General features: G+C 42.7%; 2 pseudogenes; one reads left to right on the top strand and one right to left on the bottom strand.

Annotated features, from left to right (window-relative positions):
* Nucleotides 1–18,248: 18,248 nt before the first annotated feature.
* Nucleotides 18,249–21,621, top strand: LOC127313940 (uncharacterized; annotated as a pseudogene).
* Nucleotides 21,622–29,125: 7,504 nt separating this feature from the next.
* LOC127314987 (callose synthase 3-like) lies at nt 29,126–41,989 on the bottom strand (annotated as a pseudogene).
* Nucleotides 41,990–72,089: the final 30,100 nt, after the last annotated feature.

Here is a 72,089-nt window from a genome sequence, read left to right as displayed (position 1 = left end):
TCTTATTTCCTGGAGTGCAAAGAAACAAGCTACATTATCACGGTCCAGTACTGAGGCAGAGTACAAGTCTGTAGCTAATGCCACAGCAGAGGTGATATGGATACAGTCATTACTTGCAGAGCTTGGAGTGAAACTGACTCAGTCACCATGTCTATGGTGTGATAATCTTGGAGCGACTTATCTATCTGCAAATCCTGTGTTCCATGCATGTGCCAAACACATTGAGATAGATTTTCATTTTGTGAGAGAAAGGGTTCTCAAGAAGCAGCTGGAAATTCGTTTTGTTCCTTCTAGGGATCAAGTTGTCGATGGATTCATAAAGCCTCTCCCTGTTCGTACTTTTGAAAAGTTTAAGCATAATCTCAACTTGGCCAAGTTGTGATTAAGGGAGGGTGTTAGAAGTAGTATCTGTAACAAACTCATATTACGTATTGTATTCTGTATCCAGCTGTGCACCGCACCGTGCAATATAAATAGAAGAGAGATGGGACTCGGGATGTATCCGAGTAGACCTAAGTCGTCTGACATAGTCACGCCCCAGTGGCCAGTACCCCTCCCAAAACGGCTATTCGGGTCGTCGGACGAAATTTTTTATCCGGCGGCTTTCAAACATAAGTTGGATCTGTCGTGGCCTAAAAGAGTTGCCAAGCATCGACAAACTGACTCAAACTCAGGGGTCTCTTGGAGGCGCCAGACACAAACTGTTGCCCACGCTAGGTCGGATACCAGCTGGCGGGTCAACCCTATCATAGACATGTTGCTCATCTAACCCTACTAATAGTGGAGCACGGATTCCTAGGCGAAGGCACGCGAGACATCTCGTCGGCGTTGCATCTTCCCACCCGGTGGCATTAATGCACACTACCGCCGTTTCCTCCATTTCTCGCCGCTTCCCACTCCGTTTCACTCATAGTGCTCCAGCTATACGGCCAAGCCAAGCCACACTCTCACTCCTTGCCACTTCCCGCATTCCTCGCATGCAACAATGCCTCGCCGCCTTCCAACCACATATGCCATGGTATGCATTGACGTTTCACCATCGGAGCAGTACTAAAACCCACCGCCTTCAGACGATGACCACTCATTCAACTACGGTTGACGAAGAGGACGAGTTGGAAGCGATGTGGGAGGCGGAGGAGCAGCAGGCACAATAGGACACCCAACTGGAGCCGACAGACCTAGAGCACGCGGCACTGCTCACCTCCTTCGAGACGGCACGTTAGGAGAGGAACGCGACAAGGCCCTCGTGTACCGGGTCATGGAGATCTCCCATGAAAGCATGACGATGGAGGAGGCCTCTCGGTTGCTTATGGCCGCCAAGCAGCATAGATCATTGACCTCAACACGCAAAGCCTCACTTAGGCCATCGACCCCGAGGATCATCGGATCACCATGAATAATGAATCTCTTCGGGCGCGAGCGACATTGAAGGCTCAGTAGAGCAGGGAAGCGCTGCACAAGCCAGCGACATTGATGCGCTGGCAATTGGTTGAAGGCAGGGCGAAGCAGCATGCAGTGGAGCAGCACGCAATGGAGAGGATCCACCTCGGCAACCACACGAAGCCAAAGTAGAGGGCATGGGCGTCTACAGACAGGGTCGAGAGGACGATGCATGCTAGGAAGTGATGGGATGATAGCCGGGCTGGACTGTCTCACTCCCGCACAACCGACAAGGTTGGCCTATTCGGCAAGGCTAGCCCCTCCAGCAAGTAGTTTAGGCTTAGTTTAGTTTAAATTTTAACCAAATTTCATTCAACTTTGTAATATATAACGAAATTTTAATTGAATTTTAATTTCGTCCTAAATTTAAATGTTGTCTATTGGGTGCGGATGGGCAGAGGCATGCACCATAGGGTCACGAGATGGTGAAGGAGAAGCAACAAGCGCCGCAGTCTTCGTCCATTGGTGCCACAAACCATCAGCCTCATGTCATTGTCTTCCACCATCCCATCGTAGGGTCGTTGCCCTACCGAACTTATTCGGTCCATAATTGCACGCCCCCACGCCACTTCCGACACGGACGGCTTCCAGCCCGGACCATGACACCACCCATGCAACTATCACCATGCATCTAGGGGCGTCGCCCCTTTCCTAGCTCCGTCAGTCGCATACGGCTGAAGTCCTATGGGAGCGGGGGCCACCGCCACTGCGGTTGGAGCCGGTGGCGGAAGGTCAGAGACATGGGAAGGACTCCGGTAGCGCTAGGGTTTCTTTCCCTGGCACGCCATGAAGGGTCGACACTGGGGCGCTAACGCTCTGAGTCTACAAGAAAATATTATGGGGTACCGGTTTCTAATAGATTCTCTCTAGTTGAGGATAATAATAAGGATATATCTCAATTATCACAATGTGAGAACAATATATTTACGGCTGACTTCTCTAAGAATGAGGTGTTCAAAAATATTTCTCAAATGGAACACAACAAAGCACCGGGACTGGATGGGTTCCCTGGTGAAGTTTATCAAACCTTTTGGGCTGTTATCAACAAAGATTTTATGGCATTATTTGTACATCTACAATCTGAAGAATTACCTCTGTTCAAGTTGGCCCATAAGATGGTTAGTCCAACCCAAACGGCTTTTATGACTCGATGACACATACTAGAGGGAGTTGTGTTCTTGCATGAAAGATCCATGAACTTCAAACCCTCATTTTCTCACTACTTTCCTACTTTTGTTTGTATTTTTTTATTTTGAATACCCACTTATAAAGTCATGGGCCCGCCCTGTGTTTCATATAGTCGCTGGTATGTTGACAATTTTCATTAAAAGGCATAGGATGATGGCCAGGGGGACTCATTCCTCATCTGGTTTCTTCTTATAATAGTGGGATCACTTGTTTTAATCTGAGCATTGTCCATTCAAAGCAAACATAGAGGAATCACAGGGGACAAGGTGGTTGGAATATCATTGCATCCAAATATGTACACACATCTAAGCTTAACTAGATAGTAGCATCCAGAGGATCAGAATAAACGAGTTGTTTTCTTGTACTATTATTATCAGCGAGGACATCCAACTTCAACCATCTGGGATACGCACAACTCCTAACCATACACGTCCTCAACAACCCCGGCTGCCTCACCACACAAGTTCCGCAGAACCATCCACACTCGCCTCAATGTCCTCAGCCTCTCTTCTCCACTCTGCCCGGCCACTGACCTCTTTCGTCTCTCCCACAAACCCCCAGCCAACTCCTGCCTCAACCATCCACTACTCAAGCACCCATGCCTATCCCCCGGTCAGGCCTCAATCAGTCTCACCTCAGGCACGCATGCCTTTCCCCTGGATATATCCACAACCATCACCACTAAACCGTAGCCTCATCAACTCCATCACGACTCAACCACAGCCTCATCAACTCCATCACAACATATCCTCACAGCCTCACATCTCCATTTTCTCCTCACTTCCACTCGGATGGCGCCTTTGACCACAAAAACCACCGTTGAGATGTAGAAATCCAGGCGGCGGGAGGCCGCATCAGGTGCTCTGCGTGGGTTGCGGCTATCACACACAGCAATGTGAGTTGTGTGAGATCGGCGCCTCGTCTGCGCGCCCTGGCCAACCTGGCAGACCGCACCTAGCCACATCGACCGGATCGCGCTGGTCAATGTCCAGCACCAACCTCCAGCTCCGCCCTGCGCTCAAAGGCTCGCCTCACTCCGCACGCCTCCAACTTCTCCCCCTCGCACGGATCCAGATCTCTCTGCCACGGATTCACTTCCTCTTCTCTCCTTTCTAAACCAAAACGATCTTCACCCTCTTCTTTCTCCCCGCGCGAGCAGCCGCCGATCTCACACAACTCACATCGCTGTGTGTGATAGCCGCAACCCACGCAGAGCACCTGATGCGGCCTCCCGCCGCCTGGATTTCTACATCTCAACGGTGGTTTTTGTGGTCAAAGAAAGAACTTGTATGGTACTGTTTGTGGCGGCTAGCAGGAAGGAAACCTAGGCTCTGATACCATGTAGAGTTTCAGCGAATGGGTGGGTTAGGTCACGGAAAAAAATACTTATGCGTCGTGTTTAAACCTAAAGGATGAGGTGGTTACCAACGAAAGCACTTGTAAGTTAAAAATATAGCACGAATTCAGAAATACAGTCAGCTGCAATACTCCTAATAGAACAAAACGCGCAGGGATGTCTGGTTACCTATTTCTAGGCGGCGTTTAGACGTGTTTCGCGTTCTTATGGGTGACGTGGAGGTCGGCGAGGGGACTGCTGTTGCGGTGGGTGCTGGGGAAGCAGATCTTGGGGGGTCGGAGAAGGACATGCTGGGCGGTCGATGAAGTGTTCAGCGCGCCGGCCGAACTAGAAGGTCGGTGAAGCAGATGATGTGAAGTGCACGGGGGCGTCGGTGTCGGCGAAGCTGGTCAGGTGCGGTGGTCGATAGAGTCGGCGGACGAGATACGGTGCGGTGGACGCCGGAGTAGGTGCGGATCAAGCGGATAGGACAGCCTCGAGGTTTGAAGCCGTGGCAGCTTGAACGGCGAAGTGCGGCAGTGATTTTCCGGTGCGGCGGCCGTGAAGGTCTGGAGGTAGGTAAGAGGGGCGGTTTCTCTGAGGCCTTGCGGGCGAAACTAGGGCGAAGCTGGGCGATAGAGGAGAAAAAGGGAATTTGGCAGTCCTTCTTTTGAGGGAAAAAATATTCGCAGATCTGAAATTTTGCGACGCGAGATATTTGGGCGTTGGCGGGGAATTTTACCGCTCGATGAGATTAAATTTTGGCTGCTACTAGTACTGTAGTCTGTTCAGGAATCCAAGGGGGTCGAGGTAGAGGAATCCATTATGTGAATCCACATTTTAAAGTGTCAAAAAATTCTAAACTAAAATTTTACATGTATATCTACACATTTTATGTTGGTACACAAGTTTTTAAAAAAAATTATGTGGCTCATGTAAAAAAGACAAATTCTGATGCTGTAACACGACTACGTACAGTACAGTTTTTGCCTTTTTGTACACATCACACAAAATGTTATTTTTCCACGAAAACTTGTGAACGAACATAGGATGTCACAATGTATACCAAAAAATTTATGTCAGATTTTTTAAACATTTATATAATTGTTTTTATCATTATTTTATATAATGGGTGCATATGCACGCGTGTGCCAAAACGCCACCTCCAGGGGCTAGGAGTTTCTAAACTTCTTATGGCACATCAAATAAAATGTTGTTCAATCAATAATAATAATGTGCTTATGATTGTTACTCCCTTCCACCATTAATAAAGTCCACATCGGTTTCGTGTCAAACTTTGACTTGAGATTTAGGTACCGACATGATAGTGCGGTAGATAATTCAACTTCAGCTTGGTACACAACTCCTTGCTTGCTAAATTGCGGCAACTCCCTCCATCAATAATGACCTTGCAAGCTTTGTCAGGACCAACTAAAGCCTTTGTTTGAAACAAATTGCAGCGCTGAGTATTTAGCAACACATTAAGAGCACGTTGAGACAAAACAATAGTGCGAGCATCAGACGGATATGCGTCTACACCATCAGTGTCATAGTCATCATCTTCTTGAGCATATGGATCAACATCATCTCCAATCTCATATTCATTGTCCTCATTGATAATCATGAACTTGCGGTTAGGACAATCTCTCTTGAAGTGACCCTTGCCACCACATGTATGGCAATTCATATCGCGGTTGCGTGCAGTAGAGACGCTAGAACCACTCGTACTTGCAGTCGGTTCGGACTTCTTTATGTTGGACACATTGGAGACCGGTTTGCTAGACGGAGTAGAATAAGGTGCGGAGCGCGAAGATGGCGTCGGCGCCGTAGATGGGGGCGCCCTAGGCGCGTGTAGCGCTCAGCTCCCGTAGCACGACCTTTGATTTGCGCTTCTTCAGCCAACTGTGCTTCAGCTTCTCTTGCATGATGTAGCAACTCATTCATAGTAGTGTAACTGTGATGACGAACAATGCCTTTGATATCATACTTCAAACCATGTAGGAAACACTGCATTGTCATCTGAAGTGACTCACGGACACGGCCACGCTGCATAAGCATCTCCATCTCCATGTAATATTCATCAACAGTCTTCACACCTTGTCTCAATAGGGTCAACTTATCATATATAGTTCGCAAATAATTAATGGGCACGAAACGAGATTGCATTGCCGCCTTCATAGCACGCCTTGTGATAATAGGCAGCTCACCATCCTCTTCTCGAGCACGAACAAGTCCACCCCACCAACGCAATGCATATCCATCAAATTCGGAAGAAGCAAGCTTGATCTTCCTATCTTCAGTATAGTTATGTAAGCGCCATAACTTCTCAATCTTCAGCTTCCAAGTGAGGTATTCTTCAACATCAGCTCCTCCTTCAAACTTGGGTATGGAGAACTTGGGCTTACCCAATCCATCTTCTTCATCAAACCCACGACCATGACGTCCGGGTTCAACAAAGCCACGACCACGGTTATCACGTCCAGCACCACGACCAGGTGCTTCATCCTGAAGATCAAGGTCTTCTTCCTCTTGTTGTTGCTGTTGTGTAAGATTGTCAACAGCCAGTTGCAAAACTTGAAGACTGCGCTGGATATCCGTCATTTGATCTTTCATTGTAGTGACGGTCTCACTAGTAGCATCCAGCTTCTAGGAAATCCCCTGAACAGTCCCCCTGAGTTCATCGTCCTGAGTGCGGAATTCACGTCGCATCACATTACGAAGAGCTTCATACTCCCTCCATGTCATCACATCCGCATAATTCTTGTTTTTCTGGTTAACAATTTTTTCATCACTAGCAGACATGGTTAGTAGGTTAGTGCACTAAATCAAAAATATATGGTGGTACTCTCACAACTCACTTAAAACTAATAAGAAAAGGAAATCTTACTGCTCCAAAGTGAATTAGTATTGCTTACCACTTGTAGGGACAACTAGTGCACGGATGTAGCGAAGCGAATATCAAGGGTATAAGAACAAATCACATGGCAAAGCTGGATATATGTGGGGTTGTAGGTAGACTACCTATTTTCACCAATAACAAGCTCTAGCGCTGACCGTAGACAACCAATGATACTTACACAAGGCGATAAATGTGGCAATGCAACTATATGGATGAAAGGTTGCAATGCTCTCGAGAGACGCTAGCAAAGCTCAAAGGAATAGGCACAAGATTGCTCAACTACGAGTGAAGTTAAAGAAAAACTTAGGCCTTCACTTGATTCTACTAGCACTTCACTTTTTCTTTTTGGAATTTTCTTTTTATCACACGCAGTTATGTAGCTCTTTTTGCTTCTTTTCAAATTTTTTTTTTGATTTTATGACTCAACTCCTTGATAACACGGCCAATAGATAATGCAAAGCACCGAAACCCTAATGAGCAGCCTGTCGAGCAGTAAAACTAGTCTCTTCTAGGGAAGTTCCTAGTCACTTATATCGAAAGGCTGTGGCTATGGTTTGGACAAACACACTGTATGCTATGTGGACTCGGAGCAACAAAAACTAACTCTAGATGATAACGGAAACACAAACCCTAACAATACTAGATGGAAGAAAAAGATACGCAAAAACAACTACGAAAAGTAACTAAAACTCGAAATTAGTGCAATCTAAGGCTATGGCAAAACCTAACCCTAATATTTTTGGCTTTTTCTGGATAGGAAACTGTTGTGGGTATACTTCATGGGTGTACCATCGACAGTGCCTAGATCCGGCAAGCCCGGGTGGCCCACAGATGGTGGTGAGGCATGTGGCCCATCGGGCGGCCCAGTTGCTGTTGATCTTGACGGAAGATGTCCAGCCCAGGAGCAGGGAGCCGGATCCAACCGACATTGAGGAGGAAACCGGATCCACGGAGGCCCGTTAAGGGACCCGGATCCGGTACGACATAGATGGAAGGGCGGATCCTTGGCGTACACGGCAAGACATTGTACCGTAGATAGGTAACCTGTATCCGGGTAGGACTCTCCATGTAAACCCTAGATCCGTGCGCCTTGATACGTCTCCGACGTATCGATAATTTCTTATGTTCCATGCCACATTATTGATGTTATCTACATGTTTTATGCACACTTTATGTCATATTCGTGCATTTTCTGGAACTAACCTATTAACAAGATGCCGAAGTGCCGATTCTTTGTTTCTGCTGTTTTTGGTTTCAGAAATCCTAGTAACGAAATATTCTCGGAATTGGACGAAATCAACGCCCAGGGGCTTATTTTTCCACGAAGCTTCCAGAAGACCGAAGAGTCAACGAAGTGGGGCCACGAGGCGGCCAAACCCTAGGGCGGCGCGGCCTGGCCCCTGGCCGCGCGGCCCTATGGTGTGGGGCCCCTGTGCCCCCTCCTGACTTGCCCTTCCGCCTACTTAAAGCCTCCGTGACGAAACCCCCAGTACCGAGAGCCACGATACGGAAAACCTTACTGAGACGCCGCCGCCGCCGATCCCATCTCGGGGGATCCAGGAGATCGCCTCCGGCACCCTGCCGGAGAGGGGATTCATCTCCCGGAGGACTCTACGCCGCCATGGTCGCCTCCGGTGTGATGTGTGAGTAGTCTACCCCTGGACTATGGGTCCATAGCTGTAGCTAGATGGTTGTCTTCTCCCCATTGTGCTATCATTGTCGGATCTTGTGAGCTGCCTAACATGATCAAGATCATCTATCTGTAATTCTATATGTTGCGTTTGTTGGGATCCGATGAATAGAGAATACTTGTTATGTTGATTATCAAAGTTATATATATGTGTTGTTTATGATCTTGCATGCTCTCCGTTACTAGTAGATGCTCTGGCCAAGTAGATGCTTGTAACTCCAAGAGGGAGTATTTATGCTCGATAGTGGGTTCATGCCTGCATTGACACCTGGGACAGTGACAGAAAGTTCTAAGGTTGTGTTGTGCTGTTGCCACTAGTGATAAAACATTGATGCTATGTCTAAGGATGTAGTTGTTGATTACATTACGCACCATACTTAATGCAATTGTCTGTTGCTTTGCAACTTAATACTGGAAGGGGTTCGGATGATAACCTGAAGGTGGACTTTTTAGGCATAGATGCAGTTGGATGGCGGTCTATGTACTTTGTCGTAATGCCCAATTAAATCTCACTATACTCATCATGATATGTATGTGCATGGTCATGCTCTCTTTATTTGTCAATTGCCCAACTGTAATTTGTTCACCCAACATGCTGTTTGTCTTATGGGAGAGAAACCTCTAGTGAACTGTGGACCCCGGTCCAATTCTCTTTACTGAAATACAATCTACTGCAATACTGTTTTACTGTTTTCTGCAAACAATCATCTTCCACACAATACGGTTAATCCTTTGTTACAGCAAGCCGGTGAGATTGACAACCTCACTGTTTCGTTGGGGCAAAGTACTTTGGTTGTGTTGTGCAGGTTCCACGTTGGCGCCGGAATCTCTGGTGTTGCGCCGCACTACATCCCGCCGCCATCAACCTTCAACGTGCTTCTTGGCTCCTCCTGGTTCGATAAACCTTGGTTTCTTTCTGAGGGAAAACTTGCTGCTGTGCGCATCATACCTTCCTCTTGGGGTTCCCAACGAACGTGTGAGTTACACGCCATCAAGCTCTTTTTCTGGCGTCGTTGCCGGGGAGATCAAGACACGCTGCAAGGGGAGTCTCCACTTCCCAATCTCTTTACTTTGTTTTTGTCTTGCTTTATTTTATTTACTACTTTGTTTGCTGCATTATATCAAAACACAAAAAAAATTAGTTGCTAGTTTTACTTTATTTGCTATCTTGTTTGCTATATCAAAAACACAAAAAAAATTAGTTACTTGCATTTACTTTACTTAATATCATGCATGTTTTTATTTCACTAGTTAAGCATAATGGAAAACAACAAAAATATGAGAGACCTTTATGAACTTTATCTTGAATTAGGACATGATGTGTTTGAAGAGAGAATTAAAAAACCTATGGAACTTTATATGCATGCTAATGGGAATGTTATTACTATGAATGCTTTGAACACCATTGTTGCTAATGCTATGGAAAATTCTAAGCTTGGGGAAGTTGGCTCTGATGAGCATGATCTTTTTAGTTCCCCAAGCATTGAGGAGAAAATTTTCTTTTATGATTACAATATGCCTCCTATATATGATGATAGCCACTTTGTTGAATTTGCTCCCACTACAACTAATAAAATTGATTATGCTTATGTGGAGAGTAATAATTTTATGCATGAGACTCATGATAAGAATGCTTTATGTGATAGTTATATTGTTGAGTTTGCTCATGATACTACTGAAAGTTATTATGAGAGAGGAAAATATGGTTGTAGAAATTTTCATGTTACTAAAATGCCTCTCTATATGCTGAAATTTTTGAAGCTACACTTGTTTTATCTTCCTATGCTTGTCACTTTGCTCTTCATGAACTTGTTTATTTACAAGATTCCTATGCATAGGAAGCATGTTAGACTTAAATGTGTTTTGAATTGCCTCTTGATTCTCTCTGTTGCTTCAAATACTATTTCTTGGGAGTGCATCATTAAAATTACTGAGCCCATCTTAATGGCTATAAAGAAAGCACTTCTTGGGAGATAACCCATGTGTTTATTTTACTACAGTACTTTGTTTTTATTTTGTGTCTTGGAAGTTGTTTACTACTGTAGCAACCTCTCCTTATCTTAGTTTAGTGTTTTGTTGTGCCAAGTAAAGTCGTTGATAGAAAAGTTCATACTAGATTTGGATTACTGCGCAGTTTCAGATTTCTTTGCTGTCACGAATCTGGGTCTACCTCCCTGTAGGTAGCTCAGAAAATTAAGCCAATTTACGAGCATGATCCTCAGATATGTACGCAACTTTCATTCAATTTGAGAATTTTCATTTGAGCAAGTCTGGTGCCATTTTAAAATTCGTCAATATGAACTGTTCTGTTTTGACAGATTCTGTCTTTTATTTCGCATTGCCTCTTTTGCTATGTTGGATGAATTTCTTTGATCCACTAATGTCCAGTAGCTTTATGCAATGTCCAGAAGTGTTAAGAATGATTGTGTCACCTCTGAATATGTTAATTTTTATTGTGCACTAACCCTCTAATAAGTTGTTTCGAGTTTGGTGTGGAGTAAGTTTTCAAGGATCAAGAGAGGAGTATGATGCAACATGATCAAGGAGAGTGAAAGCTCTAAGCTTGGGGATGCCCCGGTGGTTCACCCCAGCATATATTAAGAAGACTCAAGCGTCTAAGCTTGGGGATGCCCAAGGCATCCCCTTCTTCATCGACAACATTATCAGGTTCCTCCCCTGAAACTATATTTTTATTCCATCACATCTTATGTGCTTTGCTTGGAGCGTCGGTTTGTTTTTGTTTTTTGTTTTGTTTGAATAAAATGGATCCTAGCATTCACTTTATGGGAGAGAGACACGCTCCGCTGTAGCATATGGAGAAGTATGTCCTTGGTTTCTACTCATAGTATTCATGGCGAAGTTTCTTCTTCGTTAAATTGTTATATGGTTGGAATTGGAAAATGATACATGTAGTAATTGCTATAAATGTCTTGGGTAATGTGATACTTGGCAATTGTTGTGCTCATGATTAAGCTCTTGCATCATATGCTTTGCACCCATTAATGAAGAAATACATAGAGCATGCTAAAATTTGGTTTGCATATTTGGTTTCTCTAAGGTCTAGATAATTTCTAGTATTGAGTTTGAACAACAAGGAAGACGGTGTAGAGTCTTATAATGTTTACAATATGTCTTTTATGTGAGTTTTGCTGCGCCGTTCATCCTTGTGTTTGTTTCAAATAAGCCTTGCTAGCCTAAACCTTGTATCGAGAGGGAATACTTCTCATGCATCCAAAATACTTGAGCCAACCACTATGCCATTTGTGTCCACCATACCTACCTACTACATGGTATTTCTCCGTCATTCCAAAGTAAATTGCTTGAGTGCTACCTTTAAAATTCCATCATTCACCTTTGCAATATATAGCTCATGGGACAAATAGCTTAAAAACTATTGTGGTATTGAATATGTACTTATGCACTTTATCTCTTATTAAGTTGCTTGTTGTGCGATAACCATGTTCACTGGGGACGCCATCAACTATCTTTTGTTGAATTTCATGTGAGTTGCTATGCATGTCCGTCTTGTCTGAAGTAAGAGAGATCTACCACCTTATGGTTAAGCATGCATATTGTTAGAGAAGAACATTGGGCCGCTAACTAAAGCCATGATCCATGGTGGAAGTTTCAGTTTTGGACAAATATCCTCAATCTCAAATGAGAAAATTATTAATTGTTGTTACATGCTTATGCATAAAAGAGGAGTCCATTATCTGTTGTCTATGTTGTCCCGGTATGGATGTCTAAGTTGAAGAATAATCAATAGCGAGAAATCCAATGCGAGCTTTCTCCTTAGACCTTTGTACAGGCGGCATAGAGGTACCCCTTTGTGACACTTGGTCAAAACATGTGCATTGTGATGATCCGGTAGTCCAAGCTAATTAGGACAAGGTGCGGGCATTATTAGTACACTATGCATGAGGCTTGCAACTTGTAAGATATAATTTACATGATACATATGCTTTATTACTACCGTTGACAAAATTGTTTCATGTTTTCAAAATCAAAGCTCTAGCACAAATATAGCAATCGATGCTTTTCCTCTATGAGGACCTTTCTTTTACTTTCAATGTTGAGTCAGTTCACCTATTTCTCTCCACCTCAAGAAGCAAACACTTGTGTGAACTGTGCATTGATTCCTACATACTTGCTTATTGCACTTATTATATTACTCTATGTTGACAATATCCATGAGATATACATGTTACAAGTTGAAAGCAATCGCTGAAACTTAATCTTCTTTTGTGTTGCTTCAACACCTTTACTATGAATTATTGCTTTATGAGTTAACTCTTATGCAAGACTTATTGATGCTTGTCTTGAAGTACTATTCATGAAAAGTCTTTGCTATATGATTCACTTGTTTACTCATGTCATATACATTGTTTTGATCGCTGCAGTCACTACATATGCTTTACAAATAGTATGATCAAGGTTATGATGGCATGTCACTCCAGAAATTATCTGTGTTATCGTTTTACCTGCTCGGGACGAGCAGAACTAAGCTTGGGGATGCTGATACGTCTCCGACGTATCGATAATTTCTTATGTTCCATGCCACATTATTGATGTTATCTACATGTTTTATGCACACTTTATGTCATATTCGTGCATTTTCTGGAACTAACCTATTAACAAGATGCCGAAGTGCCGATTCTTTTTCTGCTGTTTTTGGTTTCAGAAATCCTAGTAACGAAATATTCTCGGAATTGGACGAAATCAACGCCCAGGGGCCTATTTTTCCACGAAGCTTCCAGAAGACCGAAGAGTCAACGAAGTGGGGCCACGAGGTGGCCAAACCCTAGGGCGGCGCGGCCTGGCCCCTGGCCGCGCGGCCCTATGGTGTGGGGCCCCTGTGCCCCCTCCTGACTTGCCCTTCCGCCTACTTAAAGCCTCCGTGACGAAACCCCCAGTACCGAGAGCCACGATACGGAAAACCTTACTGAGACGCCGCCGCCGCCGATCGCATCTCGGGGGATCCAGGAGATCGCCTCCGGCACCCTGCCGGAGAGGGAATTCATCTCCCGGAGGACTCTACGCCGCCATGGTCGCCTCCGGTGTGATGTGTGAGTAGTCTACCCCTGGACTATGGGTCCATAGCTGTAGCTAGATGGTTGTCTTCTCCCCATTGTGCTATCATTGTCGGATCTTGTGAGCTGCCTAACATGATCAAGATCATCTATCTGTAATTCTATATGTTGCGTTTGTTGGGATCCGATGAATAGAGAATACTTGTTATGTTGATTATCAAAGTTATATCTATGTGTTGTTTATGATCTTGCATGCTCTCCGTTAGTAGTAGATGCTCTGGCCAAGTAGATGCTTGTAACTCCAAGAGGGAGTATTTATGCTCGATAGTGGGTTCATGCCTGCATTGACACCTGGGACAGTGACAGAAAGTTCTAAGGTTGTGTTGTGCAGTTGCCACTAGGGATAAAACATTGATGCTATGTCTAAGGATGTAGTTGTTGATTACATTACGCACCATACTTAATGCAATTGTCTGTTGCTTTGCAACTTAATACTGGAAGGGGTTCGGATGATAACCTGAAGGTGGACTTTTTAGGCATAGATGCAGTTGGATGGCGGTCTATGTACTTTGTCGTAATGCCCAATTAAATCTCACTATAATCATCGTGATATGTATGTGCATGGTCATGCTCTCTTTATTTGTCAATTGCCCAACTGTAATTTGTTCACCCAACATGCTGTTTGTCTAATGGGAGAGACACCTCTAGTGAACTGTGGACCCCGGTCCAATTCTCTTTACTGAAATACAATCTACTGCAATACTGTTTTACTGTTTTCTGCAAACAATCATCTTCCACACAATATGGTTAATCCTTTGTTACAGCAAGCCGGTGAGATTGACAACCTCACTGTTTCGTTGGGGCAAAGTACTTTGGTTGTGTTGTGCAGGTTTCACGTTGGCGCCGGAATCTCTGGTGTTGCGCCGCACTACATCCCGCCGCCATCAACCTTCAACGTGCTTCTTGGCTCCTCCTGGTTCGATAAACCTTGGTTTCTTTCTGAGGGAAAACTTGCTACTGTGCGCATCATACCTTCCTCTTGGGGTTCCCAACGAACATGTGAGTTACACGCCATCACGCCTTTATAAGCCGGATCCCGGGAGCCCTAGAGGCAAGACAACAACTCATTGTAACAACGCGAAAGCGCCCAGATAATTCCAGACAAGCAGCAGTAGGCCCTGTCCTCGAGCAGGTGTTCCGAAGCTGGGTAAATCGCGCACCACCGTCCCGATTGCTCTCCGCCCTAGGGCCCCTACTTCTTCTCCCCCTCGTGAGGATCCCTCCTCCGAGGTACCGTCGATTAGGCAACGACAGAAACACTCACAACTCAACTATGGGGTGGATTGTGGATGGCTTACCGAGGAAACGCTGAAATCTGATACCAAGATGATAAGGGATTGCCCGATCTTCTCAGTAAGCACGGTGGTGATGATGATCACGGGATGAACACATCGGAAATACTTGATGATGAAGTGGATGATAACTTATATGACGCAACGAGATCTCTCGATTGGTCCCTGTCGTCAATGCAACAGCTCTCAACCCTGCAAGATATTTGCAACTCCACACACTTGCGCACGTAGCCGCCGATCACGAAGCGGTAAGTTGCAACCGTCTAATTCCCAATGGAACAGCAGATCACACAAGACTTTTCAGGGTATACACCGATATCAATGCAATATGGTGTATGAATTCGATAGAGTTGCAAAGCAATCAACTATGAACTAGGGTTTATCTTAAACGTGGTCTAAACCTAATTTGAGGGCGTCCTGGGCACTTATATAGGGGTTCAGGATGACCAGGGTTCGAGAAAATACAAGAATAACCGACCCAGATCGGGATCTGGTCGAGACAGACTCGGACATGGCCGGCTCAGGAGCCGGTCGACCGGGCCTAGGACCGGGTCAGGCCGGTTGAAACCGGGCCTGGCGCCGGGTGGTGACCGGGCTACGATTCCGGGCATACTGGATAGTGCCCGGCTAGCACAAGTGTGGCGTCCGGTTTGGACCGGACGGATCCGGCGTGGAAGCCGGTCGAACCGGGACTGGGGCCGGGTGGCCCGGCGGCACGGCCGGTCTGACCGGGCCTGGCACCGGCCTGAACTGCATCTCCTCCTCTCGTGCATGCCTCTCGGTCCTCCCTCGCGCGTCCATAGGATGTCTTCATGTCCAGCTCCATGTCCAGCTTCACGTCCAGCTTCTTGTCCAGCTGCTCCTCTCCTCCTCGTGCGATGCTTGTTTCCTCTTCATACCTGATCATACATAAGTAATACGACTTAGGCAGTATAAAGTTCTCATTGATCAATGTATCACATAGGAACAAGTTCACCTGTTGCTTAAGTAGCTTCGCACGAGCTCGTGTCATTGGTCCAACCCTGACTTCATTGGACTTGAGCTTCACAGCAGCATCGTCTTCATCTTGCAATGACGGAGGTAGCTAGTAGTGTAGTAGGGATGTCCTCATCAGGCTCGGCGAGGTTCCCGCAACCCGCGGCGCGTCGTGACGTACGTGCGTGACGAGGCGAGGCGGGCGGCGGAGGAGGAGGAGTGCGCGAGGGCTCTCTCTCTTCTCACTCACTTACTAGGACTAGAACAGCCCACCTTATATACCACTCCAACTCTCTTCCAACTACCAATGGGGGACAAAACATTAGTCCCACCCCTTGCCATTTCCACATGAGTCAAGAGAATTTCAGAATTTGTATTGGGACATGGGCTAAGGCCAAAGGCAAAATTCCAGCACAACCAATGCTTCATAAACATCCAGCAAAAAAACATGTGGACCATATCATTCAAACGTAATGCAAACTGAACAGAGGTTGTCAATGGCTATGGCTGCTGCAAATTCCTCCTCAGAGCAAAAGAGTTATGTGCCAATATTCGCAATAAGAGTTCTACCTTGTACAGACGGCTTGGCTTCTAAACCTTGTTCAGTTATCAGTAAATGAATCACCGCTGATTTCTTGCAGACTTAGGAGAGAAAATTCCTTTTGAATCACATAGTGGAAAGCAATAACATCATCCATAGCCCAGGTTACCGTTCTTCTTTGTAAGCTAAGTCTTTCCTAGATGAGCAGTGTGCAGCAGTTGTATTTCCCCTATTGACAACCCATTGAGGCCAATTGTATGAAGATTTTTGGTGTGACCTTAGCTATTGCTGATTATTTTCTATAATTATGTGGTACTGAATTATAGTACTTACTTACAGTAAGCAAATTTTAAGGGAGGGGCGGGATGAAGACATACCATGTGAGGACATATGAGAGACTGATGGCGAGGAGCACGTATGAGCAGGAGGTGATGAGACATGATCTAGTTGTTGCTTCTGCACCGAGTCAAGGTTTGCTTGTTGGAGTGTCTTGAGCATACGGCCACATCTCTGACCGTGTTAGGGTTCCTCAGGTACCGAGCCATCAACCACCGATACCCCCATCTCCCGGGCGGCCACGGATATCGCGGCCGACGCGGTTCCTGCCTTTCAACTCCGCCCGCCCGGCATTCCGCTGCAGATCGAGGGGCGACCAGAAAAGGTGAACCTATACAAAATTTGCATAACTGCTATTTGTGCGCGTGTGTGCACGGGCCAAGTACGACACATCCGTCTCAGGTCAGAGGAAATTTCCATGTCAGAGCAATACTTGTTCGAGTGATGGAGAGATTCTGCGGTCTTTAATGGAGCGCCGCCACCGGAATTCTAATTAGAGGATGCCTGCTCCGCCACAAGGGAGTCGGGGCGACCGCCCATCCTCGCCCCCTGGTGGCGCCGCCACTGTCTCCGGGTCAGCCCTGAAATTGATGGTGCGGAGAAAGGTCTCGTCCTCCTCATCACTCGCCTCGCGGATCACCCAGCGGTGATGGTCGCCGCTCGAGTATGACCTCCAGGCCCCAATTCCTCCACCCAACAGGAGGGCCATTGGAGCCTGCACGATTTCACCGAATCTGCACCTCATCTCTCCCTCCTTTCTCTCTGTTTCGTGGCGGCAGAGCAACAGGTAGGGTATAATATTTCCACGCGGTGAGGAAATCTGCAGAACCGAGTGGAGAAGATGGATTGGTCAAACCCACAGAAAGCACTCTGGCCCGCCACACACCGACCATCCTAAACCGGCCAAGTTTGAAACGGCCGCCACCTACACCTACGCTGGCCCACCGCGCATGCATGCACCGTCAAAACGTTGGGAATGCACCGATTGCAACGGCCTTAAGCTGTTTAGATAATTTTAAAGCAAATCCCCTCCCTGGCAATCGATCGCTGGAGCGATCATTTTCCTTGGCGCGGCAGCGCTCGCGCCATCCGCGAAATCAATTCCCTTTTTGTCTCGTAGCGTTTAATTACGTTCACATAGAATTTCAAGTGGGATGGGATTTTCCGGTAATCCCGTGTCCCATCCCATCCCTATAATCCCGCTTATCCCTGTAACAAGTTTCAGTAATCCCGCACGGGCCAAGTGGGACGAGGCCACCAAGCCCATGGACGGCCCACGTGTCCCTACGTCGAGCGATCCCCATCTCCAGTCCCGAAACTCCGCGTCGCCATCTCGCTAGGCCCCCGCGCCGCCGCCGTCTCCCTAGATCTCCGCGCCGCCACCGTCTCTCTATGTCTCCGCGCCGCTGCAAAGTATAACCGCAACCGCGTGGCGTTCGCCGCCGTCTGCAGCCCGGCGCGATGTTCCTGCGGCGCCTGAGCACGTCCGCCTCCGCGGCCCTCCACCGCGCCGCGCGCGCGCCAAGGACGATGGCCTCCTACCCGCCCTGCGCGCGGAGATCGCCCACGAGCTCTCCTCGTCCCCCTCCTCTTCTCCCCCTTCCCTCCATTCCCAGGTACCGCCCGCCCCATCCCCCCACCACCGATGCATCGCCCCAATCCAGCGCCACTCACGCCTCCCTCCCCATTTCGCAGGACATCAACGACTTCGCCGCTGTGTCGGACGCGCCGCGTGCGCAGGACGTGCTCCTGCGCCGCCACGGAGACGGCGAGGAGGTCCTCGTGTCCGCGCTGCTTGCCCCGCTGCGGTTCCTGGGCGAGGAGCCGCTGCCCAGGGACGCGCTCATGAAGGTCTTCGTCAGCAAGCCGGGGGTGGAGCCGCTGCTGCGCTTCGACTGCCGCGCGGTTGCGGCCGACGGCGACGCTGCCGCTGGCTACTACGATATCACGAGTTCCGTGGCAATGGTGGCGACCCCAAATATTTTTACGTTTGTGTTGGTCTGGAGCTTCAGATCAGTTCTGGAATCAGCTGGTCCCGTCAGTAGCCTGCAGTGCTTTTTTGTTTGGCTGTTTCCTGATCAGCTGGGACAAGTGGGACATCCCGAAGGAATCCTATTAGTTTTTACGTCGATGGGATAACAGGGAGGTGGGGCAGCGGGATAATAGGGATGTGAGGGAGTGGGAGGCGGATATCCCATTCCCATCCCACTTGAAATCCTACGTTCACATGTAGCTTTGTGTTCACACTAACACCTCACGTTCCCACTTGCAAGTTGCATACAGCCAAGAGCATTCACACTGCATTCATGCATAAAGTATCTCCTGATTTTGCATTTAATGAGCCAACTTTTTAGCAAGTTGCTGCATGCATGCACAGAGCATCTCGCTCTTTTTTTTTCAGCACGACGCATACTTTCAATTCTCTTTATTTGCAATTCCCTTTTGACAATTCTCTTTTTTTGCAATTCCCTTTATGTTGTTATTTCGTACGGTAATTCATGTTTTTTTGGATTAATTTTATAATTCCCTTTTTCGGGCCAGTGGTTTTATGGGGGAAAATAACGGGTGGGAAGATCCACTTGCAACTCAAATGAACTACCACTTGCTACTCAAATTAAGTAATGTTTTAAGTTGTAAGCTAATAAAAGTTGCTAAAATATTCTAAATGAAAATTACTTTTTAGGGTTGCTAGGTATTTATTTTTACCGTTGATAAATAACGGGGCACCGGGTTGATAACTTGTAAACAAAAAAAAGTTGCTACATATTTTAAATTAAATTAAATTTTTAGGGTTGATATTTATTTATATTTACCATTGATAAATAGCGGATCACCGGGTTGATAGCTTATAAACTAAAAGAGAGTCGCTAAAATATTCTAAATGAAATACTTTTAGGGTTATTATTTATTTATATTTATCGTTGATAAATAACGAGGCACCGGGTTGATAGCTTGTAAAATAAAAAATGTTCGCTAAAATATTCTAAATGAAATAGTTTTTAGGGTTGGTAGTTTTTTATAATTACCATTGATAAATAACGGGGCACCGAGTTGATAACTTATAAACTAAAAAAAGTCGCCAAAATATTCGAAATGAAGTTAGATTTTTAGGATTGATAGTTATTTATATTTACTGTGGATAAATAACAGGACACCGGGTTGATAGCTTCTAAATTAAAAAAGATTTTTTCGCAAAAAAAAAACTAAAAAAGATTCCCTAAAAATTAACTTTGGGTTGATAATTTTATACATTCACTGTTGATCAATTAAGTACAGAGGGGTTGATTATTCAAACACAGAGAGTTGATAACTTTTAGTCCGAAAAAAGTTTCTCGAAACATATCAACATGGGTGCTAGTTTTGAAGATCTCGTCGAGACGGATTTATTGGTGAAAGCGAATCTTAATTTAGAGTTGTCGTTTGAAAGTTAAAATGTTTTGAATTTTCAAATTTAGAAAAGATTCCGCTGACATCAGCAGATTCGTCTGTTTGTGCATGCATGCAGAACTTTCCCTCAATAGCCTGCACGAGGTTGATAATTTTATACATTCACCGTTGATCACTTAAGTACGGAGGGGTTGATTATTCAAATAAAGAGGGTTGATCACTTTTAGCTCGAAAAAAAGTTTCTCAAAACATATCAACAAGGGTGCTAGTTTTGAAGATCTCGTCGAGACAGATTTATTGGTGAAAGCGAATCTTAATTTTGAGTTGTCGTTTGAAAGTTAAAATGTTTTGAATTTTCAAATTTAGAAAAGATTCCGCTGACATCAGCAGATTCGTCTATTTGTGCATGCATGCAGAACTTTCCCTCAATAGCCTGCACGAGGTTGATAATTTTATACATTTACCGTTGATCACTCAAGTACGGAGAGGTTGATTATTCAGATAGAGAGGGTTGATAACTTTTAGCCAGAAAAAAATTTCTCGAAACATATCAACATGGGTGCTAGTTTTGAAGATCTCGTCGAGACCGACTCATAGGTGAAAACAGATCTTAATTTGGAGTTGTCATTTGTGAGATAAAACATTTTGAATTTTCAAATTTGGAAAAGATTCCGCTGACATCAGCAGATTCGTCTTTTTGTGCATGCATGCAGAACTTTTTCTTAATAGTCTGCATCAGGTTGATAATTTTATACATTTACCGTTGATCACTCAAATACGGAGGGGTTGATTATTCGAACAGAGATGGTTGATAACTTTTAGCCTGAAAAAAAGTTTCTCGAAACATATTAACATTGGTGCTAGTTTTGAAGATCTCGTCGAGACGGATTCGATTGTGAAAACGGATCTTAAATCGGAGTTGTTGTTAGAGAGATAAAACATTTTAAATTTTCAATTTTGAAAAGTTTTAATGCGGACGTGAGTCAGAGAAATGAGAAGAAAGAGGTTTACTCACGTACGGGTCATCCAGTATTTATTATTTTGCTAGAAAGAGGAAGCCAACTCACGCACGATTAAACCAAAAAAAATTGTCAAAGTGATCGCTGGGCAAGCTTTGAGCCCTCGAGCGCTAGATAGGGTGGCCCATTTTAAAGAGCCATAAAGAACGGTTATGTTTTAACCAGCCAGAATACAATCCTTGGTACATACCAAAAGTTGCCCTCTTTGTCCGTACTACTACCCACACAAGTGCACAATACAAAATCTGGAAACAAATTAAACCGAATAATACATCACCATGTACATGCATATTCGTGGAAAGTAACGTACGGGTGTTCCTTATTTGTCACGTCCAATACGTGTTCAGGCCGTGCCGCAGGTCGTCGCGGTGCAGTTCTGGTTGCAGGTGCCAAGGCAGTCCGTCATGGTCGTGTATATGCAGCCATGACAAAAAGGAGTTGGACGACTGGTGGGTGCGGCCGGGGGTGGCGGCGAGGGAGGAGCGCTGCATATGTTGTTGCACGAAGTGGTGCAGGCGTTGCATATGGCAGCACAATCAGACATAGGGTACCTGATGCGGCAGGCGTTGATGTCGCAGATTGACACGCACTGCACTGCGATGCTGGACTTGCACTGCTCGCACTGCGACGGCGGAGGTGGCGGAGACGGCGGGACCCTGGAGTCGCAGTCGCTGCCGCAAGTCGTGTCAGTAATGGCTCTACAGCTTGAATCGCACTGTGCGCTACAGGCGTCGCTGCATGGTGTCCCCGTCGCCGGCTGCCGCAGGGAGGACAATGCCAGCACGGCGAGGCAGGCAACTACAAGGGAAGCTGATGCACCTGAAGGCATTGGCATTGTGCGTACAGAGATGAAGATATGTGGAGAAGTTTGGGAAGAGCACAATATTGGGGATGCGAAGAAGATACGGGGATGCTAGGAGCAAGCCAAGTTATTTATAGCTAGATCCAACGCGTTGTGATGAACAAAGAATACAACCCTAGGTAGATAGAGATCAATCAATTGCATAGGTAGAGTTATTTAGCAATGCAAATTGCACCATGTTTCGAGTTGATACTTCATGCACCATATATGCATGTTACAAGCTGACTTCTTAGAGTTGGAGTATATGATATTTACCCTTGACTGGGCTCCATGCAACATGTATGCATGTTACAAGCTGACTTATTGGAAGTGGAGTATAATGCACGATATTTACCCTTGACTGGGCTCCATGCACCATGTATGCATGTTACAAGCTGACTTATTGGAAGTGGAGTATAATGCACGATATTTACCCTTGACCTCCATATATATGTTGACTTACAATTAATTGGAAGGATAAGCCATGTTTCGAGATCAGACTTCATGCACCATATATGCATGTTACAAGTTGACTTTGCTTTTTTAGGGTTCAAGTATAATGTATGATATTTGCCTTTGCCCGGGCTCCATTCTCCACATAAATGACCACTTCCAATTAATTGGGAAGGATGCATCTCAGACTTGGGAAAACCTCTGTGGAAGTGTGGAACAGCTAGCATGCATGTTAGACAAAACTAGGGTTTGGGAACAGTGCTCGATACCCAATAGGGTTCGGCTATTATGCTTTTATATATCATACAGGTATAGGTACATGAGTTTGTATACAATACGTATAGCCTACAATACATAGTCTAACACCCTCCCTCAATCTTAACTATGTCCTGAAACACTCAAGAGGTTAAGATTGCGCCGACATCCCTCAAAAGAAGGTAAGGGCAAGGGCTTAGTAAAAATGTCAGCCAGCTGATCCTTGGAAGAGATGAACTTAATCTGAAGAAGCTTCTTTGCAACACGTTCCCTCACAAAGTGATAATCCACTTCAATATGTTTTGTCCGAGCATGAAACACTGGGTTTGCTGAAAGATATGTAGCACCAATGTTATCACACCAAAGGATCTGTGGCTGAGCTTGAGAGATCTTCAACTCTCTAAGTAGAGACTGGATCCAGATAATCTCAGCTGTAGCATTGGCAATTGCTTTGTACTCAGCTTCAGTACTACTCCGAGACATTGTAGCTTGTTTACGAGCTTGCCATGCTATCAAGTTAGGACCAAAGAACACTGCATGTCCCCCCGTGGATCGACGATCATCAGGACAACCAGCCCAATCTGCATCAGAGAAGGCAGAGAGCAAACCAGAAGTCGCTGGTTGTAGATGCAGACCATAAGAAGCAGTGTGACAGACATAGCGCAGAATTCTCTTAACAGCTGACCAATGTGGATCACGTGGCGCATGGAGATACTGGCACACTCGATTGACAGCAAAAGAGATGTCTGGTCGAGTAATAAGCAAATACTGGAGACCACCAACAACGCTGCGGTACTCCGTGGCATCATCAGAAGAAAGAAGCGCTCCATCAAAAACTGACAGTTTGTCTGTAGCAGACATAGGAGTAGGAGTAGACTTGCACTGTAGCATACCCGCACGGTGCAAGAGATCATGGGAATACTTCTGCTGAGTGAGAGTTAAACCTTTGTCAGAATGAGCAACCTCAAGTCCAAGGAAATAATGCAATTTTCCCAGATCCTTGACAGCAAAGTCAGCTCCCAAACAAAGAACCAGCCTGTCAGCCGCAACAACTGAAGAACTGACAAGAATGATATCATCGACATAGACCAGAATATACATGGTCACCTGAGGTCGCTGAAGGATAAACAAAGATGTGTCGGCAGTAGAGGACACAAAACCATGTGCACGAAGAGCAGCACCAAGTCTAGCATGCCATGCACGAGGAGCCTGCTTCAGACCATAGAGTGCTTTGACAAGACGACAAAGATGATGTGGCTCAACAGGATCAATGAAACCTGGTGGCTGACGCATATATACCTCCTCTTCCAGAACGCCATGAAGGAACGCATTCTGAACATCCAACTGACGAAGCGACCAACCTCTAGTGACAGCCAATGACAAGAGAAGGCGAATAGTAGTGGGCTTCACAACCGGACTGAACGTATCTTCATAGTCAAGACCATAACGTTGTTTGAAGCCTTTAGCAACCAAGCGTGCCTTGTATCTTTCAATCGAACCATCAGCATGCTTTTTTACCTTGAACACCCATTTGGAGTCAATGATATTGACACCAGCTGGTGGTGACACCAAACGCCATGTATTATTCTTCTTGAGTGCTTGGATCTCCTGTTCCATGGCTGCACGCCAGTGAGGAATATCCAAAGCAGCCTGGAAGTGCCGCGGTTCAGCAGTCGGATCAGCCTGGAGATGAGCAACACACGCCGCAAGCCAGGCCACAGTACCATCGGTGCGTTCTTTAGGACGAAAGATACCACTCTTACTGCGAGTATGAGGACGCAACAGAGCTGGTACAGGTACCGGGGGAGCCTGTGACACAGGAGAAGCTGTGCCAGGTGGTGTGGCAGACGGTGACACAGCCACGGGCGAAGCAGCCACGGGCGAAGCAGGTACAGGTGGCGATGGAGCTTCAGTTGGAGCGACGGGCGCTGAGCTTGGAGTGGTCAAGCCAGGCGAAGACGGCCCATGCGAAACAGTGCAGGGAGCGGGCGACACGCTGGGCGCCAGGGGGACGCACGCGTCCACGCCAGGTGAGGCCGGCACCTCAGATCGTCGTGCATGGGGCATGCACGGCCGATCGTCGTCGAGCGGATCAGCAGCAGTAGGCGAGGTGAGCGGAGCCATATCCGGAACTCCTGGCTCCGGCAGGTCATCAAGAAGCTCAAGGCGAGTACCTCGTCTAGTCCCTGCACCATGATTAGGCAACAATGCAGGAGAATATGCAGCATCCACAAATTGAGCAGGCAACACAGGAAAGGAGTGTAAGGAAGTAGTAGTGGTGTCAAGAGGCGGTGGTAGTGAGGAGAATGGGAAAACAGTCTCATCAAAGACGACATCACGGGATATATAAACACGATTAGACGGAATGTGGAGACACTTATACCCCTTGTGAAGCGGACTATACCCAAGAAACACACATTTTTTGGATCGATATTCAAGTTTATGGTGATTGTACGGACGAAGGCGAGGCCAACAAGCACAACCAAAAACCTTGAAGAAAGAGTAATCAGGAGTTTCATGGAGTAGGATTTCTAGTGGAGTTTTCATATGAAGGAGTCGTGTTGGAAGCCTGTTTATAAGAAAACACGCGGTGACAAAGGCATCACTCCAGAACCGAAAGGGTACAGAGGCATGAGCAAGCAATGTAAGACCAGTTTCAACAATGTGACGGTGCTTGCGTTCAGCAGCACCGTTTTGCTGATGTGTGTGAGGACAAGACACATGAGGTGATATTCCAAGTTTCTGAAAGAAGGTACTAAGATTCCGATACTCACCACCCCAATCAGATTGAACATGAATAATCTTGTGATTCAACAAACGCTCAACATGTGCTTGAAATTGCATGAAGACATGAAACACATCAGATTTGCGCTTAATCAAGTAAAGCTAGGTAAAACGACTAAAAGCATCAAGGAAGCTGACATAATAGTTGTGACCACTAACAGAAGTTTGAGCAGGCCCCCATACATCTGAATACACAAGTTCAAGAGGCGCTTTGACAACACGACTCGAAACAGAAAAAGGTAACTGATGACTCTTGCCTTGCTAACAGGCATCACACACTAAGAACTCCTTATTACTCGATTCTACGGGCAGCTCATAGCGATGGAGCACATGGCGCACAATAGGCGTGGCCGGGTGACCCAAACGAGAGTGCCATTGAGATGACGAAACTCGGACACCACTGAAAGCTTGAGAGGTGGATGGCACATCAAGAGCATATAGTCCATGACGAACTCGTCCTCTAAGAAGAACGTCCCGCATTGCCCGATCCTTAACAAAAAAATGAAAAGGGTGAAACTCACAAAACACATTATTGTCGCGAGTAAATTTAGGAACGGAGAGCAAAGTACGGGTGACAGATGGAACATGTAGAATATCGAGGAGACGAAGCTTTTTAGAGGTGTGTGAAAGGAGAGATGCCTGTCCAACATGCGAGATGTGCATACCTGACCCATTGGCAGTGCGAACCTGATCCGGACCAGAATATGGCTGATGTGAGGCAAGCTTATCAAGTTGACTTGTCAGATGGTCAGTGGCGCCTGTGTCCATATACCAGGCAGGATCAACTGAATAAGAGGGAGTATACCCCGAGTCCTGCGACGCTAGAGCAGCCTGTTTCTCGTTGCCTTTCCCATTGTTGCCGATGCCGAGCCGATGCCGAGAAAATCACGCTTGAAGCGGCGGTGGCAGCGAGACGCCAAATGACCTTCGAGACCACAAAGCTGACACTCAACTCCACCACCACAAGCTTGACAAGAGAGCCGCTTGTGCCCAGTGACAGGAGGAACAGGGGCGGACGGGCGGGCTTGTTGGTTGGACGGTGGTGGTGGTGCAGGTTTAGAACCACGAGGACCACCACGATGAGCCGCATTGGCCGAGGATCCATCAGAGTAAGATCCCACGGATCGACGAGTAGAGAGACGCTGCTCTGTGTTCAGAAGACGAGCATAGAGATCACGGGCAGGAAGTGGTGTTTCTCGCCCACTGATATTTTCCACCAGAGAATCATAGTCCTCATCAAGGCCATTGAAAATGAATGTCTTAAACTCCTCAGGGCGGAGCGGCTGTCCAATAGAAGAGAGCGTGTCAGCCAATGCTTTAACCTTGTTGAAGAAGGCCGTGACAGAGAGGTCATGCTTCTTTATCTCGCCAAGCTGAGTACGGATAGCCGAGGAGCGCGCCAGAGACTGCGAGGAGAAGCTGGACTCGATGGTGGCCCAAGCATCTCGCGATGTAGCGGCAAAGATGACCATGCCGGCCATAGAGGGGGTGAGCGAAGACTGGATAGCACCCAAAATTGCTTGGTCTTGAGCAACCCATCGTCGATGAGCCGGATTGGGCACCATAGTTTCACCACCGGAGGCCGAAAGAATCGGAACCATCAACATATCCTTCCAAATAGTGACTACGCATCAGAGGTAACACCTGAGCACGCGACAGCAAGTAATTGTCCGCAGAAAGTTTCACCGTCACCAGATGGGCAAAGTGGAACGGTCCTTGATCAGCAGATGGTGCGGCCGGCACTGCTTCATAAGGTGGAGAAGCACCGTATGGCATCGGCACCTCGCTAGGAGGCGGGCCACGGTACTGTTGCAGTTGATGATATCCATAGTTGGCCGGCGAGATCACACCATGGGACGCGGTAGGACGAGGAGGCGTCGCACCATAGGCCTCGTAGGAAGCGCCAGGATACGCGCCATAGGACGCTGCCGAAGCTGCAGCGTAGGGCGCTGCATGAGGCGCGACGTAGGGCGCTGCCGTGGGCGCGACGTAGGGCGCGGGGCGGGACGCGACGTAGGGCGCTGGATACGGCCCGCCGCGGTAGGGCTCCTGAGCAGGAGAGCTGTCGTAGGGCGGAGGCCGGCCATGGGCCGCAGTCGAGGAAGACGGCACCTCCCCCGAGGTTGGACCTGCAGATGGCGCAGGTGCAGGGTTGGCGGCTGCGGGAGCAGCAGGAGATCGGGCGGCAGGGTAGGCCCAAGCTAGAGGCGCGGACGCCATGAAGGGTGACGCCGTCGCAAGGGACGAGGGCGGCGGCGCAGCAGGAGAGGCCGACGCGGCGGCAGCAAAGGAGGCGGAAGCGGGGCGGCGCGGATCGAACGCGTCGTCTGATACCATGTTAGACAAAACTAGGGTTTGGGAACAGTGCTCGATACCCAATAGGGTTCGGCTGTTATGCTTTTATATATCATACAGGTATAGGTACAGGAGTTTGTATACAATACGTATAGCCTACAATACATAGTCTAACAATGCACTGGGATGAATACGGAATACCTAACTAGTTCATAAGTGCTAGCAAATATATGTTTATGGACCATCAGTGTGCGCAGCAGAGAACTTAATAAAACCTTGTTTTGGATTATAATAAACTCTTAGCTTTGTTTGCCACTTTGGGTAGAGCTTGTAGTCTGAAGAACACAATGCACAAGTTGAGGTACTGCCGAAACAATTGAGTTCGGTAAGTCAAGGATAGAAGATGCGAAGCTTAGAGTAACATGCAGAAAAACTCCTAAATTAAGTGAGAAAACTGCTTTTGACTTCCCTGCAACTTGATATGCCTTACTTAGTGTAAGGTTCATGCATGTAGTACATAATCTTTCTCTGTCGTCCCTAGCCAGTGGCGAACATGAAAATTTTAGCATGGGCGTCCCAAACTGGGATCTGGTTCACAAGTGGCAGGCCTTATTATTTAAAGCTAGGCCTCATCATATGTGCATTTGTAGAACTGCCGTCCGGTGACCCAAGCGTAGGAGACACAACATTTTGTACCTTTCTCCCTCCCGGTTCAGTTTCAGGAGATGGAGATGAGTAGATAACAGTCCCATGAAGTCTAGATTCTGGTGTGTTGATCAGTAGAATTCTCCTAATGTAAACTTACAGCAGTAGACTTTAACTTGTTATGTCACTGTTAGAAAAACTGCAGTGCTGCTACTTCAGATATTACCAAGCAATCACAGGTCGTATGTTCTTGCCCTACATATAATATAGTAAGAGGCTAAGAGCTTAAGAGATCCATCTATGCATGAGCGCCAGGGCCCCTATATCTGTATGCAGCCATGGTCGTAGGATAATGTAATACCTAACGACCTTCAAATGTGTTCTTACTTCTTAGCAAGAAAATGGTGCCATAAGGATCTCTGTACCTGAGCCAAGCACAGAGCTTCAATTTTCTCATCCCAGCTGACAAGACTAGCGGCAGGTTAGACACTCAGACTCAAAGGACTGATCAAACCCAAATGCCATGACTTCCAGGCTCCAGCATTTCCCACATTACTGCATAATAAGCTTCAGCTGCAGAGCTTTACATACAGGGCTTAATGCTCACCTGCAGAGCTAACTACAGTTCTGAATCTACTCCTACAATGGAGAACACCAACTACAGTAGCCTACAGCACAACCTCTCGGTCTCCAACTCCGTTAACTTAACATAGTCCAGTTCAAAGCGCACAGAAGAATCTAGAGGAGTCATGGGCGGGTGGAGCTAGCACGAGCCCTGAATCTACTCCTTGTTCCGGGTGGCTCGGTCCTTCTTGTGCCCACCGAGGATCCGGGAGATCTGCAGGCCTCTACTGAACGCCTGGTTGAACAGCATCCTGGTCTGGAACTCTGACACAAAGGGGAACCAGGCAAGGAATGCGATGGGCGTGAACAGGAGAAGCCCCATGAGGATCTCATAGCCGCGGGCGAGGGCCTTGACCGACCCCCACAGCCCGACCATCTCCACAGCAGGTTTGATCGCTTGGGCAATCTAACAAAGTTAGTCGAGGATGCTAAAGTCAGATCTGAGGTAGAAAAATAAGAAGGCGTGTGGACGAGAGCAGACTAGTCGTGTGACTAACCAGAAGCAAGCCCCATCCGGTCGGCATGAAAGCCAGGATGCAGACGAATATGTCGAGAATTGTCATGTGAGCGATCGCTGTTAAGATCACGATGATGGAGATGAATGTTATGAATATCAGCCCTTGATCAGCCGGAAAACAAGCTGGAACTCCGCGCTGAACCTCCTCCTGCCGACTGACACAGTCTGCAAAGAGAAATCATGACAACTGGGTGAGTGTTTTCGGTTCAAAAGGAGATAAAATATCATACTCGTACTATTCTCACTGCTAAAGGATGGCTCAAGAAATTTTGAGTTCGGAATGTAGGCAGAACTAAGTTGCAGGTTATTAAATATTTTACATCATTCTAAACCATGACAGCTGAGTGTTTTAGGCTGAAAAAGAGGTTAAACATCATAAAATTCTCACTGCAAAAGTATGGCTCAAGAAATTTGGAGTTCAGAAATCAAATTTCCACAGAGAACTAAGTTGCAAGTTATTAAATAATCTACATCAAACGGGAGCGGTGTTTTGGAACATGGGTGCATATGCTACCTATATTTTAAAATGCATCTTATAAACATTTTAAATTTCAAAAAAATGGAAACAAAAAATCTGCACGTACATCTTCACGTGCTACGTGCTCACAAAGTCGTTTCATAAAAAATCGACTTATCATGTGACGTGTGTAAAAAAGATAAATTTATGTGCTGAAAATAATGCTTGTCGCAAGATAAACTTTCTCCTTTTTACATAGACCACAAAAATTATTGGTTTTTCATGAAACTTGACGAACACACATATATTATGGAGATGTACATGTAGGATTTTTTGTCTAAATATTGTGACATTTCGAAATATGATTTTTTGGTAGAGGGAGCATACGCACCCGGGAGCCGAATTGAATTTCCGACATCAAAACAAAATCTTGACTAAATAAGAACTGGCATTAGCGGGACAAATGCAGAGCAGAGATATGCGTGTGTGAACTGTTTTAAAATTTTCTGAAATATTTAAGCAGCATTTTTCGAATTTTTGAAATCAGGTGCGCCTACACCCGGGTTCTCCATCATATTTTCCTTGATTACATTACCTTCATAACTAGCAGCATGACCATAATCACAACCCAAGAGAAGCCATACACCTGGAAATTAATGGCATTAATTAGAAAGACTGCATAAACACGATAGAGATGCAAACGTCTACTTGTATATACTAAATAAGAAAGGAATATTATTTATGCGAGGGCATCATCTTTAGTATCATTGGAGAGATGACCATTGTCAATTATGTGTCAAAATTGACCGAGAACTATATTTATAGATCCATGGGCATTCGCATTATGTAACCGAAATAATACATTTTACAACCACCATTTTTTTGTTAAATGTGTATGTCTAAATATGTAAGTCTTACAAAGCAATATTATGTTTCTAAATGCGAGATTTTTTTTTAGATTTTGAAATTTGCTTCTATTTATGTAAGTATAATCACTTTTAAAATATCAGACCATACATACCAAATGTTTAATATAGATAATTATACTTTTAAGATTTTGTAAGGGTGTTATTTTATTATGTTAGTGTGGAACTTCAAAGGTTATGAATGGCTAGATCAATCGTTTGGCATATTGGCTCTACATGAGTATTGATGTTCTGGTATGGATGAAATTATATCGTGCATTAATCGATGAAGCCAGGTTTCCCTTGCTCGGCCCTTTTTATCGGTAGTTTGGAAAATCTGGAAGTCTACCTTGTGAGAAGTATCCATGTCCACCATACGTCCAGTGACCTACCGGTGCTACTTTTTGAATTGAACATCACACATGATTTAGTAAAATCTTATAAGGCTAATTCATCTTTTCTATGTTATGTTTTTCATATTTTTTGATGAGTTAATATTCATATATATTTTTCATGTAAAAACCCTATTGACATCCTTTTTATCTTGTTTTTCTCGGTAGCATGGAAAATTTGGATGGCTATCTTGCTAGCAGAGTATTGCTAGTCAGTTCAATGTCCGAAAATTATACGGTCTTACTCTTTCAAGTCAAATTGCCATACAATTTTTTAAAACCATGGAAAGTTAATTTAACTTCCATATTTTTTGTTTTTTGTTTATGCATTAGCTAATATTCACACATATATTTATGTTTTCTTGCCCATTTTCCTTTGTAGTTTGACAAATGTAATCTATCTTCTAAGGATTTCTCCTACCGCATTTCTTAAATATATAGACTGTCTTCCGACCATTGTGTCCCGCCCACTTTACCACATGCAATCTTAGGGTCCTACTTCATACGGTTGGGAAATAAGTGTCATAGATTTGTCTAAATTCATATTCATCTATATACTAAAACATGTTTAGATAAATAAATTTGCGACACTTATTTCCAAATGGAGCGAGTCATATCGATCAGCTTTGGAGTTTTTTGACCGATTGACTTCCAACATATTTCTCTCACGTATGCCTATATTTGGCAGATTATTTTATGGCAAGGTGGCCCTCGCAAATGTGAGGGCATTATTGTAGTGTTTGTTTGAAAAAGAATTCCAAGTTGTATGGATCATCTTTAATGTGTAATGTTTGATTTAAAGAAGAATGGTTTTTTAATAGAATACAAAAGTAATTTGTTCATGATGCAATTAATAGAAAATAACTTGTCATTTTTTAATAGGTATGGCAACTAACTAAGAAATTTCATTGCTTTATTTGGATATTTCTTCGTCTCATTCTCTATGTCCACTTAAAATAAATGACACTCTTCTAAAATATGGTATTTTCTAAATATCAACACGTACTCCAACTCCCAATTGGTGTATTTTTTTGTATACAAATATTTTCCTTAAGATAAATGTAATAAACACAAATAGAATTGTAATATAACCTGAGCTTAATTTACATATTTCTTTATATTAATAGTCAATTTATATACCGATGGTTATATTTTTAGAAAATTTGGAAACCTTCAAGGCAAAGTTCTTTATCGCCAAATCGGAATGCCTCGATCCGAGTTGAAATCCACCTGGAGTTAGTTCGGCTAATGGTATTTTTCTAGTGACAGAAAGTCTCCAACTCTTCGATACATGAACGTGCAACCTCCAGGAAAAATAACACAGAAAATATATTTTCGAAACATTGGTATCTATTTACATGTTATGTAATCAAATTAAAAATGTGTTTTCCTTGTATACATCAGTATACTCAGTTTTATAAATATTAATTATTTTATACTTCAAACCATGTCATATATTTTCCACCACGTTCAGTATAGCTAGCTAGCATTTTTTTAAATAGACGCGGCGGCCATGGGTCTATATGTACAGACTGGATTTACCGGCCGGACGCAGCTAGCGTGGGCAAAATAAAATTGCTTTCCAGATCTTATATGCGCAACGGAGTTCTTTCCGTGTATGCTATGTACTATATTTCTTTCTAACTTTTTTTTTGAAAGAGACGGTGGAGTAGTTGTATCGGTTAGAGATATGTAATGGGTTTAAACAGCATCGGGCCAATTATTACCTAAGATAGATACATGAGGTGATTACTAATCTTATTAGAGCAGATTATCCTCGATCGTGTATATCAACGCCGGGCATATCTTGTACTCCTAATATTGTGTTTAAGTGTCATATGTTTACTTTCGTACACTATATTATTGTACGTAACATTTTTTTTTACCGATTGGTTTATAGTATATTTCTTGTCACGTACGCTTGTATTCGGCAGCTTTTTGCGAGAAATATACCGCAATCTAATGTACTTGATTCAGAAAATATACAGTATCTCGCACATATGCCTGCATTCGGCAGCTTTTTGAGAGAAATATACCACAATCTAATGTACTTGAGTCAGGAAATATACAGTATAATGCATTACTCAGAGTTTTCTAAAAATAACAATCGGTACAATTTTTCTGGGACACGCGCTTATGTACTTGAGGTGTTGGTAAATATTTTTGTCCTCAACTGATTTTTGGAGAGTGGGATTAAAGAACATTGTGTCAAGTAGAGAGATATTTACGGGACATACTAACCCGCATGGGAAGTTTGATTCTGTAGGATATAAATAGGACATACTCTTTCCCAGAAAATAGAAACAGATACGTGGGATATTTGGAGAACATGCTAACACCGGATCCGAAGTTGGATTCCACACGATATAAATAGGATGGGTTCCTAGGAAAAAAAAGAAACAGATACGTGACTATGTTATTGTACAGTTTACGTTCACAACAGAATTATGTTACGGTAAGTTTTGTTAAATTATAGCCATAGATTTTAGATCCAAGCATTAATATATTTCTAATGATGTGGATCAACCTAATGCCTCGAAAAACACTCTTGTTTTGCTTTTGCGAGGGCATCATCTATATAAAAAATGTTTAAAATTATTTAAACCTTTTTTCCGTCTATTAATCTTCTTCATTACGAAATTATTTTTGAAAATACATACTTTGGTATTGGTTAACTTTATCTCGGTTTTGTAAATTAATATATTTGTATGTTGCATAGAAATAACAAAAGAAAATGAAATATCTCTTAGGGAAATCGGATGGTAGTGGTTTATATTTTCTCGAAGACATTTATGTAACACAAAAAGTTGGAGCTGCGACACCTACAAAGTATGCTGCAATCTGCGAAGGCTTTACATCATCAATTAGTGATGCTCTCTGGTGTAGGTGGTCTGCAGCTCTATGCATATTTGTCATTTTACACACAACTATTTGTTATAATCCAATGTTCTTGTTGGTATCATTGATGCAAAAAATTGGTATATATTTGCTAAGTTTTTGCTCACATGTATAATTGGATATATCTATTATATATAAATAAAATATATTGAACAAACTGATCCATCATCACCACACACTCTTACATGTGTCCTTAGCATGTTTTCTTTCACAAAAACACTTAAGTTGTGTCGAATTGATGTTTTTTTCCACTTCGTGCATTTGTGTTCCCTAAATTTTGTGCTCGTGCTCATCTTACACAAGTTGCCCTCGACACTTGTCTGTGTGAGAAAACATTATTATATGTGCATATAATTTATCGGTAATTCTATAGATAGCTTGGTTGCATTACTTGATATGGAGTTCTTATGAAAAGAAAATCATGTTTTTTCTCTCATTTTCTGTTTCTGAATTTCAGAGAAAAATGACGAAAAAAGAAAATGTTACTGTTATATAGCAATGGATTAATATGATAGGATTGTACCATTCATCCACCTAAAAAAAGTTTATATAACAAACATATATTTTTAGCCTATATGTACAATCGTGCTAAACAAATACAACAGTCTTAGAAATATGATAATATTGATATATAGGGAAAATTTATTTTGGCTTCCGACGTTCAGTGAGATTGGTTTAGAAAAAAAATCAAAAGTTTATTTTCTTCTCGTGAAAAATCGGTATATAAATATACGGGTACATATACATGTCTAGTATGTACGCCCTTGTTTTCATTGAAAAATATTTTCATATGTGGTCCATAAAAAGAGACAAATATTTTAAAATTGGAGTTATTTTTTACCTTTTTAAAGCCATGGTTTTGTGATTTTTGTGTAGCCAAAAACACAATGTGTTATTTGGCAATTCTCCATATTATTTGGAAAATCTCCATGTAAATACTTTTAGAAAAATATTTAAACACTAAAATATCTTTTTTGATTTTTCAAATCCTAAGTTAACTGGAGCTCGCGAGCATTTAATTGAAACTCTACACTTATCCTTGTATTTCTGATATTCTGGTGTAACGTGTGAGCCATAACCATCGGATATGCAAGTGGTCTAGTATAGCTAGCATGTATTACTGTGATCAGTTTACACAAAACTCACCTTCACTCCTTTAAAAAAATATATATTAAAACTTAAATAGACCAACGTTCTCATGAATATCATGATGCTCAGCCGGTCGGCATAGTAGGGACTCTTCTTCTCCCATCACGATCACGCAGTAATAGTAGCTATTTTTATGTGAAGAGTCGTATTTTCTTTGTGCTAAAATAAGTGTCTACTTTTGTCTAGATACAGATATTTCTAGGTTTATTTTAATTATACATATATCCATATTTATAAAATATATTTAGTATATATTTTAGATAGAGAAAACACATGCGAAGCTTGTTTCATGTTATGTGAAGCAGCAGGCTTTTACGTACATGCATGCACCAGGTTTCTAGTGATCAGCCCTTTTGAGTTCGGAATGTAGGCAGAACTAAGTTGCAGGTTATTAAATATTCTACATCATTCTAAACCATGACAGCTGAGTGTTTTAGGCTGAAAAAGAGGTTAAACATCATAAAAGAACTAAGTTGCAAGTTATTAAATAATCTACATCAAACGGGAGCGGTGTTTTGAAACATGGGTGCATATGCTACCTATATTTTAAAATGCATCTTATAAACATTTTAAATTTCAAAAAAATGGAAACAAAAAATCTGCACGTACATCTTCACGTGCTACGTGCTCACAAAGTCGTTTCATAAAAAATCAACTTATCATGTGACGTGTGTAAAAAAGATAAATTTATGTGCTGAAAATAATGCTTGTCGCAAGATAAACTTTCTCCTTTTTACATAGACCACAAAAATTATTGGTTTTTCATGAAACTTGACGAACACACATATATTATGAAGATGTACATGTAGGATTTTTTGTCTAAATATTGTGACATTTCGAAATATGATTTTTTGGTAGAGGGATCATACGCACCCGGGAGCCGAATTGAATTTCCGACATCAAAACAAAATCTTGACTAAATAAGAACTGGCATTAGCGGGACAAATGCAGAGCAGAGATATGCGTGTGTGAACTGTTTCAAAATTTTCTGAAATATTTAAGCAGCATTTTTCGAATTTTTGAAATCAGGTGCGCCTACACCCGGGTTCTCCATCATATTTTCCTTGATTACATTACCTTCATAACTAGCAGCATGACCATAATCACAACCCAAGAGAAGCCATACACCTGGAAATTAATGGCATTAATTAGAAAGACTGCATAAACACGACAGAGATGCAAACGTCTACTTGTATATACTAAATAAGAAAGGAATATTATTTATGCGAGGGCATCATCTTTAGTATCATTGGAGAGATGACCATTGTCAATTATGTGTCAAAATTGACCGAGAACTATATTTATAGATCCATGGGCATTCGCATTATGTAACCGAAATAATACATTTTACAACCACCATTTTTTTGTTAAATGTGTATGTCTAAATATGTAAGTCTTACAAAGCAATATTATGTTTCTAAATGCAGGATTTTTTTTTAGATTTTGAAATTTGCTTCTATTTATGTAAGTATAATCACTTTTAAAATATCAGACCATACATACCAAATGTTTAATATAGATAATTATACTTTTAAGATTTTGTAAGGGTGTTATTTTATTATGTTAGTGTGGAACTTCAGAGGTTATGAATGGCTAGATCAATCGTTTGGCATATTGGCTCTACATGAGTATTGATGTTCTGGTATGGATGAAATTATATCGTGCATTAATCGATGAAGCCAGGTTTCCCTTGCTCGGCCCTTTTTATCGGTAGTTTGGAAAATCTGGAAGTCTACCTTGTGAGAAGTATCCATGTCCACCATACGTCCAGTGACCTACCGGTGCTACTTTTTGAATTGAACATCACACATGATTTAGTAAAATCTTATAAGGCTAATTCATCTTTTCTATGTTATGTTTTTCATATTTTTTGATGAGTTAATATTCATATATATTTTTCATGTAAAAACCCTATTGACATCCTTTTTATCTTGTTTTTCTCGGTAGCATGGAAAATTTGGATGGCTATCTTGCTAGCAGAGTATTGCTAGTCAGTTCAATGTCCGAAAATTATACGGTCTTACTCTTTCAAGTCAAATTGCCATACAATTTTTTAAAACCATGGAAAGTTAATTTAACTTCCATATTTTTTGTTTTTTTGTTTATGCATTAGTTAATATTCACACATATATTTATTTTTTCTTGCCCATTTTCCTTTGTAGTTTGACAAATGTAATCTATCTTCTAAGGATTTCTCCTACCGCATTTCTTAAATATATAGACTGTCTTCCGACCATTGTGTCCCGCCCACTTTACCACAAGCAATCTTAGGGTCCTACTTCATACGGTTGGGAAATAAGTGTCATAGATTTGTCTAAATTCATATTCATCTATATACGAAAACATGTTTAGACAAATAAATTTGCGACACTTATTTCCAAATGGAGCGAGTCGTATCGATCAGCTTTGGAGTTTTTTTGACCGATTGACTTCCAACATATTTCTCTCACGTATGCCTATATTTGGCAGATTATTTTATGGCAAGGTGGCCCTCGCAAATGTGAGGGCATTATTGTAGTGTTTGTTTGAAAAAGAATTCCAAGTTGTATGGATCATCTTTAATGTGTAATGTTTGATTTAAAGAAGAATGGTTTTTTAATAGAATACAAAAGTAATTTGTTCGTGATGCAATTAATAGAAAATAACTTGTCATTTTTTAATAGGTACGGCAACTAACTAAGAAATTTCATTGCTTTATTTGGATATTTCTTCGTCTCATTCTCTATGTCCACTTAAAATAAATGACACTCTTCTAAAATATGGTATTTTCTAAATATCAACACGTACTCCAACTCCGAATTGGTGTATTTTTTTGTATACAAATATTTTCCTTTAGATAAATGTAATAAACACAAATAGAATTGTAATATAACCTGAGCTTAATTTATATATTTCTTTATATTAATAGTCAATTTATATACCGATGGTTATATTTTTAGAAAATTTGGAAACCTTCAAGGCAAAGTTCTTTATCGCCAAATCGGAATGCCTCGATCCGAGTTGAAATCCACCTGGAGTTAGTTCGGCTAATGGTATTTTCTAGTGACAGAAAGTCTCCAACTCTTCGATACATGAACGTGCAACCTCCAGGAAAAATAACACAGAAAATATATTTTCGAAACATTGGTATCTATTTACATGTTATGTAATCAAATTAAAAATGTGTTTTCCTTGTATACATCAGTATACTCAGTTTTATAAATATTAATTATTTTATACTTCAAACCATGTCATATATTTTCCACCACGTTCAGTATAGCTAGCTAGCATTTTTTTAAATAGACGCGGCGGCCATGGGTCTATATGTACAGACTGGATTTACCCGCGCCGGACGCAGCTAGCGTGGGCAAAATAAAATTGCTTTCCAGATCTTATATGCGCAACGGAGTTCTTTCCGTGTACGCTATGTACTATATTTCTTTCTAACTTTTTTTATGAAAGAGACGGTGGAGTAGTTGTATCGGTTAGAGATATGTAATGGGTTTAAACAGCATCGGGCCAATTATTACCTAAGATAGATACATGAGGTGAATCTTATTAGAGCAGATTATCCTCGATCGTGTATATCAACGCCGGGCATATCTTGTACTCCTAATATTGTGTTTAAGTGTCATATGTTTACTTTCGTACACTATATTATTGTACGTAACATTTTTTTTTACCGATTGGTTTATAGTATATTTCTTGTCACGTACGCTTGTATTCGGCAGCTTTTTGCGAGAAATATACCGCAATCTAATGTACTTGAGTCAGAAAATATACAGTATCTCGCACATACGCCTGCATTCGGCAGCTTTTTGCGAGAAATATACCACAATCTAATGTACTTGAGTCAGGAAATATACAGTATAATGCATTACTCAGAGTTTTCTAAAAATAACAATCGGTACAATTTTTCTGGACACGCGCTTATGTACTTGAGGTGTTGGTAAATATTTTTGCCCTCAACTGATTTTTGGAGAGTGGGATTAAAGAACATTGTGTCAAGTAGAGAGATATTTACGGGACATACTAACCCGTATGGGAAGTTGGATTCTGTAGGATATAAATAGGACATACTCTTTCCCAGAAAATAGAAACAGATACGTGAGATATTTGGAGAACATGCTAACACCGGATCTGAAGTTGGATTCCACACGATATAAATAGGATGGGTTCCCAGGAAAAAAAAGAAACAGGTACGTGACTATGTTATTGTACAGTTTACGTTCACAACAGAATTATGTTACGGTAAGTTTTGTTAAATCATAGCCATAGATTTTAGATCCAAGCATTAATATATTTCTAATGATGTGGATCAACCTAATGCCTCGAAAAACACTCTTGTTTTGCTTTTAGTATATAATAGATAGATTAGTATATAATAGATTTAGTATATAATAGATTTATATTTGGTTTTTGGTCGATCTCTTGCTTGCGTGAGACTGAGTCTGACATGTGGATAGGATATGGCGTTCTAATATTTCTCCACCTTTCTCTCGAATTGTCTCGCTCACTCTCATGAATTCAGCCAATCATTTGATCTCACGACTCGAGCTGTACAGTGCATCTACTGATCTACAGTACATGCAATCTACTCCCTACTCAGCATCGCCTCATCATGCCGGCCCAACGAACAAGCATAACACCACTGATTCAAGCCTTGACAAGATTACACGGACGAGCAATGAGTAATCCTCTAGGTCAAATTCGGGACAGAGAATTTATGCTTTCTGTGCAAAATCCAGCCTGAACATCTAGACCAGATCGACCAGCCATTGAGCACTGCACACTGGTGGAATCTGCGCACGAAGCAAGATAATGGGGCTATTACTCGAGCCCATCATGTGATCTGTACAAGCCATCCTCGGGTGGTCTCAATGATTTCAACCTTTGACTAAAAAAAATGAAGGACAAACCATGCACTGTTCTAAAAAAAACATGAAGGACAAACCATGCACTGTTCATCAAACGATATTCGTCTGGACGCCAGTTTCTGAACTGAACGCTGATCTCCATACACCCAACGACCAGAAGAAACATTTCTGTACGAATTATCATACGTAATACAAATCCACAGCCAAGAAATTTTTGTATCCTTATACGCATGTGATCGTGGTGACACTCGTTGTCGTTAGAGCATCTCCAACGGGGTGACGCAAGTCGGTGTCCGCGTGCATCCGTTTCCGTCGCGTGACGGACGTGAAAAAAACCGTTTTTGTTCGTGCGTCCGTTTGCATCTGGGGTGCCTCCAGCGGCCCGACGTATTTCCGCGTCGGCATGAATTATGATGTTTGAAAACAACAAAATAAAAGAGTTTCAACGAAGTCATAGTTATTACATCCAAATTTTAAAAAGTCTACATGAAAATAAGATGGTATTTCTATAGGCATGGTCTTCATGGTTAGCCAATGCCCACTCATGCTCAATCAGATGTCACTCTACATTCATATGCAGATAGTCCTTCCAAGATAAAGCCCCAGGGAGTGGCGCAACCAGCGCACCTTGGAATTCCCAGTGGTTCTCGTTCTCAACGATCATGTTGTGCATGATCACGCAGCATGTCATCACCTCATGCATGGTGCAACGACCATGTTCTTGTCGGGTGACGGATAATTGCCCACCCAGCTTGGAGCACACCGAATCCACGCTCCACATCTTTCCTGCAAACCTCTTGCATCTTGGCAAACCTCCTCGTCTTCTCGAAGTTTGGATTACGGACAGTCTTCACCAGTGTGGCCCAGTCAGGGTAGATACCAACAGCAAGATAATATGACTTGTCATATTCATTTCCATTGACCTCGTAGCTCACCCGGCGAGCTTTGCCTTGCATGAGCCTGTTGAAAACTGGTGATAGGTGCAACACATTGATATCATTGTTGGAACCGGCCATGCCAAAGAATGAATGTCAAATCCATAAATTTTGAGATATGCCGGCTTCAAGAATGACAGTTCGTCCCTCCGCATGCCCGTACTGACCCTGTCATCCAAATGGATAGTTCTTTCACTCCCAGTGCATGCAATCTATGCTGCCAATCATTCCTGGGAACCCTCTCGACTCGTTGATAGACAACAGCTGCCTTGTATCCTCAACGGTTGGCTCCCTACAGTAATGATGTCCAAACACGGCAATCACGGTTCAGCAAAACATGTACATGGCCTCAAGGCAGGTGCTCTCACCCATTCGAAGTTACTCATCGAATATATCAGCATCCATTCCATATGATAGCATGCGAATAGCCGCGGAGCATTTTTGATAGGAGGTGAAGCCTAGCGCACCTATTGCATCAAGCCTGCATTGGAAGTAGGGGTCGTTGTTTCTGATGCCCCGTAGAATGACCATGAACAGCTCCCTTGACATCATGTACCGGTGCCGGAACATTTTTTTCCTTGAACACCGGATCGGTGAGGTGGAAGTAGTCCTTGTGGAGCCGGATCTACCCTTCCACTATGTTGCGCGGTAGGTTTTTTGAGCGGTCCTTGACAGAGCCCCGGTGCACCGGCCCCTGGTTTGAATTGAACTCGTGGATCATGGAGGCCGCAGTAGTTGTCAATGTCTGTGTGGACTGATCAGACTCCTCCGTGCGGAACTTTTCCAGCATCTGTCACATATCCATTTGCGTGGGTACGAACTGTGGATCAATGGCCGCGCACAATAGCGCCGAAAATAGGAGTAAGACACCTACCGGCACAATTGACCGAACAGGTCGTGGGCGGTGCAACCGGCAACATTTGGCCCCAAAACAGGCAGCAGGTACGCGCCGAAGCCAACCCCGACTACGATCCTGCTCTCCCGCGCGGCTAGAACCGAGCCGACGGCGAGTACTGCGCCGCTGCGGCGGGACGGCGGCGGGTGGGGTTGGGGTGGTGGAGTCGCACTAGGGCAGCAAAGAAGGGGGAAAAGAAGCAAATCGAACCGCTCGATTTCGTTGTCCCTGACTTGCGGTACCGGGTAAGAAAAGGAGAACGCTCGCCGCGACCGCGGAGACGCAAACCTGACGCATATTTGGGCCAGGTTTGCGTCGCCGCGGACGGCCCGGTCACTTTGCGTCGTCCCGCTGGAGCATGATCCAGACGCATTTTCGATCACGCGGAAACGGTCGCTCAGCGTCCATTTACATCGTCCCGTTGGACATGCCCTTAGAGGTATAACGACTGGGATGGCAACTCCACAGTCAGAAAAAACAATGTTTTTCCTCACACTTCCAGGCTGCAGAAATTAGGAACCTAGTCAGAGAGACAGGGAGTTCACCATATCGTGGTGGCGCCAGTGCATCCGATCCCATCCCGGTTGGCGTGTTAGCAGCATCCCAGCAACCACGACACCAGGGCCGTGCAGAGCAAATGGCTAGTGGATCAAATGAATGGCGACTCTTGTTCTTCTATTGGTGCACCTTATGTACAAACCACCAAATTATGTCACGTATAAAAGAGTCAACGCTCTTCTTGGTTGTGCGAAAAAATCAGGCAGGAAAATCTAGCAAAAAAAGGAAATCACTTTATTCCTAGTATTGCCCAAGACAGGGATAAACTGTGTAATTCAACTCACCAACTTTCAATGATGTTTAAATGGACCATGCAAACCTGGCTTTTAGTAATGGAGTTCTAGCCATGTTAGTTGTTTGAATCTTAGACTACTTTTCAGTTAGCTATCTATAAAAAATAAAATATTAGATTTTTTGATTAGTTAGAGGAGAGAGATTATGAGAGAAAAGAGAAGTGGACTCTCGTGCTTCTTGGCACTTTGTGAGAGTAATGAATGAGCCCTATATAGTAAAAATACTACACTTTTATAGCACACTATTGTACATGTTAGCTATATCTCGACTATAGATGACATGACAAGCTACTATAGCTGGCTGATGGCTGCACTATTGCTCTTGCTCTTATACTAGGAGTAATATCACACATCTCAAGATGTTTTAGTGATATGGCATGACAATAAGTGAAGATAGAGTGAGGTAGTAGCTATGTTACAACATTATACACCAAGATAAGATGAGTTTACAATATAATGAATGACACAATACAGATGTGTATATTACTACCTATGTCACTGTTTACACGACAATCCGACAACATCGTGCAGCATCTACTCGTAACATGCTGAGACTAAACCTTCATAGTATGAAAACTAATTACTCTAGTATCTTCCACGAACAACAACATCATGAGACATGCAATTTAGTGTTATATAGATTACTAAGGAATATGGAACCAAACTTCGGAGATGCTAAAATATCTTAAAACAGATTATATAAGTGCAATTTCTGGGTCTGGCTCTTGGAGACATACTTCACTGCTTTTCTAGACTTTGTGGTCAATGAGGATCACGCTCCGAGTCAGTCTCCCATCGCGTTTGTAGTGGTCACTGGTGATGTGGTTCTAGTGGATGTGATTGCTCGGTAGGTGGCTCGCCGGTGTTCCAATTGCCCTATTGGAAGTGGGAGGCGGTACCTCATATGGACATGTGGTTCTTGGTTTCTGTCCCTTCTTTCGATGATCTTGACAGAGTGGATGGCATTCAGGTGGTGGTGCCATCTTTCAGCTCCACTATTTCTATTTCTGTGTGGCGGTCTACGGAGGTTCCACATAAGGCAGATTTAGAAAAAGTGTGGTTGCATGTGGAAGGGGTGCCTCATACTCTGCATTAGTTCTTGGGTCTGTGGGTTGTGGGTTCTCTAGTTGGGAAAACTGTGGATGTTGACCTTATGAGTCTGAGACGGAGAGCGGTGGTGCGTATTCAGGTGGCCATACTTCAGGCTGGGGTTCTTGGGGATCCTTTTGATGAGGCACGCCCGATAGCTAAAGCTGATGCTGTAGTCAAATTCAAGACTTTTGAGTTCCGCTTTCGTAGGGAACCAACTGACTATATGCCAGAACCGGATTTTGTTCCTTTGATCTGTGTGAAGAAGGATGATACAGATGAGGGTGGTGATGGGGCTCCTGATGCCGGGGATGATGCTATGGACACTTCTGACTCTAGACTGGGGTCATCTGGTACTAGGTCTTTGCATATTCAACAGGCAGGCGCTAGCACTTTGGCGCCAGGGCCAGCTCACACTGTGGCCTCTCTTATTGTTGTCACGCCCTCCAACCCGAATCCGCAGACTCCGAATGCAATCGAGGAGGTGAAGAAGTTACGAGAAATTAGTCCTTCTTTGGAGGGTCGCTCATCTTCGTCCGTCAGCCCTCGTGTGTCCACGGAAGCTTTGCGCATGGCTCTTGATGCGACGTCTTATGATTGCCCGGTACCAGATAGTCAACAGTCTTCTCACTCTCTCTATGTTGGTGCACTCTCGCTCGAACAGACCTGCTAGGGGACGGGTATGTACTCCCGGCCGTGTTTCTCCCGCTGCGGCTAGACGTGCGGCAGCTGCTTCTCCGGAGGTTGCTGCACCTAGCCCTACTTAGGGGCGGGATGTCGAGGTAGAGCCGACACGTGGAGGGTCTTCCTCGATCACACCCCCTCGTGCGGTTCTGGCTCAGCCTAGTCGGGTGGACGACGCAGTGGTGGCTGCTGCCCAGCCGCGCCGGGTAGAGGATGCCATGGTGGCCGCCTCACCATCGGCCAGAGGAGGGGTTTCTAATTCGACCTTGCCCCCTCCATCAGTTGGACTGGATCTGGCTGCTCGGGCGCGTCTGGAGGAGGCTCCACCGGTGGCCCCAGTTGACATGGTTCATGTCGATGTCGTCCCCGCGTCCGTCTCTCATGTGGCCGGGATGGTGTCTTCGGTCGACGCTACTTGCGGAGGAGGAGGCTCTACTTCACCACATCCTCCTCCTATGCACATCGTGGAGTCAGCTGGGGCAGCCGGCGTTGCCTCATACGAGCTTCAGTGTGGCTTCGTCGCCGCTGGCAGTGGCTGCTAGAGGAGGGTCTTCCACGACACCTACCTCCCCTAGACCCGTTGTGCCTATGTGGCCTACGTCGGCAGCGGCCTATACACCCTCTCGGCGTAGTGCTCGCCATGGAGTTGGCCACGATGGTGCGGTGATCACAGACGAGGACTCGATGGCAAAGGCCATGCAGCGTAAGACGGAGTCGAACCTCGACTACTCAGGTATTGCTAAGAGTTCTAAGTCGTTTTTATCATTCCCAACACCTATTATGGCTTACAAGCTTAATACTGTGGGTCTTTCATTGGGTAATTCTGTTAGTTATATTTCTGTTTCGGCTAATGCTTTTAGACGTATGGAGTTTGATAGACTCAACTCATACGGTTTCGAGCAAGTCGGATACCTCTCTATCTGATGATGATGAGGAGGAGGAGGAAGTGTACACCGTCTCAGACAGTCATCTACTCACGCATCTAGTTAGAGAGGTATCGGAGGTTGGTTTGGATGACGATGCGTTGGGATCATGTATTGAATTACAAGCAGCTAAACAAAAATCCAAACTTTGCTCTATTAAACGTAATCCATGGACTAATAAAAAGGTTAAGGTGACTAAATCTTCTATTGTTTCCAAATGAATGGCATGTTTAAGAATAGCAGAGGTCTGAAGGACTTGGCTAAACACTTACACATTGCTGAAAGTATTCGGGAACATGCTTTAGATTTTGTTGCTATCTCCGAGATGGGCAAACGGAATTATTCAACAAGTTTTCTAAATCGCCTTTCAGGCAGGGAGGACTTTGTTTGGGTATCCCGCCCGCCTCGGGGCGTTCTGGTGGCTTGTTAGTTGGGATCCGAATTGCGACTATGGGAATTTTGGATAATTTCGGAGGTGATTTTCATATTAAAATTCACATCCGGAATAAGTCTGATAACTTCATATGGAGTTTGGTTTCTGTCTATGGTGCTGCCTAGGATGTTGATAAGCCTGCTTTTATTCGAGAGTTGGTTAACCGAGCAAAGGACAATCCACACTCTATCATTATAGGTGGGGATTTTCATTTGCTTAGATACCCTCATGAGAAGAGTAGGGGAAGATTTGACACCCATTAGCCTTTCTTATTCAATGTTGTTATCGATAGTCTGGATTTGAGAGAGTTTACAATGTCTGAGAGACAGTTTACTTGGGCAAACAGTCTCCCGAAGCTTACATGCGAAAAATTAGATCGAGTATTGATGGACTCGGATTGGGAATTTCAATTCCCTCTAGTCTCTCTACGAGTTCTTCCTCGGATTGAAGCTTTGTCAGAGCATACTCCAATTATATTATCTACTAAGACGCCATTGTCGCAACGTAGACATCCGTTCAAATTTGAACTTGGATGGCTGATACGTCTCCGACGTATCGATAATTTCTTGTGTTCCATCCCACATTATTGATGTTATCTACATGTTTTATGCACACTTTATGTCATATTCGTGCATTTTCTGGAACTAACCTATTAACAAGATGCCGAAGTGCCAGTTCCTGTTTTCTGCTGTTTTTGGTTTCAGAAATCCTAGTAACGAAATATTCTCGGAATTGGACGAAATCAACGCCTAGGTTCCTATTTTCACCGGAAGCATCCAGAACACACGAGAAGGGCCAGAGGGGGGGCACTGGGCCCCCAGACCATAGGCCGGCGCGGCCCAGGCCCAGGCCGCGCCGCCCTATGGTGTGGCCACCCCTTCAGCCCTCCTGCGCCGCCTCTTCGCCTATTTAAAGCCTCCGTCGCGAAAACCCTATTGCGTTCGACGAAACCCACAGAAACCTTCCAGAGCCGCCGCCATCGCGAGGCCAAGATCTGGGGGACAGGAGTCTCTGTTCCGGCACGCCGCCGGAACGGGGAAGTGCCCCCGGAAGGCTTCTCCATCGACACCGCTGCCATCTCCACCGCCATCTTCATCACCGCTGCTGCTCCCATGAGGAGGGAGTAGTTCTCCATCGAGGCTCGGGGCTGTACCGGTAGCTATGTGGTTCATCTCTCTCCTATGTACTTCAATACAATAATCGCATGAGCTGCCTTACATGATTGAGATTCATATGATGATGCTTGTAATCTAGATGTCGTTATGCTAGTCAAGTGAATTTTACTTATGTGATCTCCGGAGACTCCTTGTCCCACGTGTGTAAAGGTGACAGTGTGTGCACCGTGTGGGTCTCTTAGGCTATATTTCACAGAATACTTATTCACTGATGAATGGCATAGTGAGGTGCTTATTTATATCTCTTTATGATTGCAATGTGTTTTGTATCACAATTTATCTATGTGCTACTCTAGCAATGTTATTAAAGTAGTTTTATTCCTCCTGCACGGTGTAATGGTGACAGTGTGTGCATCCGTGTTAGTACTTGGTTTATGCTATGATCATGATCTCTTGTAGATTGCGAAGTTAACTATTGCTATGACAGTATTGATGTGATCTATTCCTCCTACATATGCATGAAGGTGACAGTGTGCATGCTATGTTAGTACTTGGTTAGTCGAATTGATCTTTCATGCACTCTAAGGTTATTTAAATATGAACATTGAATTGTGGAGCTTGTTAACTCCGGCATTGAGGGTTCGTGTAATCCTACGCAATGTGTTCATCATCCAACAAGAGTGTAGAGTATGCATTTATCTATTCTGTTATGTGATCAATGTTGAGAGTGTCCACTAGTGAAAGTTTAATCCCTAGGCCTTGTTCCTAAATACTGCTGCGTTACTACTGCTTGTTTACTGTTTCACTGTGTTACTTCTGCTGCAATACTACCACCATCAACTACACGCCAGCAAGCTATTTTCTGGCACCGTTGCTACTGCTCATATATATTCATACCACCTGTATTTCACTATCTCTTCGCCGAACTAGTGCACCTATTAGGTGTGTTGGGGACACAAGAGACTTCTTGCTTTGTGGTTGCAGGGTTGCATGAGAGGGATATCTTTGACCTCTTCCTCCCTGAGTTCGATAAACCTTGGGTGATCCACTTAAGGGAAAACTTGCTGCTGTTCTACAAACCTCTGCTCTTGGAGGCCCAACACTGTCTACAGGAAAAGGAGGGGGAAGTAGACATCAAGCTATTTTCTGGCGCCGTTGCCGGGGACCTGAAGGAACAAGCTTTCCTCCCTCATCAACAGCGCGCCAGTCCTGGACAGCATCAAGTATTTTCTGGCGCCGTTGCCGGGGAGGAAAGGTAAAAGGTACTCACACTCCGGATCTTGGCTACTAAGCTATTCTCGCCGTTGTAAGTACTCGAAGCTATTTCCTTTAGATCCTGCAATTGCAACTTTTTGTTTCTTGTTTACACTAGTTTGGCATAATGGACAAGAATGATCTTCTTATTCTATTTCCTGATTTAAAACATGGATTGTTTGATGCGAAAATTAAAAAACCTATGGAATCTTATTTGCATGCTGGTAGTAATATTAGTATGAACGCTTTGAACACCATTGTTGATAATAATATAGAAAGTTCTAAGCTTGGGGAAGCTGGTTTTCATGATCTTTTTAGTCCCCCAAGCATTGAGGAGAAAATTTTCTTTGATGATACTTTGCCTCCTATTTATGATGATTATAATGATATTGGTCTTTTAGTGCCGCCTACTATGGAGAGTAATTTTTATGATGATAATACTATGCCTCCTACACTTGATGAGAATAATAATGATAGCTACTTTGTTGAATTTGCTCCTACTACAATTAATAAGAATAACTATGCTTATGTTGGGAGTAGTAATAATTTTATGCATGAGACTCATGATAAGAATGCTTTATGTGATAGTTATATTGTTGAGTTTGCTCATGACACTACTGAAAGTTATTATGAGAGAGGAAAATATGGTTGTAGAAATTTTCATGTTACTAAAACACCTCTCTATGTGCTGAAATTTTTGAAGCTATACTTGTTTTATCTTCCTATGCTTGTTACTTTGCTTTTCATGAACTTGTTTATTTACAAGATTCCTATGCATAGGAAGCATGTTAGACTTAAATGTGTTTTGAATTTGCCTCTTGATGCTCTCTTTTGCTTCAAATACTATTTCTTGCGAGTGCATCATTAAAACTGCTGAGCCCACCTTAATGGCTATAAAGAAAGAACTTCTTGGGAGATAACCCATGTGTTATTTTGCTACAGTACTTTGTTTTATATTTGTGTCTTGGAAGTTGTTTACTACTGTAGCAACCTCTCCTTATCTTAGTTTTGTGTTTTGTTGTGCCAAGTAAAGTCTTTGATAGTAAAGTCAATACTAGATTTGGATTACTGCGCAGAAACTGTTTTCTTGCTGTCACGAATCTGGGCCTAATTCTCTGTAAGTAACTCAGAAAATTATGCCAATTTACGTGAGTGATCCTCAGATATGTACGCAACTTTCATTCAATTTGGGCATTTTCATCTGAGCAAGTCTGGTGCCATTTTAAAATTCGTCTTTACGGGCTGTTCTGTTTTGACAGATTCTGCCTTTTATTTCGCATTGCCTCTTTTGCTATGTGGGATGGATTTCTTTGTTCCATTAACTTCCAGTAGCTTTGGGCAATGTCCAGAAGTGTTAAGAATGATTGTGTCACCTCTGAACATGTGAATTTTTGATTATGCACTAACCCTCTAATGAGTTTGTTTCGAGTTTGGTGTGGAGGAAGTTTTCAAGGGTCAAGAGAGGAGGATGATATACTATGATCAAGAAGAGTGAAAAGTCTAAGCTTGGGGATGCCCCGGTGGTTCATCCCTGCATATTTCAAGAAGACTCAAGCGTCTAAGCTTGGGGATGCCCAAGGCATCCCCTTCTTCATCGACAAATTATCAGGTTCTTTCTCTTGAAACTATATTTTTATTCGGTCACATCTTATGTGCTTTACTTGGAGCGTCTGTGTGCTTTTATTTTTGTTTGTGTTTGAATAAATTGGATTACATCATGCTTGTGTGGGAGAGAGACACGCTCCGCTGTAGCATATGGACAAGTATGTCCTTAGTTTCTACTCATAATATTCATGGCGAAGTTTCTTCTTCGTTAAATTGTTATATGGTTGGAATTGGAAAATGATACATGTAGTAATTGCTATAAATGTCTTGGGTAATGTGATACTTGGCAATTGTTGTGCTCATGTTTAAGCTCTTGCATCATATGCTTTGCACCCATTAATGAAGAAATACATAGAGCATGCTAAAATTTGGTTTGCATATTTGGTTTCTCTAAGGTCTAGATAATCTCTAGTATTGAGTTTGAACAACAAGGAAGACGGTGTAGAGTCTTATAATGTTTACAATATGTCTTTTATGTGAGTTTTGCTGCACCGGTTCATCCTTGTGTTTGTTTCATATAACCTTGCTAGCCTAAACCTTGTATCGAGAGGGAATACTTCTCATGCATCCAAAATACTTGAGCGAACCACTATGCCATTTGTGTCCACCATACCTACCTACTACATGGTATTTTCTGCCATTCCAAAGTAAATTGCTTGAGTGCTACCTTTAAAATTCCATTCTTCACCTTGCAATATATAGCTCATGGGACAAATAGCTTAAAAACTATTGTGGTATTGAATATGTAATTATGCACTTTATCTCTTATTAAGTTGCTTGTTGTGCGATAACCATGTTCACTGGGGACGCCATCAACTATTCTTTGTTGAATATCATGTGAGTTGCTATGCATGTCCGTCTTATCTGAAGTAAGAGAGATCTACCACCTTAATGGTTGGAGCGTGCATATTGTTAGAGAAGAACATTGGGCCGCTAACTAAAGCCATGATCCATGGTGGAAGTTTCAGTTTTGGACATATATCCTCAATCTCATATGAGAAAATTATTAATTGTTGTTACATGCTTATGCATAAAAGAGGAGTCCATTATCTGTTGTCTATGTTGTCCCGGTATGGATGTCTAAGTTGAGAATAATCAATAGCGAGAAATCCAATGTGAGCTTTCTCCTTAGACCTTTGTACAAAGTGGCATAGAGGTACCCCTTTGTGACACTTGGTTAAAACATGTGCATTGCGATGATCCGGTAGTCCAAGCTAATTAGGACAAGGTGCGGGCACTATTAGTATACTATGCATGAGGCTTGCAACTTGTAAGATATAATTTACATGATACATATGCTTTATTACTACCGTTGACAAAATTGTTTCATGTTTTCAAAATCAAAGCTCTAGCACAAATATAGCAATCGATGCTTTTCCTCTATGAGGACCATTCTTTTACTTTCATTGTTTAGTCAGTTCACCTATTTCTCTCTACCTCAAGAAGCAAACACTTGTGTGAACTGTGCATTGATTCCTACATATTTGAATATTGCACTTGTTATATTACTCTATGTTGACAATTATCCATGAGATATACATGTTACAAGTTGAAAGCAACCGCTGAAACTTAATCTTCTTTTATGTTGCTTCAATACCTTTACTTTGAATTATTGCTTTATGAGTTAACTCTTATCCAAGACTTATTGATGCTTGTCTTGAAGTGCTATTCATGAAAAGTCTTTGCTATATGATTCACTTGTTTACTCATGTCATATACATTGTTTTGATCGCTGCATTCGCTACATATGCTTTACAAATAGTATGATCAAGGTTATGATGGCATGTCACTCCAGAAATTATCTTTGTTATCGTTTTACCTGCTCGGGACGAGCAGAACTAAGCTTGGGGATGCTGATACGTCTCCGACGTATCGATAATTTCTTGTGTTCCATGCCACATTATTGATGTTATCTACATGTTTTATGCACACTTTATGTCATATTCGTGCATTTTCTGGAACTAACCTATTAACAAGATGCCGAAGTGCCAGTTCCTGTTTTCTGCTGTTTTTGGTTTCAGAAATCCTAGTAACGAAATATTCTCGGAATTGGACGAAATCAACGCCCAGGTTCCTATTTTCACCGGAATCATCCAGAACACACGAGAAGGACCAGAGGGGGGGCACTGGGCCCCCAGACCATAGGCCGGCACGGCCCAGGACCAGGCCGCGCCGCCCTATGGTGTGGCCACCCCTTCAGCCCTCCTGCGCCGCCTCTTCGCCTATTTAAAGCCTCCATCGCGAAAACCCTATTGCGTTCGACGAAACCCACAGAAACCTTCCAGAGCCGCCGCCATCGCGAGGCCAAGATCTGGGGGACAGGAGTCTCTGTTCCGGCACGCCGCCGGAACGGGGAAGTGCCCCCGGAAGGCTTCTCCATCGACACCGCTGCCATCTCCACCGCCATCTTCATCACCGCTGCTGCTCCCATGAGGAGGGAGTAGTTCTCCATCGAGGCTCGGGGCTGTACCGGTAGCTATGTGGTTCATCTCTCTCCTATGTACTTCAATACAATAATCTCATGAGCTGCCTTACATGATTGAGATTCATATGATGATGCTTGTAATCTAGATGTCGTTATGCTAGTCAAGTGAATTTTACTTATGTGATCTCCGGAGACTCCTTGTCCCACATGTGTAAAGGTGACAGTGTGTGCACCGTGTGGGTCTCTTAGGCTATATTTCACAGAATACTTATTCACTGATGAATGGCATAGTGAGGTGCTTATTTATATCTCTTTATGATTGCAATGTGTTTTGTATCACAATTTATCTATGTGCTACTCTAGCAATGTTATTAAAGTAGTTTTATTCCTCCTGCACGGTGTAATGGTGACAGTGTGTGCATCCGTGTTAGTACTTGGTTTATGCTATGATCATGATCTCTTGTAGATTGCGAAGTTAACTATTGCTATGACAGTATTGATGTGATCTATTCCTCCTACATATGCATGAAGGTGACAGTGTGCATGCTATGTTAGTACTTGGTTAGTCGAATTGATCTTTCATGCACTCTAAGGTTATTTAAATATGAACATTGAATTGTGGAGCTTGTTAACTCCGGCATTGAGGGTTCGTGTAATCCTACGCAATGTGTTCATCATCCAACAAGAGTGTAGAGTATGCATTTATCTATTCTGTTATGTGATCAATGTTGAGAGTGTCCACTAGTGAAAGTTTAATCCCTAGGCCTTGTTCCTAAATACTGCTGCGTTACTACTGCTTGTTTACTGTTTCACTGTGTTACTTCTGCTGCAATACTACCACCATCAACTACACGCCAGCAAGCTATTTTCTGGCACCGTTGCTACTGCTCATATATATTCATACCACATGTATTTCACTATCTCTTCGCCGAACTAGTGCACCTATTAGGTGTGTTGGGGACACAAGAGACTTCTTGCTTTGTGGTTGCAGGGTTGCATGAGAGGGATATCTTTGACCTCTTCCTCCCTGAGTTCGATAAACCTTGGGTGATCCACTTAAGGGAAAACTTGTTGCTGTTCTACAAACCTCTGCTCTTGGAGGCCCAACACTGTCTACAGGAAAAGGAGGGGGAAGTAGACATCAAGCTATTTTCTGGCGCCGTTGCCGGGGACCTGAAGGAACAAGCTTTCCTCCCTCGTCAACAGCGCGCCAGTCCTGGACAGCATCAATGGCTTAATCGGGATGGCTTCTCGGACATGGTTAAATTTATTTGGGACAAGCCGGTTGCTGGGTGGGGACAAACAAGCCAAAACTTGATCGATATGTGTTTGTTGGAGGGCATTGGAGACTTGGCTACATTATAAAGAATTAAGGGACCTCCATTAATTATATTGTCTCAAGCCAAGTCATTTGGATTATCTCACTTCTATCAAATATCCAATGTTCCTCCTTACGGTAACATGTGCTCAACTCATTTATATTGAAAGTTACTCGCTCCTTTGCATGTGTTAGTTGTGTTCCTAGAATGTGTTTGTATATGTCGTGCTTCCTACTTGCTTATCTTGAGAAATCAAGTCTATGTATGTTGGGTTGCACATCATGTATTTCGGTTTGTGTTGGAGCCTCCTTGCATCTTATTGTATCTAATATGGCTCTTGTGAGTGATTAATGGACTATATATCCCATTTTGGGGAAGTGATATGCCTTTCGGAATTTCACAATCCTAACAATGTGAGTACATGAGGAATATCACTTAGAATTTATATTGAAATATTATCTAGTTTCTATGTGGTATGTCATCCTCATGAGAAATTCAAATTCTAGAGTCCATTAACTATCTCTAGTTGGATTTTATTTTCCTCTTGTGAACATAAATTATTTATCACATTATGGGGAGTATTATGCTTTGTGCATATTACAAGCCATGAAAATGTGTATATTTGAAGTTGTGTCACATAGTATTGATTGTAAATTATCTTGCTCCTATGTGGCATGTTTGCTCATACAAGTTCCAATTTTCTCTAATGGCTTCATTGCTATTATCTTTGTGGATCTTGTGTGTGAGATATATTCTTGGTAAGATTTACCTGAAATGTGGACTTATACATTTAAAAATTGGAAAACCATTTGCTTTAAGTTATTCTAATCATAGGTTACCATGATTGTTTAACTGTTTGAGGCTATCAAGAAAATCACTCTTGGCATGGTGTTTAATTCCTATTATTTTCCATATGCTTTATTTGTTGTAAATATGATCGTGGATACACTTGCAAACTACCACCGGGAAATATTTCCTAATACCACTTGTCATAGGACAATTGGAAATCTATTATGAGGTAGATATGTATTGATCATCTTTACATTGGCTCTTGTGTTTAATTGCCTCATTTCTTGCCATGAAAATGTTTTTCCTTTGACTCCCATGTGTCTTCATTTATCTTATGGATCTTTTATCTACTTGAACTTTTCTAGTGTTTTATTAGATATAAGTACAATGATGATGCATTGGATACTTGTCTCACTCTTGGGAAGAAGTGGTCACCCAATGGTTATTTGAGGCAAGCTAGGATGATCAACAAATTCATATCTACTACATCCACACCAATACTATCTCGGTAACAAGTATCTTCCCATGCATATGTTTATGGTTTGCAACCTTTATGGTTGCATCTTGGCATGAAAATCCATATTTGCAAATGTTGTGCTTCTTCAAAGGTCTTAATGAAACCTCTTTATTGCTAATGTGATTAAATTAAGATGAGCACATATGTTGGAAGTATATAAAATCATGTCATGATTCACCCATCCCAAATATGTTTATCCACCAAATTATTACATATCAATTCATCAATCTTCTTACATTTGCAATTTTTAAGAAAGTGCGAATTGAGTTATTTGTGTTGGTATCCTTTCTTTGTGATACTTAAATTTCTTTCCTCAACGCATCCCAAATATCTTATTTCCCTTGTTGATATTTGTGATGTCTTTGATGTGTTTGTGTATGAAGTTCATTAATGTAAAATAAGATAAAAAACAAAGATCTTATTGGTATATTGCATGACTTTGTTTTGGATATCGTGTTTTAATTATTTTGTATCTATTTTGTGTGTACATGTTTCTTTGTGGATAAATATCTTTGTGATATTGTCTACTTAGAGAAACTTATACACATAAGAGATGATAATTCTCCACTTGATATCTTATTTAATTGTTATGTGTTGTCTGGTCATGCTAAGCAAAATCACTCTTTGAAGACTATGATGATGTTATTTTCTCATCTTTGTATTAGTATTATAATATGCTTGGCCGTGCCTCTCACATATTCTTTTGGTTGAGCCTCTTATTATGGTATCTCTTACTTATTGCTCAACCATTTATTTGCTCTAAGTGTTAAGTTTAATTTCTTAGGTGTATTGATGGTAATGAGGGAGGGAGGATTCCATGTTATGAATATTGTATTTAATTGCAACAATCTAATCTATGCATGTACCTTGGGGAGCTTTCTCATTTTATTTAAAGCACTATTTTGTGGTGATTATAAGATTTTATCTCACTTGGTATCTTTTGCTTTGAATGATATTATGAGAGTGATGATTCCATATTTGTGCACCTATATTCGAATAAAAATTGTCTATCTTTGTGCACAAACCTTGGGGAGCTTACTTATATTGTTTAGAGTACTCTTCTTCCTCGTATCATTATATTAATCTTTCATTTGGTTCCGTTTTGGTTCATTTGACTGCTTGCTCCTTCTTGACTTTGTTATCTTTTTGCAATATTTGATCCTAGATATAGATTTAATCCCTCCAAGTATTCATCATTGGATACGTGCATTTGATTTCACTCACAATATGAGAAATGCACACCTTATGGAGGAACTCTCACTATACTGACCTCTCTAGATTTTTTCGCCCATTTCAGCAATTGGTGCCAATGGGGGAGAAGTTTGGAGGGTTTAAGGAAATTTGGTTTTATGCTTGTGTTGTGTTCTTAAGCATTACCCTTTGATGCTTTGCATGGTTGAATATTTAGAGGAAACTCCACTAGGCTTTTATTTCCAATATATGCAATGAAATTCAAGTTCATTCACACGTGCATATATTATGGGGAGTTTGCTCTATGTATTCAACTTGTTTATTACTTAATTCCTTATATAAACTCTCGCAAAGAGATTGTCATTGAAAGGATGAGATGTCGCCTAGAGGGGGGTGAATAGGCGTTTTAAAAACTCTTACGGATTTGGCTTGTAAGAATGTGGAATTAAACTAACGTTTATTTTACAAGCACAAACCCTAAATATGCTAGGCTCAACTAAGTGCAACAACAACAACTGGAGCTAAGAAAGATAGGCACAATATATATATATATATATGATCAACAAGTGATAGCAAGATATAATAAATACTTCAAGCTTGATTGCTATCACAAGGGAAAGTAAACTCGGGTATAGAAATAACCGAGGCACGCAGAGACGAAGATGTATTCCCATGTTCCCTTCCTTTGTAAGAAGGTATGTCACGTTTGGAGAGGTGGGGATCCACGAAGGATTTTCCAACGCCACGAAGGCTCACCTTCTTCTCCGAGCCTATCCCACGAAGGAATAGCCCCTTTCCTTATGGTTAGCTTTTCCTCCACTCCGGAGATGGCAAGCTCCACAACCACTTCACAAGCACCACGAAGGAGAAGCCCGGGTCCCTTCACAACCTTCAACGAAGAGGTCACTGGGACACCAACCAAGACAACTAGGAGGTCACCCTCCAAGAGCAAAAATCTCACGATCTCTCACTCGAACTAATCGTGGTGGAGAGCTCAACAATATGCAATGATGCAAATCAAGAACACCAAAGGTGTTCAAATCCTTCACACTCAAATCCCACCAAAGCAACAAATGCTAGGATGAGATTAGAGAGGAGGAAATCAACAAATGACTCCAAGATCTAGATCCAAAGGGTTCCCCTCACTTAGAGGAGAAATGAATTGGTGGGGATTGTTGATCTAGATCTCTTCTCTTAGATCCCTCAAGAATGAGCAAGAATCATGGGCGGAATCAAGAGATAGGGCAAGTTCTTCAAAGTCAACAATGGAGGAGAGAGAGTGGAAGAACTAACCCAGCCCAAGGTGGAACAAGGCATATTTATAGCCTAGGAAAAAATAGAGCCGTTGGGGAGAAAATCGGGCAGAAGAACGACTCAGCCGGCCAGCCAGTCGGTCCACCGGGCCGGGCTCCGGACAGGCCGGCGCACAGGCCGGCAGCGCCGGCTGACAGGCCGAACTGGGCAGGCAGGCCACGCAACAGCAAAAAGGGCCCAACCGACGGGGAGGGGGGCGGGGGCGGTTGACCGGGCGCTAGGCCGGCCGGTCCGGCGGCCAGGCGGGGTGCCAGACATGGGCCAGGACACCCCCTGGAGTGGGCCGGTGCGCACGACCCCAGTAGTCGATGTGCACCAGACAGGCCGGTGGCAGGCTCGGCGGGACCGGGATGTGGACCGGAAACCGCACGACCCCTGAAAGTCCAAAACCTTTTTCTTTTTCTTTTTAAAGAGAAAATGCTCCCAAACTCCGATTCGACATGAAACCAATTTTGTTGGAAAGTTAACGACAAATAGAACCCCAAAAAATATGGAGACTCCTCACAGAATATTTTTAGATGATTCTAGAGAGGTAGTCTCCATATGTCAAGAAACGGTAAAGACGTCGAAACTCGAAAACGCAATAGAAGATGCATGCGGATTCCGTTTTCGATGAACTTGGGCTTGTTGAAAAGCTAGCAACAAGCTCAAGAACCTTGATACGTCCAATTTGCATCACTATTTTATATCATAATTTGCTATTATTCATTGATATATTTCATATTGGGACACAATACTTATGTTATTTCATCTATTTTGCATGTTTCATCATTATTGGAGGATCGAACACGGAGCCGTGGATTCTGCTGGAAAAAGCACCGTCAGAACGCAATATTTCGGAAGATCAACTCTGGAAGGAAATTATACCAAAAATCCTAATTTTCAAGATGACGAAGGAAGCCAGAAGGAGGAGCCAGGAGCAGCCAGGGTGGGCCCACACCCTAGGGCGGCGCGGCCGTGCCCCGGCCGCGCCGGCCTATGGTCTGGGGGGCCCACGACCCTTTTCGCCTCCTTTTCTTCGCCAAACCCTTCGTCCCAAAGACCTAAGCCACAGAGGGTACCTCGCGAAGAGTTACAGCCGCCTCTGCGGGGCGGAGAACACCAGAGAGAAAAGAGCTCTCCGGCGGGCAGGAATCCGCCGGGGAAATTCCCTCCGGGAGGGGGAAATCGACGCCATCGTCACCGTCATCGAGCTGGACATCATCACCATCACCATCACCATCATCATCATCTCCACCATCATCACCGCCGTCATCACCGCTGGACACCGTCACCGCCGTAGCAATTTGGGTTTGATCTTGATTGTTTGATAGGGGAAACTCTCCCGGTATCGATTCCTACTTGTTGTTGATGCTATTGAGTGAAACCATTGAACCAAGTTTATGTTCAGATTGTTATTCATCATCATATCACCTCTGATCATGTTCCGTATGATGTCTTGTGAGTAGTTCGTTTAGTTCTTGAGGACATGGGTGAAGTCTAAATGTTAGTAGTGAACTATGGTTGAGTAATATTCAATGGTGTGATATTTAAGTTGTGGTGTTATTCTTCTAGTGGTGTCATGTGAACGTCGACTACATGACACTTCACCATTTATGGGCCTAGGGGAATGCATCTTGTACTCGTTTGCCAATTGCGGGGTTGCCGGAGTGACAGAAACCTAAACCCCCGTTGGTATATCGATGCAGGAGGGATCGCAGGATCTCAGAGTTTAAGGCTGTGGTTAGATTTAATTCTTAATTACTTTCTTGTAGTTGCGGATGCTTGCAAGGGGTATAATCACAAGTATGTATTAGTCCTAGGAAGGGCAGTACATTAGCATAGGTTCACCCACACAACACTTATCACAACAATGAAGATTATTTAGCCGTATGTAGCGAAAGCACTAGACTAAAATCCCGTGTGTCCTCGAGAACATTTGGTCATTATAAGTAAACAAACCGGCTTGTCCTTTGTGCTAAAAAGGATTGGGCCACTCGCTGCAATTATTACTCTCGCACTTTACATACTCGTACTTTATTCAACTGTTACATCAAACCCCCCTGAATACTTGTCTGTGAGCATTTACAGTGAATCCTTAATCGAAACTGCTTGTCAACACCTTCTGCTCCTCGTTGGGATCGACATTCTTACTTATCGAAGATACTACGATACACCCCCTATACTTGTGGGTCATCAAGACTATTTTCTGGCGCCGTTGCCGGGGAGTGAAGCGCTATTGGTAAGTGGAATTGGTAAGGAAAACCTTTACTGTTGTGCTATTGGCGCCGTTGCCGGGGAGTCATTATGGAGAGATCTTCTCTTCAATTTCTATTTGGGAAATCTACTACTACTGCAACGGTAGTGGATGAGGCGCCAGGTGAGGAAGTAATACCATATAAAATACCTATGAAAATTATTGAACGTGTTATGGATAACCGCTATGAAGGGGATGGAACTGTCCATCCTGGTGATCATTTACTGTTTTTGCATGAATTATGCGGGTTATTCAAATGTGCAGGTATTGCTATGGATGAAGTGAGGAAGAAACTATTCTCTTTGTCGCTGTCCGGTAAGGCGGCGCATTGGTATAAATTACTGGATAATGGGGATTCTCTTGAATGGAATGATATTGTGCCCCGGTTTTATTCTAAGTTCTATCCTCCAAGTGAAATTCATAAGGATCGGAATCGCATATATAATTTTTGGCCTCATGATGGAGAGAGTATTGCCCAAGCTTGGGGGAGATTGAAGTCTTTAATGCTCAAATGCCCCATTCATGAGCTTCCTGGTAATGTTATTATTGATAATTTCTATGCAAGACTTTCTTTTCAAGACAAGACCTTGCTGGATACTTCTTGTTCTGGATCATTTACACGCAACAAAGAAGAGTTTAAAAGGGACCTTCTTGATCGGATCCAAGAAAATACTGAAGGTTGGGAGAACGACAAGGATAGAGAATCAGGTATAATTTATGATTATAAATGCATTGAAACTTTTATGGATACTGATAAATTTCGTAATATGAGTGCTATATATGGTCTTGATTCTCAAGTTGCTGTAAATCTTTATAATGCTTTTGCCTCTCATTATGAATTGCCAAAGAAGAATTTTGATAAGTATCATGAACCGTATAAAGATAAAATTGATTCATCTATTAATAAATGCGTTGTAGTTGAAACTGCTGATCGTGTTATTCCTGAAGCTTATATTGAAAAAACTCCTTTCCCTGCTAAAATGAAAGAGTACTCTGTTATAAATAGTGCGGTTCATAAAAGTGAAAAGAAACCTGTAGAACCTGAAGAACAAATAAAAGTTGAACCTGCTGTTGCAATAGTTAAAGATCTTGTGACTGAAAATGTGGAGGATGGTCATATTATTTTCTGTGAAGATGCTTCTAATATTGTCTCACATCCTAATAAACCCAAACAAGCTAGTGTTCCTATGCTATCTGTTAAAATTGGTGATCATTGTTATTATGGATTATGTGATATTGGTGCAAGTGTTAGTGCTATTCCGTATGAGCTTTACACGGAGATTATGCACGAAATTGATTCTTGTGAACTTGAAGATATTGATGTGGTTATTCAGCTGGCTAATAGAGAAACTATTTCTCCAATTGGTATTGTTCGAGATGTGGAAGTTTTATGCGGTAAGATTAAATATCCCTGCTGACTTTTTGGTACTTGGTTCTGCTGCTAGTGATTATTGTCCTATTATTTTTGGTAGACCTTTTCTAAATACTTGTGGAGCTATTATAGATTGCAAGAAAGAGAAAATTTTGACTAAATTCGCTGGTGAATCTTATGAGTTTAACTTCTCTAAATTTACTAAAACTCCTTATAAAGCTGATTTGCCTAGTAATGATTTTAAAATGGAGCAATGTGCATCTATTGTTCTTGTTCCTAATAATCCTTTGTAGCAACATTTGGAGGATAGCGAGAGCGAAATTTTTAGGAAAGAAAGAGATGAGCTTGAGGAAATTTTTCTTCGCCAACCTATTCTCAAGCATGATTTACCGGTGGAAGATTTGGGTACAACACCGCCACCAAAGGAAGATCCTGTTTTTGATTTAAAGCCTTTACCGATAATCTTAAATATGCTCATATTGATGATAAGAAAATATATCCTGTTATTATTAGTTCTAAGCTTTCAGAGATTGAGGAAGAAAGGTTATTGGAAATATTGAAGAAGCATCGAGGCGCTATTGGCTACACTCTTGATGATTTGAAGGGGATTTCTCCGTCTATATGCCAACATGCTATTAATATGGAAGATGATGCAAAGCCTGTTGTTGAACCTCAGCGTCGTCTAATTCCGAAGATGAAGGAAGTGGTAAGGAATGAGGTATTACGACTTCTTGAAGCTGGTATTATATATCCTATTGCTGATAGTAGATGGGTTAGTCCTGTGCATTGCGTTCCCAAGAAAGGAGGTATGACTGTTGTGCCTAATGATAATGATGAGCTCATTCCTCAAAGAGTAGTTGTAGGGTATAGAATGTGCATTGATTTTCGAAAAGTTAATAAAGTTACTAAGAAAGATCATTACCCTTTACCATTTATTGATCAAATGCTAGAAAGATTGTCTAAAAATACTCATTTTTGCTTTCTTGATGGTTATTCTGGGTTTTCACAAATTGCTGTTAAAGCTAAAGATCAAGAGAAAACCACCTTTACTTGTCCTTATGGAACTTATGCTTATAGACGCATGCCTTTTGGTTTATGTAATGCTCCTGCTACTTTTCAAAGATGCATGTCTGCTATTTTTCATGGTTTTTGTGAAAGTATTGTAGAGGTATTCATGGATGATTTTTCCGTCTATGGGAATTCTTTTGATAGTTGCTTGCGAAACCTTGATAAAGTTTTGCAGAGATGTGAAGAAACTAACCTTGTTCTTAATTGGGAGAAATGCCACTTTATGGTTAATGAAGGAATTGTATTGGGACATAAAATTTCTGAGAGAGGTATTGAAGTTGATAGAGCTAAAGTTGAAGCAATTGAGAAGATGCCCTATCCGAGGGATGTTAAAGGTATTCGTAGTGTTCTTGGTCATGCTGGGTTTTATAGAAGATTTATTAAAGATTTCTCCAAGATTTCAAAGCCTCTTACTAATCTTCTTCAAAAAGATGTACCATTTGTTTTTGATGATGATTGTAAGGAAGCTTTTGAAACTCTTAAAAAAGCCTTAACAACTGCTCCTATAGTTGAACCCCCTGATTGGAACTTACCCTTTGAAATTATGTGTGATGCTAGTGATTTTGCTGTAGGCGCTGTTCTTGGACAGCGAGTAGATAAAAACTGAATGTTATTCATTATGCTAGTAAAACTCTTGATGCTGCTCAAAGAAATTATGCTACAACTGAAAAGGAATTATTAGCTGTAGTCTTTGCTTGTGATAAATTTAGATCTTATATTGTTGATTCAAAAGTTACTATTCATACTGATCATGCTGCAATTAGATACCTAATGACAAAGAAAGATGCTAAGCCGAGGCTTATTAGATGGGTACTTCTTTTGCAAGAATTTGATCTACATATTGTAGATAGGAAAGGTGCTGATAATCCTGTTGCTGATAATTTGTCTAGATTGGAAAATATTGCTTATGATCCTGTTCCTGTTAATGATAGTTTTCCAAATGAACAATTGGCTGTAATAAAGGTGAGCTCGCGAGACAGTCCTTGGTATGCTGATTATGCTAACTTTATTGTTTCCAAGTACTTGCCTCCAACCTTTTCAGCTCAGCAAAGGAGGAAATTCTTTTATGACTTGAGGCATTATTTCTGGGATGACCCACACTTATATAAAGAAGGAGTGGATGGTATTATGCGAAGATGTGTTCCTGAGTATGAACAACAAGAAATATTGAGTAAATGTCATGGTAGTGCTTATGGAGGACATCACGCTGGAGAAAGAACCGCGCAAAAGGTTTTACAATCAGGTTTTTATTGGCCAACTCTCTTCAAAGATGCGAGAAAGTTTATTTTATCTTGTGATGAATGCCAAAGGGTTGGTAATATCTCCGCACGCAATGAAATGCCTATGAATTATACTCTTGTTATTGAACCGTTTGATTGTTGGGGATTTGACTGCATGGGACCTTTTCCGTCTTCGGAAGGTAACACTCATATACTTGTTGCTGTTGATTATGTTACTAAATGGGTGGAAGCTATACCTACAAAAAGTGCTGATGGTGAGACCTCTTTAAGAATGCTCTTAGATATTATTTTTCCTAGATTTGGAGTACCTAGATATATTATGACTGATGGAGGTTCTCATTTTATTCATGGAGGTTTTAGAAAAACTCTTGCTAAGTATGGTATTAATCATAGAATTGCTTCTGCTTATCATCCTCAAACTAGTGGTCAAGTAGAATTATCAAATAGAGAGATTAAATCTATTTTGGGAAAGACCGTTAATAAAACTAGAAAGAATTGGGCTAGTAAATTGAAGGATGCACTTTGGGCTTATAGAACTGCTTATAAAAATCCCATGGGAATGTCACCTTATAAAATGGTTTATGGGAAAGCTTGTCATTTACCTCTAGAACTAGAGCACAAAGCTTATTGGGCTGTTAGAGAATTAAATAAAGATCCTAAACTTGCCGGTGATAAGAGGTTGTTGCAATTGAGTTCTCTAGATGAATGGAGAAGTGAAGCATATGAAAATGCTAAACTCTTTAAAGAGAAAGTTAAAAAATGGCATGATAGGAGGATTATCAAAAGAGAATTTAATATTGGGGATAAAGTCCTATTGTATCGGTCTCGTCTCAGATTCTTTGCAGGGAAATTACTCTCGAAATGGGAAGGACCATATGTTGTCGAGGAGGTGTATCGTTCAGGAGCAATCAAAATTAGCTCTCTCCAAGGCAATGCTACGCAAGTGGTGAATGGACAAAGACTCAAGCATTATATCTCGGGTGATTCTTATAATGTTGATGTTGATATTATTCAAGTGGAAACACCGGAGGCCTACATCAAAGGGCAAATTGACAGTCCGCCAGAACTCGACTTCGAATAGGTAACAGTACTGGTAATGAAAAGTACGCAATTTACTTTCCGAACTATATTTTTGCTGTTTTTGGAAAATATGAGAAATTACGAGTTTGAAACGGAGTGGAAAGGACGCACGAGGGGGTGCCACCATAGGGCGGCGCGGCCTGACCTGGGCCCGCGCCGGCCTATGGTTTGGCCGCCTCGTCGCCCCTTTCCGACTCTGGTTCGATCTGGTACTTTCCTTTTGTCGAGAAAATTTTTGCTATATAATCCCCCCAGACCCCTGGAGGTCCGTATATCGTTTTCTCGACGTGTTTTGTTTCGAGTTGTTTCTGCCAGGATTTGCTTCGGATCTAGAGCCATCATGTCTTCGTCGGAAACCCCGAAGGACAGCTCCAGCAAGGATGTTGGCAACTTGTACATGGAGGAGCTGAGGATGCACCCCAAGGAGTTGCTGCTCGTTGAAGGAGAACTGCAGGTCAAGGATGTCCAGGGTCCTAAAGGAGAAGGAAGCCTGGAAGACAGGATGGAGAAGCTAGAACAAGAGGTTTTCAAATACAAGAAGATGGCTGAGCGTGAGGTGGATATTTTCCACAGGATTGTGTCTGAACTCATTGTTGAACATGAGAAGGAAACTGCAAAGCTTTGGAGCGATATCCTCTCACTTCACGACACCACCAACAAGCTCCAAGCACAACTCTATGATTTTCAGAATCAGAACTGTGAGTATGAAAACAGGTTTAAATACATAAGCTGTCTTTGCTAGTTTCAGGATCCCCGAGACCAAGATGTCGTTTCTTGATGGAGAGCCTCTTCCTTGGAAGTTTGATGACGGGAGTTCATCACCACCATCACCGCAGGAGTAATTCATCATCGGTATTGGCATCCCCTTGGTTTGTTCCAAGCTTGGGGGAGTGCCGCGGTATCACACTATCACTACCTTTTACTTTTATTGTCAAGTAGTATCATATCATGAGTAGGGAAGTTATCATATAAGATGGGTTGCGTTTGGAAGTATCTCTCCTTTAGTTGGTTATCTATGTATCCCTTGGTGTGAGTTATTGTTATGGAATATTAATGAGAAGTCTTATCATTTACATATTGCACATCTTATTTTAGTTTGCAATCTCTACTATATGATTCACCTTGTTGTTAGTATTGGTATCACTTTGGGAGCATTGAATAAATCTATTTGGTTTTGGCAAACTTAGCATTGGTCAATAGCAACAACACTTTGAGGTTTAAATAGAAAAGAGAAATACATGTAGATGTTTCATTGTCTTTCTTGTTAGCTCATAGCTTATTATTCTGAAGTTAAAATTGTTTGTACTTACAAGGAAGATGCATGATTGTTTCTATCACATGTATATTTGTTTGTTTCCCTCGACTCTTATGCTTGCTAATTAACCTTGCTAGCCAAAGACCTGTACTGAGAGGGAATACTTCTCGTGCATCCAAACCTTAACCCAAACCTATGCCATTTGTGTCCACCATACCTACCTACTACATGGTATTTTCTGCCATTCCAAGTAAATACTTCATGTGCTACCTTTAAACAATTCAAAACTTAGTATCTCTTATTTGTGTTAATGTTTCATAGCTCATGAGGAAGTATGTGGTGTTTTATCTTTCAATCTTGTTGGGCAACTTCCACCAATGGACTAGTGGCTTTATCCGCTTATCCAATAATTTTGCAAAAAGAGCTGGCAATGGGATTCCCAGTCCCAAATTAATTAAACTAAATAGACACTCCTCCATGGTATGTGATTGATGGACGGCACCCGAAGGATTCGGTTAGCCATGGCTTGTGTAAGCAAAGGTTGGGGGGAGTGTCATCATCATAATAAAGCTAAAATAAAAAGGCACTCCTTCATGGTATGAGATTGTTGGCAGGCACCCGAGGATTCGGTTAGCCATGGTTTGTGAAAGAAAGGTTGGAAGGAGTGCCACACAAAATGAAAATAATATGGGAGCCGCTCTTAGGAGGTTGTCTGGCAAGGGGGTTAGAGTACCCGCTACCAGTCGTTGACAACAACAAACACCTCTCAAAATGTTACTTTTATTCTCTTTATATGATTGCAAAAATTGAAAAAGCTCTAGCACATGATTTAATCCCTGCTTCCCTCTGCGAAGGGCCTGTCTTTTACTTTATGTTGAGTCAGTAACCTATTTCCCTCCATCTCAAGCAAGCATTTGAGTAGTTGTGATCAAACCATTATATTGTGATTTGCTACATCATGTCTTTTATTCTTCTTTGTTTAGTACAAATTTTACTTGAATGAATATAGCTTTGCAAGTTATCAATGATTATGAGTAGACCATTACGATTGAGTATGCAAGTTGTGCCTTATAAACTCTAACATGAGAGCGCTGCTCAATGAGATAAATATAATCTGTTAATTGTTCTCTGACCAAGAACGAAGTTTGCCATCACCAATCATGATTTCTCATGCACCTTTACTTGTGATTACCTTATACTTGTTTCAATATGAGTTATAAGAGGTTGTTTACTATAATGTCCTGTGTGAATGAATATGATGCTTCTTGTCCGTATTTTATTTATCGACTCTTCACTCCATAAACATGTGGTCATGTCTATCGAGCTCAGTTTCGCTTGGGGACAAGCGAAGTCTAAGCTTGGGGGGAGTTGATACGTCCAATTTGCATCACTATTTTATATCATAATTTGCTGTTATTCATTGATATATTTCATATTGGGACACAATACTTATGTTATTTCATCTATTTTGCATGTTTCATCATTATTGGAGGATCGAACACCGGAGCCAGGATTCTGCTGGAAAAAGCACCGTCAGAACGCAATATTTCGGAAGATCAACTCTGGAAGGAAATTATACCAAAAATCCTATTTTTCAAGATGACGAAGGAAGCCAGAAGGAGGAGCCAGGAGCAGCCAGGGTGGGCCCACACCCTAGGGCGGCGCGGCCCAGGCCCTGGCCGCGCCGGCCTATGGTCTGGGGGGCCCACGACCCTTTTCGCCTCCTTTTCTTCGCCAAACCCTTCGTCCCGAAGACCTAAGCCACAGAGGGTACCTCGCGAAGAGTTACAGCCGCCTCTGCGGGGCGGAGAACACCAGAGAGAAAAGAGCTCTCCGGCGGGCAGGAATCCGCCGGGGAAATTCCTCCGGGAAGGGGAAATCGACGCCATCATCACCGTCATCGAGCTGGACATCATCGCCATCACCATCATCATCATCTCCACCATCATCACCGCCGTCATCACCGCTGGACACCGTCACCGCCGTAGCAATTTGGGTTTGATCTTGATTGTTTGATAGGGGAAACTCTCCCGGTATCGATTCCTACTTGTTGTTGATGCTATTGAGTGAAACCATTGAACCAAGTTTATGTTCAGATTGTTATTCATCATCATATCACCTCTGATCATGTTCCGTATGATGTCTTGTGAGTAGTTCGTTTAGTTCTTGAGGACATGGGTGAAGTCTAAATGTTAGTAGTGAACTATGGTTGAGTAATATTCAATGGTGTGATATTTAAGTTGTGGTGTTATTCTTCTAGTGGTGTCATGTGAACGTCGACTACATGACACTTCACCATTTATGGGCCTAGGGGAATGCATCTTGTACTCGTTTGCCAATTGCGGGGTTGCCGGAGTGACAGAAACCTAAACCCCCGTTGGTATATCGATGCAGGAGGGATCGCAGGATCTCAGAGTTTAAGGCTGTGGTTAGATTTAATTCTTAATTACTTTCTTGTAGTTGCGGATGCTTGCAAGGGGTATAATCACAAGTATGTATTAGTCCTAGGAAGGGCAGTACATTAGCATAGGTTCACCCACACAACACTTATCACAACAATGAAGATTATTTAGCCGTATGTAGCGAAAGCACTAGACTAAAATCCCGTGTGTCCTCGAGAACGTTTGGTCATTATAAGTAAACAAACCGGCTTGTCCTTTGTGCTAAAAAGGATTGGGCCACTCGCTGCAATTATTACTCTCGCACTTTACATACTCGTACTTTATTCAACTGTTACATCAAACCCCCCTGAATACTTGTCTGTGAGCATTTACAGTGAATCCTTCATCGAAACTGCTTGTCAACACCTTCTGCTCCTCGTTGGGATCGACATTCTTACTTATCGAAGATACTACGATACACCCCCTATACTTGTGGGTCATCAAACCTCACACAGAGAAATACCAAGAAACAATAGGGATATGCAAATTATGCAAAGGATTGAGCTCCCTCAGACGATGTGATCAAGTTACCTAACCGAAAGCCCCTCTTGATAGTGTGGCTATCTATCCTATAATTCGGTCTCCCAACAACCACCTTGAGACTTGTAAAAAAAGAAAACCTAGCAAGGCAATACATTTGCCTTGCGCATCCCGCTTGATCTTGATGATAACTCTTCTAGCTCCACTCAAGCCGGAATGCCTCACTTGATCATTGTTGCTTCGTGAAGACTCACAAATGCTCCCCCATACAACATGATGGGAAATCTCCATTGATGCACATCTTCACATGTCCATTATCACTAAATGGACGACAAGCTTCAAGCATATGATCCTCTTGAGATGCTCAACTTGAACTTGCCCAACTCAACCTTGATGACGATCACCACTTGATGTCATCCCCTCATGGGCTATATGAGATCTCACTTTTGATGCATGCCCATGGAAAGATACCGAACCCACATAGACAACACAAGGGCACATATATGATGGGTTAGTTCATAAATAATAATTGACAAGGCTTACCATATCACATGACTTCACGTGGCACATTCTTCATGCTTCATGTGTTGACCAAACTTGAATCTATTCTTCAGTCTTTGTATTGGTCAACCTTGTATCTTCTCATACTCTATCATACTATCTTGAGGTGTGATGTCTACGTTCCCCCTCCTTTCCTGTAGACAGTGTTGGGCCTCCAAGAGCAGAGGTTTGTAGAACAGCAGCAAGTTTTCCCTTAAGTGGATCACCCAAGGTTTATCGAACTCAGGGAGGAAGAGGTCAAAGATATCCCTCTCATGCAACCCTGCAACCACAAAGCAAGAAGTCTCTTGTGTCCCCAACACACCAAATAGGTGCACTAGTTCGGCGAAGAGATAGTGAAATACAGGTGGTATGAATAAGTATGAGCAGTAGCAACGGTGCCAGAAAATAGCTCGCTGGCGTGTAGTTGATGGTGGTAGTATTGCAGCAGTAGTAACGCAGTAAAACAGTAAACAAGCAGTAGTAACGCAACAGTATTTAGGAACAAGGCCTAGGGATTACACTTTCACTAGTGGACACTCTCAATATTGATCACATAACAGAATAGATAAATGCATACTCTACACTTTTGTTGGATGATGAACACATTGCGTAGGATTACACGAACCCTCAATGCCGGAGTTAACAAGCTCCACAATAATGCTCATATTTTAGTAACCTTTAGTGTAAGATAGATCAAAAGACTAAACCAAGTACTAGCATAGCATGCACACTGTCACCTTCATGCATATGTAGGAGGAATAGATCACATCAATATTATCATAGCAATAGTTAACTTCGCAATCTACAAGAGATCATGATCATAGCATAAACCAAGTACTAACACGGTGCACACACTGTCACCTTTACACACGTGCAGGAGGAATAGAACTACTTTAATAACTTTGCTAGAGTAGCACATAGATAAATTGTGATACAAAACTCATATGAATCTCAATCATGTAAAGCAGCTCATGAGATTATTGTATTGAGGTATATGGGAGAGAGATGAACCACATAGCTACAGCGGAGCCCTCAGCCTCGGGGATGGATTACTCCCTCCTCATCATGGAGGCAGCGATGGCGGTGAAGATGGCGGTGAAGACGGCGGTGGAGATGGCTCCGGGGGCAATTCCCCGTCCGGCAGGGTGCCGGAACAGAGAGTTCTGTCCCCCGAATTGGAGTTTCACGATGGCGGCGGCGCCCCTGGAGTCTTTCTGGAGTTTCGTCAATTGGTACTGCGTTTTTAGGTCGAAAGGGCTTTTATAGGCGAAGAGGCGGCGCAGGGGGGCACCTGGGGGCGCCACACCCTAGGCCGGCGCGGCCTAGGCCTGGCCCGCGCCGCCATGTGGTGTGGTGGCCCCCTGGCCCCTCTCCGACTCTTCTTCGGTGTTCTGGACGCTTCCGGGGAAAATAGGAGGTTTGGCGTTGATTTCGTCCAATTCCGAGAATATTGCCCGAACAGCCTTTCTGGAACCAAAAACAGCAGAAAACAGGAACTGGCACTGTGGCATCTTGTTAATAGGTTAGTTCCGGAAAATGCACGAATATGACATAAAGTGTGCATAAAACATGTAGATAACATCAATAATGTGGCATGGAACATAAGAAATTATCGATACGTCGGAGACGTATCAGCATCCCCAAGCTTAGTTCTGCTCGTCCCGAGCAGGTAAAACGATAACACAGATAATTTCTGGAGTGACATGCCATCATAACCTTGATCATACTATTTGTAAAGCATATGTAGTGAATGCAGCGATCAAAACAATGTATATGACATGAGTAAACAAGTGAATCATAAAGCAAAGACTTTTCATGAATAGCACTTCAAGACAAGCATCAATAAGTCTTGCACAAGAGTTAAATCATAAAGCAATAATTCAAAGTAAAGACATTGAAGCAACACAAAAGAAGATTAAGTTTCAGCGGTTGCTTTCAACTTGTAACATGTATATCTCATGGATAGTTGTCAATGCAAAGCAATATAACAAATGCAATAAGCAAGTATATAAGAATCAATGCACAGTTCACACAAGTGTTTGCTTCTTGAGGTGGAGAGAAATAGGTGAACTGACTCAACAATGAAAGTAAAAGAATGGTCCTCCATAGAGGAAAGCATCGATTGCTATATTTGTGCTAGAGCTTTTATTTTGAAAACATGAAACAATTTTGTCAACGGTAGTAATAAAGCATATGTATCATGTAAATTATATCTTACAAGTTGCAAGCCTCATGCATAGTATACTAATAGTGCCCGCACCTTGTCCTAATTAGCTTGGACTACCGGATCATCACAATGCACATGTTTTAACCAAGTGTCACAAAGGGGTACCTCTATGCCGCCTGTACAAAGGTCTAAGGAGAAAGCTCGCATTGGATTTCTCGCTATTGATTCTTCTCAACTTAGACATCCATACCGGGACAACATAGACAACAGATAATGGACTCCTCTTTTATGCATAAGCATGTAACAACAATTAATAATTTTCTCATATGAGATTGAGGATATTGTCCAAAACTGAAACTTCCACCATGGATCATGGCTTTAGTTAGCGGCCCAATGTTCTTCTCTAACAATATGCATGCTTAACCATAAGGTGGTAGATCTCTCTTACTTCAGACAAGACGAACATGCATAGCAACTCACATGAAATTCAACAAAGAGTAGTTGATGGCGTCCCCAGTGAACATGGTTATCGCACAACAAGCAACTTAATAAGAGATAAAGTGCATAATTACATATTCAATACCACAATAGTTTTTAAGCTAT

This window comes from Lolium perenne, chromosome 7 (genome assembly GCF_019359855.2).
Source record: "Lolium perenne isolate Kyuss_39 chromosome 7, Kyuss_2.0, whole genome shotgun sequence".
NCBI classification, from domain to species: Eukaryota; Viridiplantae; Streptophyta; class Magnoliopsida; order Poales; family Poaceae; genus Lolium; species Lolium perenne.
Note: the sequence above shows the minus strand (reverse complement) of the source record. Positions and strands in the feature narration are given on the sequence as shown.